Source organism: Camelus dromedarius, chromosome 31, assembly GCF_036321535.1.
Source record: "Camelus dromedarius isolate mCamDro1 chromosome 31, mCamDro1.pat, whole genome shotgun sequence".
Taxonomy (NCBI): domain Eukaryota; kingdom Metazoa; phylum Chordata; class Mammalia; order Artiodactyla; family Camelidae; genus Camelus; species Camelus dromedarius.
Genome location: NC_087466.1, coordinates 5,053,904 through 5,113,194, shown reverse-complemented (window position 1 = coordinate 5,113,194; position 59,291 = coordinate 5,053,904). Strand labels below are relative to the sequence as shown.

At 52.5% G+C, this 59,291-nt stretch overlaps 3 protein-coding genes across 8 annotated transcripts; 2 read left to right on the top strand and 1 right to left on the bottom strand.

The window, feature by feature from the left end:
* The first annotated feature begins 11,245 nt into the window (after positions 1–11,245).
* Positions 11,246–30,475, top strand: LOC105099445 (SEC14-like protein 2). Of its 5 annotated transcripts, XM_031443067.2 has the most exons (13): positions 11,246–11,387; positions 13,473–13,548; positions 17,698–17,741; positions 18,141–18,200; positions 18,447–18,635; positions 19,658–19,753; positions 19,890–19,950; positions 20,291–20,374; positions 23,459–23,565; positions 23,647–23,786; positions 23,935–24,104; positions 24,246–24,344; positions 24,558–25,206. In XM_031443067.2, exons 1-13 carry the CDS (start codon positions 11,334–11,336, stop codon positions 24,560–24,562), a joined length of 1,185 nt encoding a protein of 394 aa, XP_031298927.1. In that variant the 5' UTR covers positions 11,246–11,333; the 3' UTR covers positions 24,563–25,206. The 5 variants fall into 5 exon arrangements, with proteins under 5 accessions (XP_031298927.1, XP_031298926.1, XP_031298928.1 ...); XM_031443066.2 differs by lacking the exons at positions 24,246–24,344; positions 24,558–25,206 and adding an exon at positions 28,917–30,475; XM_031443068.2 differs by lacking the exon at positions 24,246–24,344 and having other exon boundaries at positions 24,558–25,203.
* A 1,600-nt stretch (positions 30,476–32,075) lies between these two features.
* MTFP1 (mitochondrial fission process 1) lies at positions 32,076–35,344 on the top strand. The gene is made up of 4 exons (XM_010992277.3): positions 32,076–32,276; positions 33,027–33,154; positions 33,500–33,732; positions 34,715–35,344. Exons 1-4 carry the CDS (start codon positions 32,210–32,212, stop codon positions 34,785–34,787), a joined length of 501 nt encoding a protein of 166 aa, XP_010990579.1. The 5' UTR covers positions 32,076–32,209; the 3' UTR covers positions 34,788–35,344.
* Positions 35,345–45,616: 10,272 nt separating this feature from the next.
* On the bottom strand, positions 45,617–55,598 carry LOC105099443 (SEC14-like protein 3). Of its 2 annotated transcripts, XM_010992276.3 has the most exons (12): positions 55,478–55,598; positions 54,522–54,597; positions 54,222–54,265; positions 54,029–54,088; positions 52,813–53,001; positions 51,815–51,910; positions 51,130–51,190; positions 49,852–49,935; positions 48,116–48,222; positions 47,615–47,754; positions 47,346–47,515; positions 45,617–46,521 (listed from the first exon to the last, which is right to left on the bottom strand). In XM_010992276.3, the coding sequence occupies exons 1-12, from the start codon at positions 55,529–55,531 to the stop codon at positions 46,400–46,402; spliced, it is 1,203 nt and encodes a 400-aa protein (XP_010990578.1). In that variant the 5' UTR covers positions 55,532–55,598; the 3' UTR covers positions 45,617–46,399. The 2 variants fall into 2 exon arrangements, with proteins under 2 accessions (XP_010990578.1, XP_064337153.1); XM_064481083.1 differs by lacking the exon at positions 49,852–49,935.
* Between the last annotated feature and the right edge of the window lie 3,693 nt (positions 55,599–59,291).

Sequence of the window (59,291 nt, the reverse complement as noted above, 5' to 3'; positions counted from 1 at the left end):
ATGATTTGACTTACATGTGTGATGAAATGATTATCGTAAGTTTAGTGAACATCCCTCATCTCATATAGAGACAAAACTAAAGAGATAGAAAAAAATGCTTGATGATAACTCGCAGGATTTACTCTCAACAACTTTCATATATAGCATACAGCAGTATTGATTATGCTTATCGTGTTGTACATTACATCCCTAGTACTTATTTATCTTATAATTGGAAGGCTGTTTTACCTTTTGGCTGCCTTCATCCAATCCCCCCTCCCTCCACCCCCAGCGAGCAGTTTCTTACTATGTAAAAGCAGATTATAAAGAAAAAGATTGAAAAAAATTCATCTGCAATAAAATGAAACACTCTGCGAATACAAACATTGCAATAACATGGCAGGGCAAGGCACAAAATGGGGGAAGGTATTTGCAACCAAATGATTCACATGCAGAATATACAAACACATGATACGGGCACAAGACACAAATAGGTGTTTGACAAAAGGGGGAAACAAGAATGGGCACTAAATATGAAAAGGTATGCAACCTAATCATTTATTAGGGAAATACAAATGAAGGTCATATGTGAGATCAACTGGCAAAAATCTGGAGTCTGACAATGCCAAGTGTTGATAGGGATGTGGAGCAATGGAATCCATATCCTGCTGATGGGCGTACAGCCTGATTGTACTGGTACAGTACAGCCGTGCTGGCAATAATTATATGTGGGGAAAAAAAAAAACCTAAAGGGACACACTCTCAGGAATTCTACTTCTGCGTGTACAGTATACTCTAGAATAATGGTTCTCAGCACAGACTGAACATTAGAATCATTTCAGGATCTTCTAAAAAATACTGATGCCCAATCTCTACTCTTATCTCTGGAGGTTGGGACCTTTGTTGCTGGAAATGATAAAAAGCAAGCATGCCAGCTGACTCTACTGTGTAGCCTGGCTGAGAACCATTTTCTGGGCATGCACAGACTATCCCCATCTGAACAGAAGACTGAAAACAGCCCAACTCACCATCATTAAAGAGAGAAATTGTGGTATTTTCATTCGTAGCGTACAATGCAACAGAGAAAAATAAATGGATTAGTTATGTGTATCATCGTGGATAGTTCTAACAGAATGCTTAGCACAAAAAGCAAGTTTCCAAATCATACTTGCTATTTAAGTTCAAAAACATCAAAACTTAAGTCAACATACAAAAATCAGTTTTGTATCTAAACACCAGCAGTGAATTATCCTCATAGGAAATTAAGATAACAATTCTATTTACAATCGTATTCAAAAGAATAAAATACCTGGGAATAAGTTCAAACAAGGAGCTGAAAGATTTGTGCACTGGAAACTACAAAACATTGCTGAAATAAATTAAAGAAGACCTAAAGAAGTGGAAAGGCATCAGTATTAATGGACCGAAGATTTAATATTGTCAAGATGGCAATACTACCCAAAGCAATCTATAGATTCAATGCAATCCCTCTTAAAATTCTAATGACCTTTTTTGAAGAAATGGGAAAACCTATCCTAAAATAAACGTGGGCTTGCAAAGGACCCTGAATAGCCTGTATTGAAAAAAGAACAAAAATTGAAGACTCACACTTCCTGATTTTAAAACACACTAGAAAGGCACAGTCAATAGAGTTACCATATGACCCAGCAATCCCACCCCTGGCATGTATCCAGAGGGAACCTTAATTCAAAAAGACACCTGCACCCCAATATTCACAGCAGCACTATTTGCAATAGCTTAGACATGGAAACAACCTAAATGTCCATTGACAGATGACTGGATAAAGAAGTTGTGGTATATTTATACAATGGAATACTACTCAGCCATAAAAAATAATAAAAATAATGCCATTTGTAGCAACATGGATAGCCCTGGAGAATGTCATTCTTAGTGAAGTAAGCCAGAAGGAGAAAGAGAAATACCATATGATATCACCCATATGTGGAATCTGGAAAAAAAAAAGACAAATGAACTTATATATAAAACAGAAACAGACTCACACATATAGAAAACAAACTTACGGTTACCAGGGGGGAAGGGGATGGGAAGGGATAAATTGGGAGTTTGAGATTTGCAGATACTGACTGGTATATATAAAATAGATAAACAAGTGTATTCTGTATAGCACAGGGAACTATATTTGATATCTTGTAGTAGCTTATGGTGAAAAGGAGTATGAAAACAGATATATGTATGTTCATGTATGACTGAAGCATTGAGCTGTACACCAGACATTGACACAATATTGTAAACTGACTATATGTCAATAAAAAAAGAGGGAAAAAAAGGTACAGTCATCAAAAACAGCATGGTACTAGCATAGAGAGAGACACGCACATGGAATAGGGTTGATGGTCTGGGGGGACGATCTAGCTCAGTGGTAGAGTGTGTGCTTAGCATGCACAAGGTCCTGGGTTCAATCCCCAGTACTTCCATTAAAAAAAATTAAACATATAATCACCATATGATCCACTTCTGTGTATATCCAAAAGAACTGAAAGCAGGGACTCGGACAGATGCTTGTACACCAGTGTTCATAGCAGCATCACTTACAACAGAAACAACTATTACCGAACCAGGTTCCTTTTGCCCGTTGCGCAGCAAGCAGAAACACTGAGACGCCAAGGTTCGCAGCAAAGAGAGGGTTTAATCTGCAAGGTGGCCAAGTGAGAAGATAGGGGAACAAGTCTCAAATCCGCCTCTCTGAAGGGGCTCGTATTCATGGGATGAGGAATAAAGCAGCCGAGCGGTGAGGCGTGGGTGGGGTGATCGGGAAAAGGTAGGTAATCTTCGTTCTGCACAGGCGCAACTAAGCTGCAGGCCTCTGCATGTTCATCGCGTGATCTGAGGGTGGACTTTTCAGCCCTTTGATATCCAAAGGTCACGGAACTGCATGCTCCAGCATGTTCCTTGGAGGGTCAGTGGTCCTACCCAGTCTCAACCAGCTCAGCTCCAACTAGACACAGCTGACTCTAAGTTTCTGGAAAGTAGCTCTGGCAAACATTTTATTGTTTAGGCCATGTGCTGTGTGGAGAACATTCAAGTCCTAAAATGACCTTGATGAGTGAAGGCAGGTGAAGTGGGTTTGAGTCATGACCCCATGGTTTCACAATTGAAATGTCCATAAATGGCTGAACGGATAAACAAATTTTGATGTGTCCCTATGATGGAATATTATTTAGTTGTAAATAGGAATGAGAGGCTGACATCCACGACAATGTGGATGAACCTTGAAAACATTATTCGAGGCAAAAGAAGCCAGACAAAAAGGCCACATATCATTGTATGATGTGCCCAGAAAAGATAAATCCATAGAGACAGGGAGCAGAGTGGTAGCTCAGGGAAGGGAAAATGACAAGTGACTGCTTACTGAGCATGGGGTTTCCTTCTGGGGTGACAGAAACATTTTGGAACTAGATAGAGGTGATGATTGCCTAACACTGTGAATGTGCTCAATACCACTGAATTTTTTACTTGAACATGGTTAATTTTATGTTGTGTGAATTTCACCTCAGTGAAAAAACAAAAGGCAAGACTGACTATACTTTAAAGGAACGTATTCACCGGTACCAAAACTCAAATTAAGTCGAGTGAGAATTAAATCAGCTCACCAGAGTGGGATGAAACTGGGAGGGGCCCCCTGGGGCCCAGTAGTATTGGTGTTCTGCTTTTTAAGTCACCTGAGTGCTCGTTTCTTTATTCTTTGCATAGGTTACTAACATTCTTTTGAATGTAGGAAATCACTCTTCCTAGGTTGCAAAACATACTGTGGAGGCCCCTCAGTGTCCACGGATTACCTTGCTTCTCTGATTCTGTGATGTCCCAGCCTGTCAGTTAGACCCAATGACAAGGTTGCAAGAACAGACCCTGTTTTCAACCAGGCCGTTGGCTCCACCGACTTCCTATCCCTGTTCCCACTACTTGCTCCTTACCCCCACCCCACCCACCAGGCAGGGGGTCCTCCCTGCCCTTCAACACACACACACTTACCAGATGCAGCTCCTTGCTCACAACTGACCCCCACCTAGAATGCATCTCTGCATCCTTACGAATATCCACATCCTAGCCTTCCATGAGTGAGGGCCTGACGGCTGCTGTAAACTAACCAGAGTTACCCTGTGGTCTGTCCTCCCACGGGGTGACTCTGGCGATCCTGGAAGAGACAAAAGCTTGAGGATATAGCCTCCGCATGGGAGGGTGTAGCAGGCTAGACCAGCCCAGTCAGGGCCCTTCTGCTGCTGGGAGGGGTGGGGTGAGGTGGGATGGGGTGGGGTTGGTGCCGGTAGAGGAGTGGCGAAGGTCAGCACTGCTGCTGGTAGGCGTGGAAGCCCAGGAACACGCAGCAAAGGACTAGAGACTGACTGCAGGGAGGTGAAATCCTGGAGAGGCCCTGCTTGGGAGCAGAACATCTAAAGACAGGGGACTGGAGGACCCCATGGGGAAGAAAGGGATCCCAATTGGGAGAGGAGGCGGGTCACTGAGCCTGGCACTGAGCCTCAGGCCTCTCTACGCCCAAGGATGGACAGACAGGATGCTCAGTCCTGTGGGCCCCTCCAGAGGAGCCAAACCCCCAAACCCCAGCTTGCTTCACTTCTGGGGTAGGGTAGGGAGCTGGTAGGGACAGAGCCGTCACGTTCTCACCGGGTGCCTCCAGGCAAGCCACTTTCCTTCTTTTTTTTTAATTTAAAGAATTTTTTTTATTTTTGGCAGGGGGAGGTAATTAGGTTTATTTATTTGCATATGTTTAGAGGGAATACTGGGGATTGAACCCAGGACCTCACGCACGCTAAGCATATGTTCTACCACTTGAGCTATATCCTCCCCCTGCCCTTTTTTTTCAATCTTTTTTTAAAAAGTATATATCTTTTGTTGGGGGGGAGGTAATTAGGTTTATTTGTTCATTTATTTCTTTTTAATGGTGGTGCTGCACTTCCCTTTTTTTAACCTGTGTACCCAGCTGGGAGCTGGACCAAACAATTTGGAGGTCTTTTCATCAGACATGCTGCAATCCCCAGTGACTTATGTCTTGGAATAAAAAGTTTCCTGGCCCTGGGCTGGGCTGTGGACTGTGTGGAGGAGGCCCGCGTGTCCCCATCTTTCCTCAACCCCTCAAAGTTGCAAAGGGACAGAGGAAGAAAGTGTGAGGCATGGGTACCTTTCCCCAAGAGCTGATGGGGTCGGGGCAAGGAAACATTTTAGACTTAGTACCAGGAGTGGGGCGTGTGGTGAGGCTATTGAAGTCCATGGGCACGAGTCCAGGGCTGCTCTTCCTCTGTCGTGAGTTGAATTCTTCGATGTGATTCCAGGCTGTGCCTAAAATGGGCAGGCATTTCGCGAGTCCAGGAATGGGGTGCTGGCCAAAGGATGAAGGGCAGGGAGGGCAAATCCATATAAAGAACACGGGTCTGCTCCAGGAAGCGTGAACCTCAGCCCCTCCATGATGGAACAGGGTAATGTGATCAAGCTGCCACCAGGTGGCAGACTAGTCCCCAGGGAATGGGGTTACATGGGAGCCCAGTGTTGGTCTCCAGGAAGGCAATGCCTTGCTCACAGGAATGCACCACCTATGGGGGCTTCAAGCCCAGTTGCAACGAGAGAGGGCTAGGCTGGAGGGCTGCATTTTCAGAACTCAGAGGTCCCTGAGATCTCTTTGCCTTATCACATAGCAAATTGTCTCAGAAAAATCTTAGACTGTCTCTTGGTTCCCTGTTTTCGTTGCCACCTCCCTCCACTCACCCAGATGCCCAGTGAGGGGTGATGGCTCACCTAAGATCGCACAGGGTAGGTGCAGAGCAGCAGTGAAACTGTGGTGTGAGGAGGGGGGTGCTGCAGAGTGAAGGGGGTCAGGGTGGTCGAGATCCAGCCCTCAGAGGGCAGAGTGAATGTGAGGTCATGCCCACAAACAGATGTCGACCACCTTCAGGGTTCGAGGCACTGGGCATGAAGACGCAGAGTCAGTGGGCTTACCTCGGGCCATTCGTTCTGCTTCCTACAGGCACTAACATGGAATGAACAGGTCTGACTGTAGAATCTGGATTCTGTCTCGGATGCAGGAGGTGTGGGTAGAAACGACCCAATGTGAGGAGAACCCACTCCTCCCAAGGGAAATCTCCAGACTCATGCCAGCAGGTACCAGAGCTGGGGCAGGGTCTCCGGCACCCCGCCTGCCCTCCCCTCCCCTCTCATCCGAGAGCCCTGAAGTGCCTGCTCCCTGCCCCCAGCCTCTTGGTTCACAGCTAACTGGGCCACCTCATTCTAAAGGGATTTGACTCCCAGAGACAACTGAAGACTGGTGAGAAAGGGCTTAGGGATTAGACAATGATACCCGGGAAGGTAAGGGACTTAATTAGCAGAGTTCAGGTGTGGGGAGTGGGGCGGGGAGCGGATTTGTGTCTTCGTAAAGCCAGGATGGACTGCGGAAGTGAGGAGGAAGTGGGCTCCGTGGGAGGAGACAGACAGGCTTAGTTTCCTTCAGAAATAACACATGATAGTATTAATAATCCCTCCTGTTTGTGCACCCACTACTTTCCCAGCCATTATTCTGCTTGGAATTCTCACAGCAGCCCTGGGAGAGAAGCAAGGATTATTTTTCTCTCCAGTGACACCCAGAAAAGGCAGGTGACTTTGCCACCAGAGGAGCTGGAGTTTAGCTCCTGGTCCAGGACTGCTTCCTCTGCTTTCACAGCATCAGTGCAGGGGGAGAGGCAAGAGCAGGGGGTCCAGGAGCTGCTGCAGACATCATGGGGAACTCCGGCTGCCACCTCCTGGACTGAAGTCCCTGAAGACCCCTGGCCTCCTCATGTCGGAGGGGAGGGTCCGTGGGGAAAGCAGGGTGGGGGAGACAAGCAGTAAGGAAATAGACGGTTGCCATCCTGTATTCTGGGCAGCAGGGCAGGGCTGCAGCTGGAACCAGAGGGGTCTACAAAGAGGGCTCCTCGTCCTGCACGCCTCCCCCATATATACCCCCCCCCCCAGGGGAGATCCATGTGTGGCCCTCCAACCTACAAAGGCACTCTCGTCCACAGCCTGAATTCACCCTCACGGACGTGTCAGTCTCGTTCAACACCAAGGATGACCAGGCCCCCAAAGGAGAAAGACCACCCACCCCCAGCTCCAGCATCCCAGAATAGCTTCTCTTCACTGCTCAGTGGTCCTTCCTGACACCCAGCCTACCAACATCCACGTACTCCCAAGCCCTGGCTATTTCGCCCCCTTTACCCACTCTGACTTCTCCGCAGCCTGACCTCAGTCTGGACATGCCCCACCCCCAGTACTGTAAGTTACTCGAGGGCACTAATTTACTCCATGATTAATAGCACAGTGCTCAGTTAAACATGTGCTGAATGAATGAATGAACGTATGAATAAATGAATGAGTGGTCTCCAGGCCTCCTGCTCCCTCCAGCCTGGCCGACTCCTGCTCAGCCATCAGGTCTCTGGGGAACCTAGGATGCCCCCATCCCTTGACTGGATGAGGATGCTCCCGTCTGCACCATAATGCCTGGTACCAGAATGACCTATTGCCTTGGCGGTCGCCCGGTAGACCGGGCACTCCTTGAGGGCAGGACTGGCAGGCCTCATTCTCTGAGGTGTCCCTGGGCCTGGCCCCATGCCCACTGCACAAATACTCAGCCCTGCTCAGGACCGAAGCCTGGGCCACCTGGGTAGGGCGGCAGGTACAGGAGCCAGTCCATCACCACTGCTCCTTCATTCTGCCACATCCACCGTCCGGATGGCATAGTCCCGGGGAAGGGGGCAGATTTCTTTATTCCTCCCCCACGTTGTTGGAAACAGACTCAAGGCAGCACGTGGCACGGCTGGGAGGAGGCTCAGAGGCAGGGCCTTTCTGCATGGCGGCCCACAAGCACAAGGGCTTTCCAGAGAGTTCCAGCTCTCTTGGTCCCATAGAAGTAGAGTGTTCCACAAATATTTGCTGAAGGATTTAAAGGACTGTTCTCTCCAACTCTCATATCACCATGCCACCTCCGCACCACCCTTTCCCCTTTGGCAACACAGACTCAGAGGGCAGAGCACCCAGGGACCTCTGACCACCAGGTCAATATCCTTGTTTTAGAGGAGAGTCATTCAAGGCCCAGAGGTCATGGGCAGATGCCCCGGCCAGGCCCCCCGCAGTGCTCACTGTGAAATAGTTACCACAGCCCATTCCCTCAAGAACGTGGTCCAAAGCCCAGGCTCTGGACTCCCCATCCAGTGCTCCTGCTGCCTCGGAGAAACCTCTGAGAGGAATCTCAACCCCGGGGCACAACCTCCCAAGACTAAAACTGTGACACACATGCCTCCTAAATCCTTGGGTCAAAGCCAGGAGCAAAGGGCTCATGGTTGGCAGAGGTCACATTGGGTTGGGTGGATCAGGGAGAGATTCCTGGAAACCAGCATTTGCTCAGGCTTTGAAGGCCCGGAGGATCTGGCAGGAAGAGGGAACAGGAGAGGGGAGCAACTCTGAAGAGGCCAGAGGGCTGAGGTACATCTGAGGGACAGCGTGCAGCTTCTCCGACTGAAATCAAAGCTCCCTCCTGGGTGAATGTTCTCCTGGTGCTTTCCTGGACAGCCTCTGCAGGCAGCTCCCTGGCTAGTCCACATCCCAGCCCATGGGCCCCTGGGAGCGGTTGGCTGGGAAGCTGGACACTTGGGTTCAAGTCACAACTCTAAACGCAGTCTCACGTGACTGCCTCTCTCCCTCAGATTCCTCAATAAGTCATCTGGCCTGCCTACCTTAGCAGGTCACCACATGCTTAAATGACAAGCTCGATCTGAAAGTGCCTTGTAGACTGTAAAATGCTAAACCAACCTAAGGGTCTGTTCCTCTATTTTCCTTGGAGTAAGCCCATCACTGAAAAGAGCATCTTACCCCTGGAAGGGTCTTAAAGGAAGATCTCAGCCATGCACGCAGTAAGGAAGGCAGCCAAAGCCCATGGTCATTAACAAGGGTAGGGCTGCTAAGACCTCCTGAAAACTCTTCGCAGGGGTGGGGGCCTCTCAGTCACCAGGCTGGACCCAAGACCCTCACTCTGTGCCCGGGCAGACATGCCCAGTGGAGGGCACGCCAATCCTCCCAACCATCTGCTGCAGCTGCCTCCACCTTCTAACCTGGAGAGCCTGGGGACGGCCTGCCTTCTACTCTCCTGGAGGCTGAGTGCGGAGGTGGCAGGGATGGTGCTCTGGGAGGTGCGATGCTCAGAGTCTCCTGGGCCTTATTCTGCATGAATTTCAGGCAGCAAAGGGAAGCCATGGGGCAAAGCTCTCCACATCTGTCACACCACTGATGACCTTGGGCAGGTCATGACCTCTTTGGGCCTCAGTTTCCATGGCTGTTAAGTGAGAGGAGCTGCCTGACCCCTGAATGATCTATGTTTAAGCCTCTTTCCCGAGTGCCGCCGGCACCCAGCTCTGTGCTTACTGGAGTGTTTCTTGCATTCATTCATTCATTCAACATACATTTATTGAGCAGCCCCTGTGTGCAAGATGCTGTGCTGGGGGGAGGGGGTTTGTGGGGATTCAAGGGTGAGTCCAACAGGGCCCCGTGCCCAAGAACCTCCTGGTCTGGCTGGGTAGATACTACTAAGCAGAGCCATGGTGAGGTCCTGCTGGTCCTCCCGGCCTCCTCCCTCTCTCCCCTCCTCTTTGGTTGTAGCCATGCTTCCTACCAACCACTAAAACTTTGCTCGTGCAATTGTGCCTGCATGCAATAAGTGAATCTCTTTTCTGTCTCCTTCCCACCCTAGATTTTTAGGGCCCAGCTCCAGTGCCACTCCTTCCATGCAGTCTTCTAGGATTTTTCCCACCCAAAGCAAACTCTCCCCCTTTAAGCTCCCAGGCACTTGCTGGCTCTCTTTGGGACATGTATCTTGCCCTTGTATTCTAGTTGATAGTGCCTGTGCCTTACCTTTGGGAGGTCAAGATGGCATCTGGGTCCCCAGAACAGCGCCTAGGGCCTGGAACACAGAAGAAGGAGAGTATGGCCCAAGGCATGTGACCAGCTGCTGCCATGGAGGTAGGATTAGAGTGGGGGAGGGGGAACCCCGGCAGAGGGGGACGGCTGGTAAGCTGGGAAAGTAGGAAATGGCTTCATTGTATGGGGAAGGGGCTGTGACTGGGGCATGGCAGGACAGTCAGATGGCACTTGTCCCACGAGTCAGATTTGCAGCCACACGGGAACCCACAGCTCCGGCCCCTGGGTGTGAGCAGGGGAAGCAGATAAGCTGATAGGCCAGCTTTCATGGGGCCATCGTTTTCACTGTGGCTTCTTCCATCCCCACCCAGAGGCCAGGCCAGGCAGGCAGCAAAAGGAGGCTGTGCATGGTGGACTTGCGGGTGGTCACAGATGTGGATGCTGTGTGAGGCACTGCACTGAGTGAATTCTGTATATGAGCTTGCTTTATCCTCTCACGCTGACTTGAAATCCAGATCACTCACCTCCATTTAGTGAATGAAGAAGATTGGATTCAGAGAGGTGACACTTGCTGAGTGAAGTCTCATAAAAAGGAGTGGAAGATGTAGGATTCAAACTCAGGTCTTCTGATTCCCTGGGAGGAAGCACCCCCCTCCATGCCAGCCACGGGTGCGAGCACCTTGGAAGCCTCTCCTGGAGTGCTGAGAAGGTCAAAAGTAGAGGACAGCCCCCCCCCCCCCCCGCTGGGGGGCGATGGGGTCTATGCCTCGTGAGCCCCTCAGCCCGCCTGCCTGACCCACAGGTAGAGGGGAAAGGCTGTTAACACCGAAAGGTCCCCAAGCTGGGTTGGAAGCAGTGGTCCAAAAACTGGCAGGACAGGAGGAGGGCAAGGGCCCAGAGAGAAAAGGCCAATACGACTGTGCTGGAGGCAGGGCGATGTCTAGACTCAGGGAACCTGGCCCCCTACAGAGGCACCAGGCACGCTCCCTCCCGTGTTGGGGGGAGAGGTCCTGCACCGTAGGAACCTAATCTTAGAACTCATTAGATAGCATCTCGATAGGGAAACCAAGATCCGGAGAGCTCAGGTGTCTGTCTCCTCCAAGGTCACACTGTGAGCTAAGGGTAAATTTGGGACTGGAACCCATACTTCCTGTTTTTCTGATGGACACTGGCCTCGGCCGGCCCGGGTGGCACTCCTGCTCGCCTCCCGCCCAGGTGTCCTCCTCAAGAGGGCGGAGGGGGCCCGCGTCAGAGGTTGCTGCGCCCAGCGCATCTCTCCCTACTCCGCCCCTTGGGATCCTTTAAGAGGCGGGGCTTGGCCGCCACCGCGGCCCCGGCAAAAGGCTGGGACTTTACTCCGGCGGCGGAGAAGGAGTCCGTGCTCCATCTGCTGCCGCAACCGCCGCGCCCGAGCCTGAGCCACGATGAGCGGCAGAGTCGGCGACCTGAGCCCTAAGCAGAAGGAGGCACTGGCCAAGGTGAGCCCTCACGCCGGCCCGGCCCCGCCCCGGGCGGTGGCCCTCGTCCTCCCGCGGCAGCGAGCGGGGAAGGGGCTGGGTGGGGGGCGGCGGAGGCAGCAGCACCCGGCGGCACCGGGCTGCCCGCCGCCGCCCCCTCCCTCCCTCCCTCCGCCGCCGAGGGGGCCCCGGGGAAGTTTGACCGCCCCGGCCCCAGTCCCGAGCGAGCCCTTGGCGCTGCCACCTGGGAAGAAGCGGTTGCTTGGAAGCCCACGGAGGCAGCTGAGGGCACAAAGGCGACGTTCATCCCCCGGACTCGCAGCCGGTCCCTGGGGGCAGGGGCAGGGGCAGGGCCCCAGGTTTCCTCCCATTTCCGGGAGGTTTTCCTCTTGCAGGGGCGCGATGGGGAGGGCCCAGAGGGCTCCTTGGGAGACTTGGATGGCTCCTGCTCTGGCACCAGGTCTCCCTGCGACCTTGGGTAAAACCGGTCCTTCTCCGTTTGCTCCTTGAGGAGATGAATTGAGGAGACTGGGCCAGATGATGTTGAAGGGGTACCTTCAAGTGCGAAGCCTGAGATCCTGCGGGTGACTCGCTGGGTTGTGGTTAGTTTGAGCTGAGACCAGTCTTCCCCTGTCCTGCAACCCAGGCCCCTCCCTGCATGGGGACTTGGGCTGATGCTGCTCTCCAGAAGGCAAGGAGGTAAGCCTGGCTTTGCCTTGTCGCCTGGGCAGAGGAGGGGGCAATAGTTCCAGAGCCCAACCCTCTCCCTGCCACCTGGATCTCCTCTGCTGCCCTTGGGGAGAGGAGAGGTTGCTGTTCTCTGAGCTGGAGCCAACTGAGTCCAGTCTCAAGGTTTGGAGGCTCCACAGCTGGGAAGGGGTGGGGGCAGATGTCTCCTGCTATGCAGTGGGACCGAGGCACCAGCCCTGTGAAGGCTTTGCCCCAGGCTGGGCCTCCCCATCCCAGGGAGGCTGGATAGGGAGGTTTCAGATTTTACTGCTGACCTGCAGGGGAAGTCAGGCAGAGAAGGGATTAGGTGGTGATTAAACTAGAAACCGGGGGCTGGCTAGGGTCCTTGGTGAGGGGTGGCTTCATGCCAGTTTCCCTGGGGGTCTGGGAGCTGTTTGGGGGATTGGATGATTTGAGTCCCTGGCTGACCTAGGCAAGGGGCAGAGGTGGCGGGTTCCCATTGGTCCTGTCTGAGGCTGCCCCGCAGGGTCAGTGACTAGGAAAAGGTGAGTGGCTGGGAGCAGGAGGCTTGAGGAGGACACCTCGGGGTGTGCTCACCTACTGGGTAGCCAGCAGTTGGAGGTGGGCGTGGCCATCCTTGGGGTCACTGTCCACCTCTTGTTTGGCACTCCTTGCACCTTCCCCCTTCAGGGCTTCTGGCTGGAGCAGTTCCCTCCACTTGGACTGCCTCCTCCCTTTCCCTGCTGCCTTTAAAGCCCTTCAAACCCAGTCAAATGTCATTTTTTATATAAAGTCATATGAGACCACCCTCTTCCTGGCCCCAGTCAGAATCAAACTCTTCCTTCCCTCTGGTCCCCGGGCACAGTGCCCACCATTCCATTACTAAAGGGGCAGAATACCACGTGGGAAGTGCATGCTGTGGCCTGGGACAGACCCAGGTTTGCATCCCAGCTCTGCTGCTTACTAGCTGTTTGACTTTGGGCATGTTACTTAGCCTCTCTGAGCTCTGATTCCTTCACCTGTAAAATGGGGGCAGTCATACCCCTAGAGACTCTGAGTGAGGAGTGAAGAAGTGCCAGGTTCAGGGCTGGGCACACGAGGAATGCTTGGTAAGCTGACTAAAAACCTGAAGCTTTTACTGTAGCACATACCAGACTATCTGTCCACCCATCACTCCGGAGTGTGTTAGTGCACACAGCCAGGCAGGGGCAGTGTCTTACTTCCTTCCCACTTCCTCCTGCTACCCAGCACCCCGCAGCACGACAGACAGAGGGTCCTGTGCAGCCCAGGGGCTCAGCCAGTGTTGGCAGAGTTGACCCGTGTTGAGCAGGGGTCTGGCAAAGGCTCCTACGAGAGTCCCGGGCAGAGGGTGGTCAGGGTGGGACCTGCCACTCACCCCACTGCCTCTCCCTACAGTTTCGGGAGAATGTCCAGGATGTGCTGCCCACCCTGCCGAATCCAGATGACTATTTTCTTCTGCGCTGGCTCCGAGGTGAGGGAAGAGGGGCTGTGGGAGGCTTGTTCTGGGGCAGGGACTTGTTCTGGGTAACAGAATGGTGCCCTCTGGAAACCCTTCCGCTGGCAGTCTCAGAACCTGGAGTATTCAACCTGTAGAACCAAAAGGGTTCTTGGCTGTTATACAATCTCAACCCTCCTGTAGGATAGACAACAATACTGAGGCTCAGAGAGGTAAAGTAACTTGCCCCAAGTCACACAGTGTTGCACTGCCGGCAGAGAAGGACTAGAGCCCTGCTCAGCTGACTCCCAGCCAGTGCCCTTTCCATCCATTCGATAAATCCACTCTGCTAATGGACGTGGGGCATGGCTTGAGGAAAAGCCGAGAAAGGCTCCAGGTTTGTGGGAAGTTGGAGGCAGAGCCAAGCCTAGAAGCAAGAGTCTTCTGCCCTGGGAGAGGCAGGGCCCCTCTGTGGCCTGTTGAGAGGGCAGGCCGCCTGCTGCCAGCAGTTTAGGCTGCTTGAAGAAGGTGCAGAGTATGGAGAACACGGGGAGCCGGGGGTTCGGCCCGACCTAGGTAGCGAAACTCCTCTCAAGCCACCATCTGGCTTCAGAGCCCAAAGTTCTATTCCAGCTCTGCCCCGGCCTGCCTCTGGTACCTGGGCCAGGAGTGAACATCTGTCTTAGGCTCCTCTCTGGGAGAGCAGGATGAAACAGGGTGCCCTGTCTATGGCGAGATGGGACATGACAGAGCTGTGCCCATGGTGATGAAGTATTCATGTCTGTACTGGCATCAGGGTCAAACTCAACCCCATGCCCCAACTCCTGAAATCTTTCCTCTTTTCTCTCTTCTCTCCTGGGATTCAAGTCATGTGCCACCCTCTCCTGTTCTTGTGACATACTTTTTTTTTTCTTTCTAGAAACTTTATTGCCAGACATAGAAATAATAGAGAAGATTCCTCCTCTGTGTTAGATTAGCAGAGGTTAAATCATGATATAGAATCATAGTCCCAAATGCTAAAGTACAAATCGTGGCTGACTGTTTACAGACTCAGACACACACATACATACCCTCGGAGTCTTGGGACAGGTGAAGTGATGTATTTTCCTTTTCTGTCCAGGAACTGAGTAGTGCTGTCAGGGTCTTGAGCAGCTGCCAGCAGGTGCCCCAGGGCAGATGCTGCTAGGAGAGCCACGTGGGGCCCTGTGTGCCTCTGGAGGTGCCACTTGCCCTTTTCCTCCCAAAAAGCTGTGACCCCCACACACACTTCTGCCCACTCAGAGAGGGTGGAGGGGCAGCGAGGGGGCGGCTGTGGAGTCTGTCCAGAGCTGGAGGATATTTTGGCTAGAAGCGGGTGGGTGGGGAGAGTGGGAAGACTGCGCTGCATTAAAGGGCCAGCCGCAAGATGATCAGGCAAACTCCCCGGCTACTGTTGGGGGGCAAGTGTGGTTTCAGAGAGCTGCTGAACTGAATAACATTGCAGCTCTCTCTTATCTAAGAGAAGGCCAGCCCGGGGCCCTGGCAGTTGGTTTATCAGGCACCACCAACTCCCCAGTCCTGGGATAACCCCTCTCTTTGCAGGCATGTAGAAGAGTGTGGTCATCCTCATTTGCCAGATGAGAAAACTGAGGCTCAGACAGGGGAGGGCACTTACCTGAGGGCACACAGCTAATGCGAAGCAGAATCAGGCAGAAACTTAGGGCCCCTGCTTCCCTGGCCAGCATTCTCTCCAGAAAGCCCCCACTGCCCCCCAAAGCCAAGCCCTGCCTCTTGCAACAGAGGAGGTATCTATTTGTGCCTCACATTTCCCTGGGCAGGAGCTCAGGCCTGGTCATGCTCTACTGTGAATTTCAATTAGGGTTTTTGTTGCCTTGCTTTGCTTGGTTTTTTCCCCTTTTTTTTTTTTTTTTTTAAGAAACCTTTTCTTTCTAAAGAAAACATTTACAAGGCACATGCCCAACGTCTTCCTCTAACGTAGGTGTGAGTGAGCTCTGGGTTCCTCCCTTCCTCCTTCCCCAACATGGGCTCAGTCTTCTGTGGTCCCCAGGCCTGAGAGCAGTCCCACAAATCTCTGCTGCCTCCCCCTGACCGTGCTTGAGTCTTGGCACCTCAGCAGGGAGGGTCAGATGGAAGAATAAAACAAGGAGGTGCTGGAAACCCTGTGAGCGGGGCAGAGCAGGACTGAGTCTCCTTTTCCAGGACAAGAAAGCGATCAAATAAGAACCCAGGACAGCTGCTCTCAGGCCGGCTTCTCTGGCAGTGCCCTAAGTCATGCTTCGAGCTGCCCCTGACCAGGGTGGCAGGAGCCCTGGAGAAGTCTGACTCAGCAGGCCTGGGGAGGCATCAGGCTGGTGCTGCCAGGGGCAGTGGTAACTCGGAGAGGGCCCTGGAGAACCCTGGATGTTGGACTCCAGCAGATAAGGGTTAACTGGAGAGCTTCCCTGAGATAAGGGGGATCACAGTTCACCACCACACCTGTTCCCTAGGAAGATGACTCCTCACAGTTGGGGATGACCCTCCTGTGGAGGATTCCCGCTTTCAGGTCCAGCTGGGCTCCTGCATCATCATAGCATGGTGCCCTGCATCTTCCAAGTGTTTCTAGCTCATTAGATGATCCGACCAGAGATGTGCAGTATCTTGTCCAAGGTCAAACAGGGAGAAAATGGGAAGGCTGAGATGCATAACCAGATTATATTCCTCTGAAAGCTGTCCCCTGCTGCCACCATGGCACATGAAGTGTGGCTGTCAGAAGGTACTCCCCAGGACGGAAGGCTGCTCATTTCTGGAAACGTGTGTCTAGCACCCACAATGGGCGTGGCATTGGTCAAATCTCGATTCACCCTTTGGACACAGGAGAGTGGGCTGCTTTTCATGATAGCAGAGTCAGGGAATGTGCTTGGCCACTCCCGGAGAGCAGTGATTAAGGGACCGGTGACAGTCCAGAGGGCAGCCTGTCTGGCCCAGGTTCCAGAGCTGTCAGCAGATCTGGGTGTCTGATCCACAGAGGATGAACAGTTTATAGGTCTGATGGCAAAAAAAAAAAAACTTTCTGGTTCTCAGAAAGTCTTTAAGGGATGAAATGCAGCTGACTGTAACAAGGTGGAATCTGACAGGGGTAGATCCAGAAAACCACCTCATGGCATCTGGGAGAGAGCCCACGCAGCAGCACAGGTGGAAAGGATTTGGGGGTTTCAGTTGACTGTGTCACCCGAGTTAAGGGTCTGGCCCATTGCCAAAAAAGTTCCTGCATTTAACTGAAGGGTAGACAACACCTGTGCTCTGGACCACACACTCGAGAGGCGATGGCAAACTGGAAAACATCCAAAGGGAAGTTGTCTGCGTGGACTTGAAACCGAGCTGTGAAGGATGGCTGATGATGTCTGTGGTGGGCTGTGTAATAGCGGGGACTTAGAGTGGCAAGGTGGTCACGTGGCTGAGGAAGACCCCCTCCTCTCTGCGTGTCTCCTGAGAGGGTCTCGGCTCAGTACGAGGGCTGAGTGCAAATGGCAACTCAGATTGTCTGGGAGCAGGTGGCGTTGAGGGACAGGGAAATCTTTGTGTTTGGGCCTGAGCCGGACAGTGTGTTGTGGTTTGTGCATAAAATTGAGCTAGCCCAGGTGAATTCTAGTTCTGGAACCTTCCAGGAACCGGAGGAGGCGGAAGGCCCTCTGTGTTCCCGGGGGTTACGTGTGAGTCCTGGAGGAGGACCTGGCAAGTTTGACTCAAGTCTCATCACCCCTCCCTCCATCCTGCTGGGATGTTCTGCCAGCTCTGCCCCAGATTATGGGGCAACTGTGTTCATCTTTGAACTGCAGGTCAAGTTCGCAGGACTGGAAGTTAGACTGTGCAGGCGGTTAACTGTGTAAAGAGAAGGCTCTGTGATAAGGGGATCCAGGGTTTGCTTTCCCTGAGAGGTGATAAGACCCCTCACCCGACTGCATCCACTTGGGTCAAACTTTTTTGACCCTGAACTTGCGGTGCTGCCTTGACCTGCCCTGAACCTGCTCTCCCTGCAAGCCCCGGGGTTGTGGTTTTCCAGAAGCCCTCAGTGAATGCCCTCACATTAGCTTCTGCATGCGGGGTGATCTGAGAATCAGCTGGGGCCCCAGCACGGGAACAGGGACGTCTCCCCGTCCCTGGCACTCAGGCTGCTGGCCTAACCTTGACCATCTTTCCCTGTTACAGCAAGAAGCTTTGACCTGCAGAAGTCCGAGGCCATGCTTCGGAAGGTGAGATCTGAACCCACTGCTGCCTCATCCCTGCCCCCGAGAATCATCCCGCGCTTGGACTTATCCACCCCTCCCACCCTGATCACAGCCTGTGGCTTATGTGACAAAAAATCTGAGTATTACCTGACCCCTACTGCCTTATCCTCTGGGACAAAGGGCATTCCCTTCCCTGGAAACACAGAGCTTTCATAGTTCTGGGCCAGCCAAGAACTATAATCTGCTCTGCTGAGGCCTGGAGAACAGGCAGCTCCTTCTTTTCTGCTCCCGCCAGCTGCCTTCTCGTGACTTACCTGTGGTCTGGCGGTCCGTTCGTGCTGTTGCTCACTGCTCGATGCCTATTAAGGATCACCCCCACCACCCTGGCCCTGCTTGTCTAAAGCCCTGATTGTGTGTCTGTAGCATGTGGAGTTCCGAAAGCAAAAGGACATTGACAACATCGAGAGCTGGCAGCCTCCAGAGGTGAGGACCGACTATCCCACCCATCCCTACGTTAGGTCTGTTAGACCCACAGTCTGGGTCCTGGGACTGTGGGACTGGGACCCTCAGAGGAAAGGTCTGATAATGTTGAGTGAGCCCTCACAGTTCCCAGAGTGGGTATCCACAGGCACCCAGGGGAGGATGGACCCCGAGGAAGGCCCTGGACGTGGGAAAGGCGTGGCCATCCTGGGCCTGCTGACCAGGTGCCTCCTGTCTGTCTTGGCCCAGGTGGTCCAACAGTATCTGTCCGGGGGTATGTGTGGCTACGACCTGGACGGCTGCCCGATCTGGTATGACATCATTGGACCTCTGGATGCCAAGGGTCTGCTCCTCTCAGCCTCCAAACAGGACTTACTCAGGACCAAGATGCGGGACTGCGAGCTGCTTCTGCGGGAGTGTGCCCGCCAGACGGAAAAGGTGGGTGGACCTGCACAGTCGAAAAGAAGTGAAGCACAGTGGAGGCATTCAAGCAGGAGCGGGGATGTCACACAGGGATCTAAGCCCCAGGCCAATGAAATTTCAGTTTTAGGGACTGACGTATGTGGCCAAATTTTAATTTTCTCAAGTGAGGACTTAGAAAAAACTTACCAGCTATTATTGCCATAATTAACCCCCCAAACTACAGGGATGGCATAAACTCAGAATAAAGGGCAGTCCTTTAAATTGAATAAAATTTAGCTTCATAAGAAACATACTACATTATTGTTATTTCCTTATGTATCTGGGTACCAGTGGAATCTCTGCCCCTGACCACCCTCTCCTTGGACAAGTACTTGGGTGCTGGACTGGTGTCGATGAGCTCGCAGTCTGTGCCCCTCTAACCCTGTATTCAAACAAAGATGAGGACACTGATTCTCTTACTGAAAACAGACTGAAGAGCAAGCCGGAGCCACCACGGTCCTGTCTCCTTCCCTCCTCTTCAGCAGTTGTAAAGATCCAGTGAAACGATGTGATACGCTTGGGGACGTTTCAACAGTCGTCCACGTTGACTGTGCGCGGAGGCCCCACAGGGCTCGGGATGCAGAGAAGCATTAGACAGGGGTGCACCCTAAGGGCTCAGGTTGGACAGAGAGCATCTGTGCCTACGAGGTGAGGGCCCCACGAGGCCCCACGGCCCGAGCCCTGCAGGGGTGCAGAGGAAGAGGGAGGCCGCCAGGTCAAACTGCAGAACAGAAGGAACCTCAGATGTAATCTCGGTCCACCCAGTTGTTTACTGGATGAGAACACGGAGATCTAGACAGGACGCGTGATTTGTCTAGGCCACAATTCCGGCCTGGGGTAATTATCTTGATTTGGAAAATCCTAGAGCCGGGCCTGCACAGATCTAGTTGCAACAGGGGTGCGAGGTATAATCAGCATTTTCCCTGAACCGTGGTGGGCTTCTGCAGTGGTCGGGGGGAGCAGCCTGGTGTGACTTTCTGCTCCTCTGTCCCCTGCAGACAGGGAAGAAGATAGAGACCATCACCCTGATTTACGACTGTGAGGGGCTTGGCCTCAAGCATCTCTGGAAGCCAGCTGTGGAGGCCTATGGAGAGGTGAGGGCCAGCATGGGCATGGGATAGGAGGGAAGAGATGGGGTGGGCCCCTCTGCCGGGAGGCCCAGGCGGTGGGGGAAGTCAGAGGAAGCCGAGAGATCTGAGCCCGCTGGACTTAGTGATTTTGTTTCCACAGTTCCTCTGCATGTTTGAGGAAAATTATCCCGAAACACTGAAGCGTCTTTTTATTGTTAAAGGTAAGTTGGGAACAACCTGTGATGAAGCCAAATGGGAAAGAGGGGCCAAAAGTACTACTGGGACAGTCAGGAGAGTGAAATAGAGTGAGCCACAGGCAGAGCGGCGGGTGTGAGGACACGTTCTGAAGACCAACCCATGACGTACGCAGACCGATTTATATTCACAAAGTTTCATTATTTGTTACCTCCTTCAAGACACCCAACTTGGTGAGGTAGGAGGACCATCCCCACTGTGTAGATGGGAAAGGGAGCGTGTGGCCTGACACGGGGGGCTGTGGAGGACGCTGTTGGGGACAGAGGGCATTGGGCCCGGCCTCACATTGCCTGGTTTCTGTTCCAGCCCCCAAGCTGTTTCCTGTGGCCTATAACCTCATCAAACCCTTCCTGAGTGAGGACACTCGTAAGAAGATCATGGTCCTGGGGGGTGAGTAGCCCAGACTCCTGGGGCCCAGCTGGGGATGGCCATAGAGATGCGGCCACAGCGGCCTGGGTGGAGGCTCCCTTTGCTGGTTTGGTAGCGGTGGGACCCAGGAGCAGGCTGGGGCTGAGCAGGAGACTTCCTGCCTGTTTTCCTAAGAACTCTTTCTCTCAGACCCTCTGGAAGAAATTCAAAGATGAATGAAACACCAGTCCTTGCCCTCCAGAAGCTTGCAGTGAAATGGGAGAGAGACCTTTAGAGAAAAAGCTAGGACTCAAACTAGAAAAGGCACGGACGCGGCACAGAGCAGGTGCCGTGGAGGTCACAGGAGCAGGGGTCACTTTCAGATGGGGGCAAGGACGCGTGGCTTCACTTGATGGGCACCTGCTGTCTGCCAGGCCCTGGACCAGGTGCCGAGGCAGCAATGGTTAAGACGGGGCCCCTTGCAGAGCTCGTGGCCTCTCGGGGAGGGAGACACAAACAGATGTGTATCAGCGTGAGATGTCCAGTGTCAAAGAGAGGACTCGGAAAGCGCGTGGGAACATTGAGCCAGGGAACTCACCCGGCCTGACCTGGGGAGGGGGCGAGGCCTCCCGGTGCTGAGAGATCTGGAATGAGCAGGGCAGCAAGAGAAGCCAGGCAAGAAGCTACTGGGCAGAAGGAAGAGCCTCGAGCAAAGACCTTACACCCTGCGGCATGGGCAGCTGGCATGCATGGCAGGGCGAGGAAAGAGATGGCATGGAGAAGGAGCCGGGCGCCAGGAGCCAGGTTGCAGAGAGTCCAGGGCACCGTGCTGGGAGGCTGGGATGTGACTCTGCAGGCCCCTGGGAACCAGAGAAGAGCTCTGAGCCGGGGAGTACTGGTGAGACTGTGAAGGACAGGTACCAGTTTGCACACCTTGGCCACAGTCCACACACCAGGTGTTGCCAGCCTGAGCCAGGGCGGGGGCGGTAGGGATGGGAGAGATGGATTTCAGACTTCTGTAGGAAGTGGAGGAGCAGAGCTAAGTTGACTGGATGTGGGAAGGGAGGAAGAGAAATCTTGAATGGCTCCCTGTATCTGGCATGGGTGACTATTGCCGTCACACTGATGCAGTTAGTTCGACTGGGGAACGAAGGATAAGCCTGAAGTTGGGTTTGAGGAGTCCGTGGGATGTGCAGATACTGTGAGCTGGGGAGATCTGGGCCTGAAGCTTAGGAGCAAACTCCAGTCTGGAGATTTGGGAGTTACCAGAGAGAGGCAGCAACTAAACCCTTGGGAGAAGATAAGACCCACAGGACAGAGGCTGGACCTGGGGGCTATCCAGGCTCGAGGGCAGTCAGAGAAAAAGGAACCCCCCAGGGAGAAGGGGAAGTGACTGGCGAGGTTGGCGGGGAAGCAGGTGGACAGGGATTGGCTAGTCAGGGAAGCCAGGAGAACATCAGGGGACAAGGGAGAGCCAATGAAGACGACACACGGGACTCAAGCCAGCCAGGGACAGACAGCATTCGAGGTTTGCTGGAGCACGACATGGAGCGGTGGGAGAAAAGCCTAGAAAGGCAGATTGCGACCAGCTCCGGGACGGCTTAGCGCCACCCGTGGAGTTGAACTCGGAGGCAGGAAATTCTGGTTTCTGAGTGTTCACCTTTAGGCACTGCACTGAAAGTAGCGGTTTTCCAGATATGTGCTGAGCCCTGCGGGTGGCGCAAGGCAGTCTGGAGAGCCCGGGGTTCTGGGCACCTCTCGTGGCTCTGGAGCAAGTTCTGCCCCTTGTTGCCTCAGTCCTCTCTCTGTAAGATGGGAGGGGTCCTCCTGGCCTTGTTCCAACCCTCCAGCTGAGCTGGGGGATGACACACAAAATCTAAGCAAAAGGCTCTGATGAGTTTTGGCTTTTCTGCGGCTGCCACCCACCACGAGCATGAGCGTGTTCGGTTTCCTGGCAGCCAAGCTGCGGAGGAGGTTCAGTCTGTTCCCCCACCCACACCTGAAACCCTTTCAACCAAACCCGCCTCAGGCTGGGAAGGTACAGGATCTTCAACAGAGGAAGGAAGAAATTCACCCTGGGCTGGTCACTGGAGCTTAGCACAGATGCAAGCCCCCTGAGACAAGAGGCACGATGTCCCTGCAGTTGCCTGGTCGCAGGTCCCCAGAAATCTGAGGGCTGGGAGACCCTGGACCGTCCCTGTGGGTTTCCAGGCAGCACCTGCCACAGAGGAGGCGCATGGTACTCCGGGACTTGGAGCTGCTGCCCATATCTGGTCTCTGTAGTCAGCATGGAGAGGTTTCCAGTATCGAAATACTGTCCGTGGCTGATACTTGTTTAGGAATCTGGAATGGCAGAGAAGTGGATGTCAGCATTGGTTGCCCTTGAGTCAAACCCTCCTAGCCAGGAAAGGGCTTGGTTATTTAAAAACGAGCCAAATCACTGGTGGCCAAACAAAAGCAGAAGTGAAATTGTGGCTGGGGTAAAGCCAAGGGACCCTGTTTAAGGGGCCACTCTACAGTGATGAGTTCATTAAATCATGACTGGGCACAGTGGGTGACAGTGGGGGACGAGACACATGGTCGTGCCGTCACATTCAGTCTAACTCAGGCAGATCATGTTGGTTCAGGTCCTCTTGCTTGCCGCACGCATGTGCTGTTCCCTCTGCGTGGAATGTCCTTCCCTCTCTTTGTCCCCTCTGCTTGCACTTCAGGTGTTTGTATCACCTTCCTGGGAGTGAGAATACACTCTCATACAGGTAGGGCACTTTACAGTTTACAACACCCTCTTTACATACTTAGTTGACTTCACTCCCACCGTAACCTTGCAGGGCAGGAGGCACTAGTCTCAGAATGAAGTGATTTGCCTCAGCTTGATCAGCTGGCCAGAGGCCGTGAGGACAGGCCCCCAGGTCTCCGGCTTCCTGGTCCAGAGCAGGGCAGCCCTGGGTGGCGGCTCCTCTCCAGCCCCCTTGCAGAGTTTGTGTACACCATGTGCTCCCAATGGCTGTGTTGTGTGTGCAGGGGCGGATGGGGTTTTTTCCTGCCTGTTTTGTGCAGCCCTCCAGGGCGGTGATGAAATTCTGCCTGTGGTGATTCTTTCTTCTCCCTCCTTCCCTCTCCTGCCAGCGAACTGGAAGGAGGTTTTACTGAAATATGTCAGCCCTGACCAGCTCCCCGTGGAGTATGGGGGCACCATGACTGACCCTGATGGAAACCCCAAGTGTAAATCCAAGGTATGGGCTGCCAGGGGCTGGAGGTGACCAGGGACGCCTGGCTCAAGTGCACATCCAGCTCACTCCATGCTCTGCTTCCAGATCAACTACGGGGGCGACATCCCCAAGAAGTATTACGTGCGAGACCAGGTGAAGCAGCAGTATGAGCACAGTGTGCAGATTTCCCGGGGCTCCTCCCACCAAGTGGAGTATGAGATCCTCTTCCCCGGCTGCGTCCTCAGGTAGGGTTCTGGACCCTTCCAGAGGACCTGATCCTTCTAGCCATAGGTGCTGGTGGATGGGCTGGGGTAGGGGAAGCCCTCTTGGCAGGACCCCAGAGAGGGCACACGCAGACAGAATCAGGTCTAAATGGGTGGGTGTGCCCTGCAGGTGGCAGTTCATGTCGGATGGTTCGGACATCGGTTTCGGGATTTTCCTGAAGACCAAGATGGGGGAGCGGCAGCGGGCAGGGGAGATGACGGAGGTGCTGGCCAACCAGAGGTACAATGCCCACCTGGTCCCTGAGGATGGGACCCTCACCTGCAGCGATCCTGGCATCTGTAAGTACCTCTGTCTTGGCTTGAAGCCCCTGCCCTAGCGGTCTGCCTGAGAGGTCCCTCTTTGTCCACGGATTTAGGCTCTCAGACTCTTAGAACTAGAAGTGGCTGGAGCTCCATCAGCCCCACCCTCTCCTTACATAGATGAGGACACCTCAGCCCGGACAGGTGAGATGACCAGCTCAAGGTGGCCGAGCTGGTCAAGAGCAGGGCAGGATGCTGAGCGATACTCCCCCGGCATAGGTGAGTCACAGGGCTGGGTGGTCACAGGGGTTCAGAATGTCTGCTCTCTGGTCCAGCTCCGGCTGGCTCTGTGACTGTCATCAGACATTTCTTGAGGATGCCCCTTCCCCAGATGGCAGAGAGGCAGAACTGGCTGGGCAGGCACCGGGATCACAGGCGGGCAGAGTGCTGACAAGCCCAGCCTTGACTCTGCTGAGCTTCACTCATCTCCAGGTTGATCCAAAAAAGGGGCACAGAACAGGAACAGGAAGTTTACCCGTGAGGAATAACGAATGGCAAGTCGGCATTCGGAAAGCTGTTTAACCTTGCTCTGCTTTGCAGTATCGATTAAAAGTCCCTTTGACTCAGCAATTCTATCTCTGGAAATTTATCCTACAGAAATATTTATAAAAAGACTCAAAGATACAGGTACAAGGATGTTCCCAGCAGCTTGGGAAGCTGGCAATAAGCTAAATGGCCTTAAGAAGGTCTTGTTAAATCATGGCCCATCCATACAATGGAATACAATATACAATATACCCATTAAAGAGAATAAACTGACATGTTATAAAAAAAATAAAGCATGAGACATAGCTTATATAGTATACTTTGGTTATAAGAAAGGGAAAAGAATTCTGGGGACTCTATGCTGACACTAATGGTGGTTCTCTCTAGGGTATTAGGCTTATAGAGGGCTTTTGTTTTTTTCTACTGGCTCTGCAAATACAGTTAATTTTACAAAGATTATGTACTACATTATAAGCAGAAAAACCATATACGCACACACGAAACCCTCATCAAATCTCTGGTTTCCTTTCTGTCCAAGCCAAGGGGCCAGGCATGGAAGATCACTGATCTGAGATGGACTTGACCACTGACTAGTCCTTAGGCAAGTGACTTAGCCTCCCTGAGCTTCAGTTTCCTGATTGCTACAATGGGGATCAAATTCTCTACCTCACAGGGACACCTGATGGTGAAACGTGATAAGGTCTGTGCAGCACTTAGCGTAATGCCTGCCAGACAGCACTCAGCACGCTGTGGCCAGCATGGTCATTGTTAGGGCAAGACCTGGAGGAGAAGGGCTAGAGATGCGAGAAGCCCCATGCCGCATTTCTACGGCAGCACCACCAGGAGGTCTGAACCAGCCCCACAAATGTCTCAGCCTCTGTACTTGTCCACACCATCACCCCAGCCTCAGATCCTGCGATCTCCCCCACATCACAGGCAACCTTCAGTCTCTACCGCCCCCTCCTCACAGATGCTCTGTGGTCTGGCTCCCCAGGGAGGAGAAGTATTCTCGTTAGCGAGCTGCCAGGTCCTGAGGGAGAAGGCGTGTACTGTGGCTTCATCGAGAGCAAAGCTTAGCACCAGCCCAGACACTGTCATCCACAGAAGCTCCACTTTCTCTGTGTTAATGGGCGGGGAAGCTGAGTTATAGAGAAGGGATGTTATTGCTCCCCCAATGGAGCATCCACGGACACCGAGAGACAAGACACGAGAGAATCCTAGGGTCCTGGTGCAGGAGCTCCTGGCCATAGCCTACATTAGAGTTGATCACGTCCACCCCTGATGGGACAGAGGACAGAGCGGGGTCCCAGACCAGGGAAGTAATTTACCCAAGATCAGTAGCCAAGTCCAACCCATTTTCCAGCACTGCCTGCTACCTCTCTGTAGTACCATGTAGGACCGTGAACCTTTTAGCATAATCAGACTTATGTTTGCAAATACCAAATTTTAGTTCCTCTTGGATACATTCCCAAATGGAATGTGTAACTGCCTGTGGGGCCTCGCCTGGGAGCTGCTTATTGTCCATTCTTGGGAAGAGCATAGGCAGACCCCAGCATCCATGTCCCCTCCCCAGGTATAAAGACAGAGGTGGGATCGGCAGTCCTCTGGGCCATGACTCAGGTTAGACCTGAGCCCAGTAAGCACCCAGAGTTAGGTTACAAGCTCACTTGTGGGGGGTGGGGGCGGTGATGCCCTTGAATGAGGCGCCCCCCTGTAAAGTGGAACATAATCACCCAGTGGAGACATTAAAACTCTGCACCAGTCTCCAGTGGCAAGATTGCCTTAACCCTCCAGGGCTGCTCTGGTCCTGGCCCAACCACACCCAGTTACTGAGGAGGAGAACCAAAGTTTGAAGTGATTTCACTTTTTCTTCTCCCAACTAATATTTCCTGAGATCCTAAGTGTAGAATACCCTGCTAGGAAAGAAAAAGATTCAGAAAAAGAGATCTGGACTTTGTCTGCCAAGAATTTGTCTGCCAAGAGCACACAGTGTGGTCTAGCGGAGCTGAAGCGCTGTGTGAAGGTTGAACAGCCCAGCTGGGCCCTGGGAGACCTGGTTTCTGAGTCTAGCTTTGCCAGTAACTCTACGAGTGAACAAGTATCTCCACATAATTAGATTTTGCTCTCTTTTTCCTTAAAACGAGGGGAGTGAGCTAGAGCAGGAGATGTTAATCTGGGGTTTGTGACTCTCCAGAGCAGTGATAACTAAATCTTAAAGACCAAACACCTCCCTTTTATAGTAAATAGTGTCTCATGTCTCTACTATTCCGAAATGAAATTCACAGGTATTAAAACCCACCTACATACATAACTAAGAAGTCAGTATACTCTCCTACTTGGAATATAAATGAGAAATAAAAGGAAGCTAATTTAGAATATATATATGTATTTTCTCAAGACATAAATGAGAAGGCAGAGTTACACCAGCACCTGTCTCTTCAGAATGGTAGCTTTGCCCCCGGGAACCACTGCCCCAGAGGGTCTAAGGTGGGCTCCATGGGATCTGAAATTGTATGCTTTCATCAGATTCTCAAGAGGATCAGTTCCCCAACAAAAGTGAAGGAGCCCTGGAGGATCTCTGGGGGCTCCCCGAGTCTCTGAGTACATGATTAGTGTCAGAACGAACCCCCACAGTTTACGAACGCCACTTCCCTCGGGCATGGGCCTCACAACAGCCCCTTCCTTGTTTCTGAGGACAGACTGTCCCGCTAGGCAGAGCCATCGCAGTCCTGCTGCTTGGCCCAAGGAGCTCAGACTTCTCCTCTAGCAGGACTGACTGGTTGCTAACGCTCCGTCATCCAGGGCAGACAGGAAGCTTCCCTCTTTCCAGAGGCACCATTGGCCCTGAAAGACCTTGGCACAGAGAGAAAATCAATGACTATTCCTCACTTCACATCATGAAGACAGGGTGGGTGGTGTGTCTACTCTCAGTCTAAACTATGCATTTTATCCAGGGGCAGAAAAGGAGAAGGATTATGTCTTACTTAGGATTAAATACACAGTGTTTTTGGCTTTTGGTCTTGGGCTGGGAAAAGTGAGAAAAGACCAGGATAGGGAAGGGGCAGGCCTACTGTTTTCATTTTCACACTCTGTTCTCTTGAAGGGGGGTCTGACTGACATGGAACAACTTCTCAAAAACACAAGGGTTAGGTTGAAAGCAGTCTGTTCCTTGGCCAAGGCTTGGAAGCCTTCTCTACCAACTGCATGCCCATTTTCTCTCCCCAGAGGAAACCACTAACAGGTCTTGTCTGTTACCCTACCAAATATTTGCCGTCCCTTTAGAAGCATTACATGTTTCCATAAAATACAGGACATGTACACACACATTTACATTCATAGGAATTATATCTGTCATTCAGTGTATATTTGAAGGAATTCTGAAATTGTAAAACTTGTCAGTGTAGGTAGAAAAGGCCAATTTTTTTTTTACGTATATTAAAAAAATTAGAAACTATTTACAAATTGTTCTGCAACTTGCTTTTTTGGCCTAAGGCTGTATTGTTGTCAGTTGCCCTGGCACTTCTTATAAAGCTAACCTCTTTCTTTTGATACAGAATACTATTTCATCATATGGATTGCAATGAAAACTTTTAAAGCAACTCTCCTTTGAACATTGGAGTTTTCCTGCATCTGTTATTATTATTGCATTGAGCATCTTTGTCCATTTCTCCTTCTGTGGGATAAATTCCTGATTCAGAATGTTTGCCTATTTTACCTTTTGTCAGAAACTGAACAGAGCTGGGCTTTCCAGGGCCCAAGTCAGGCAGCAGTGCAGACCAGAGGGAAATCCCAGTTCCATCCTTCCTCACTGTGTGACACAGTGACTTCCTTTTTATATAAAATAGGACCAATGCTGAACTCAAGAGTTCTTGTGAGTGACATATATAGATTGCCAGCCCAGTGCTGAAACACATAAATAGCCATTATTACCATTACTATTATTATTACGACAATTATTGCTGTTACTCATTCAACACTCAGCCGCCTTCAAGACTGGGTTCAAGCTCTGACTCCTTTAAAAAGCTCTTCACATGATTTCTGTCTATAGGGCCTCCTCCTTCTGAGCTGTTACAGCTATGACTTTCTCCGTCTCTCATCTGGCACTTGGCATGTTCTTATATTTTTTTCTCTCCATGAACATCTTATAACCCAGCTAGACGAGGTGTCAGAAGGTGAAGGACCTTTGCTTATGCCACCTTCATCCTCATTACCTACTACACTGCCTTGCGCAGTCAACAGAAATCGCTGTCTCTAAGTTCTTTGTCAGAACTGCCTGAATATCTGGGTTTTTTTGCCTCCTCTCAGATGTCCTGCGGTTTGACAACACCTACAGCTTCATTCATGCAAAGAAGGTCAGTTTCACTGTGGAGGTCCTGCTTCCAGACAAAGCCTCAGAAGAGAAGATGAAACAGCTGGGGGCAGTCACCCCAAAGTAATGCCTTCTCCCACAGCAGGCCTGGCTCCCTCGGTGTCTCCCTGTCAGTTTCTACCCCTTGTAGCAGTCATCTTCCCAGCACTCTGACGCCCAGAGAAACTGGGCTAGAAGAAAGACCTCGGGGCTGGATCTGGGGAGCCTTCATTTCAGAATTAGGAAGAGGGAGAGTAGCTGGAGTGGGTCTCCTTACCTCTCAAATTACTAAGGATTCCTGAGGGGCTGGGCATCATGGCAGAGTCTATCTTGTAAGCTGTGCCAACTTCACCTATCCAGTGACAGTTGAGACAGGAAAGGGGGTACCATGGGGTGGCAGCAGGAAAGAAATTAGGAAAAGGGGAGAGACTGAGACCTAACACCTCAGGGAAACCAGCTGCAGGGGAGGAACTTGCTCCCTAGTAAACGTGTAAGTCTGGATCATAATGAGGAGTAGAAAGATGGCCAGTTGCTAATGATGGTGGGGGTCAGAGGCTCTTCTGGACTTTCTACTACCAGGGCTGGGGTTTTTTGGCTTTACCCAGGTCTCGGGAGGTGGCCCAAGTTGGCATAGATCTTCCCTTTCAGAGGCAGACAGGCAGACCTCTCCCTCACCTTGAGGAATTCAGCAACTCCTGGGTCTCTCTGGCTGCCTCTTTAATTACTAGTGATTGTCCGTGACTCAGAGCTTCCTGGGGCAGTGAACTTTGGTACCCAGCCACTGTCCTCCAATGCAAACAAAGCACGAGGAAGTTACCTCCTGGGATCCCAGGTCTGTGAAGGGCCAAGGAGGCTGGGGGTGGGTCTGAGTTCTGAGGCTTCCACTCCTGTTTTCAGTACTGCCTGCCTCTCACCAAGTAACTCTCCACTTCAGCACCCTACACAAAAATGACAAGGGGGATCAAGACAGTAGATCTCAGTGAGGGCGTTTCCCAGGCTGAGTCTCCCACGGTGCCAACAGCCCGCTTCCTGACTGACCTGAGCAAGGCCTTAGCAGTCCCGTCTCTGGGAGGCGTATGATGGGTGCAGTGGGTTCCTGGTGTCTGCTGGGGAGGCTGCCCGGTAGGAAGCCAAAGACCAGGCAAGCAACGGGCAGAACCAGGGGCTGGGAGCAGCCACAAAGAGCGTCGCAGGCCCCCAGCCCTTCCGTCCACGGTGACAAGCAGGGATGGCCATGGGGAGGCGCTCAGCGACCAGGGGCTGGAGGGCACGGACCCTGTGCGCAATCAGCTCTTAACCCAATTTCACATCCTGCAAACGAACACCAGGCCCTGGCCCAGCCTGGGGAGATGAGCTGGCGAAGCTGAAGGAGCGGGGGCAGGGGCAAGGCTGGCGTTGACAGGAGGGCACGAGGCCGCACGGGCTCTCCCAGACTCCTCAGGAGGACATCCTAACTTCGGTTTACAATGGTCTGTTAGGAAAATTAACCAGTGAATAAAGCAACGATCAGCGCGCAGGGAGTGGAAGTCAATGCTTTCCGCCTTGCTCGTGCTTGTCCTCCACTCGGCCAAACTTTCGCCTCAGGAGCCCAGCGCCTACCCGCCAATAAGCGGGGCGCATGAGCAGAAACCACCTGCTACTCGCGTGCGCTTTCTCACGGCGCCAGCATGCTTCCTGATTGGCGTAACTTGTCGACTGTCTTCCGCCATCTTTGCTAAGGGCAAAGCGTGTTCCTGTCAGCCTTCACGGTTAGGGCGGAAGCCCCGCCCCACTCGGGCTTCTCAAAGCGCGCTAATAAACGCGGGTCTAGCGAGCGCGCGCAGCGCCTGCGGTGGGCCTGGAGTTAGAGGGTGGCAGAGAAGCAGCGATCACGTGGCGTTAGGGACCGTCTCCTAATTACGCGCAGGCACTGCCAATGTTTCCGGGGCTAGGGATCGCCTAGGCCCCCAGCCCAACTTCCTGGAAGATTACCGATGAATTGGCTGTACTACAGGCTCTTACAAAGATAGAGACTGCCAGGGCTGCAAACAAGGGCCCTCAGTAGGGAGCCTATGATCTTTATTTGATGATAATAAATTTCTTTAGTGAGCGCGTACTGGGTACCACGCAACAGCCCTGTGCTTACCGCCTTGGGTAATTGCAAAGATTCAAAGAAATATCATGCAGAGCAGTTAGCATGCAAGTATACGCTAAGTAAATATTAGATACTCTAATTTTTTCACAGACGTGGCCGACAGTTAATAAGCGACACAACTGGGATTTGGACCTAGGACTGCCTGTCATTAAAGGCCGTGCCTTTGCTCGCTAATACCCCCAAAGGATTCACAGAGCTATAGTGGGTAAACTGAGGTCCAGTAGAGGAAGAGTTTCCTCTTTAGTAATCAACCCCAAGTCTCTTCATTCTGTTCTGCTCATTTTCCTCAAGTTTTGTACCCCAGCCTCATTCATTTATTCATTCACTCAAAGTTCTTTTTTCAAGAGGCTCGGTCCAGTTAAACCCCCGTGCTAGACAGATGAGCAATGGCACCTGCCGGGAAGGGGCATCCAAGCATCCACCTCACCAGGATGCTCACCATTTGCTTCCCTAGCCTCATATACTGAGCTCACCTTAAGAGCATGGGAATTGGAGCAGCACTACCTGGAATCAAATGCCAGCTTCCCTACTCAGCAGTTGTATGACTTGGGAAAGTGACCTATTTTTCCTGTCTCTATTCCTCATCTATAAAATGGGGCAGGGTGGGGGGATGTCCCAGGCTGGTGGGAGGGTTTAAAGAAGAGATCCGTCTAGAGTCCTTGGCTAACAGTCTGGTCAGTAGTGTAAACTCAACAAATGATGACTGTATAATCAATCCGCGAAACCATCCCAGGAATGAACCTGCCCTGTTCCCCATGTAACAAATGAATAAAGAGAGGCTCAGAAAAGTACGGACTTGCCCGAGGTCACACAGCTATGAAATGCAGCATCCCGTATTTGAACCTCTGTCTCTTTGGCTCCAGCGCTACAGTCAGTGCTGGAAGAGGATCACTCAATTCCAGAGAAGACATGAAGAAAATTAATCTGCAAAACGCAAGCCTGGGAAAGGGGTGCCAGTGCGCGGGGGAATTTGCAGACGCTCCCTGCTGGCGGGGACAGCACGACCTGTCCTTCAGTCCCGGACCTTCGGCCGGTCCCGCCGCCACGGACCGCAAGGCTGGTGGAAGCCGAGGCTATAGGACCCGCTGCAGTGGCTGAGGCCGAAGCGGAAGCGCCATGTCCGAGATGCCCCCGCGGGGGGCCGAGCGCGACCTTTTCCGGGACACGTGGGTGCGGTACCTGGGTGAGCGCGGGCGAGGGGCACCGCGACCCCACACCACGTGGCGGGAAGGAGGGGTTGCTAAACGCCGCTCAGTAACCTGGAGAAGGTGGGAGGATCTTAGTTCTCATTCAGCCAGGGCAGAGACTGGGCTCAGAGAGGTCTCTGGACTTGCTCAAGGTCACACAGCTCTGTTCTACCCAGCCCTGCCCTCCGGGTCTGCTGGTCTATCTCCCAGGTGGGAGCTGCAACCCAGCTGGGAGGAACAGGGTGAGTTGACTGCCCTCTCTGGATGCCCGGGCAGTGGTTGTGGAGTCAGGGTATCTGGACTCCCATCTTGGCTTCTCCCTGTTTCTGTCTGAGCCTCAGTTTCCAACTTAGCAAAAAGGGATAAGCACAGGGTCTCTCTCACTGAGTGATCGTTGTGAGGGCAGAATGAGATAAGGCGCAGAGAGGCCAGGCATATGGTGAGTGGGGCTGTCTTTAGTGAGTCTCTCTCACTGCCTGTTCTCCCATCAGCTCAGATGCTCCCAGAACCCAGTCTGTGAAGGCAAGTGAGTGATGAGAAAGGTGGCGGTACTCAACTCTCCTGCACAGGGAGAGTCGGGGTGGGCATCAAGGGTGCCATTTTATAGGCCAGGAGAGGCTTAGAGGGGTAAAATCACTTGTCTAAGGTCACCCAGTTACTGCTTGGCAGGCTAAGAACCAGCTCCTCCAGTGTCCCCTCGTGGAACAACCCACGGGCTTGGGAATTAAACATCCCCTCCCCACCAGGCTACGCCAATGAAGTAGGGGAGGCCTTCCGCTCCCTGGTACCAGCAGCTGTTGTGTGGCTGAGCTATGGTGTGTCCAGCTCCTATGTGCTTGCCGATGCCATCGACAAGGGCAAGAAGGCAAGAGATGTGAGTGCTAACCTGCCCTTCAACCCCCACCCCAGTTCACTCCCACTGTGGTCGGTCCACAGCCTTGCATGTGGTTAAGTCCCTGCGGGACAGTCCAATACCCCAGTCCCATATGTAGAAGGTGCACCCTGTCCCCCGCCCTGCATGTGGCATAGTTTCTATCCCAGTCCTGGTTGTGAACGAGTCCACCCTCAGCCCTGCTTTGGTCAAGTCCAGAACCCAACACTAGTGTGGCTCTGTCCCCACCCCCTTCACTTCCCTCCCCCTGGTCCAGCCTCATGCCTCTTGTCCACAAGCTTTCCCACCTCTGCCCCTTCTGGATGAAGTGTCTCTTGTGCTTACCAGATGCCGAGCCCTGAGGCAGGCCGCAGCACCAGGGTGACCGTGGCCGTGGTGGACACCTTCGTGTGGCAGGCTCTGGCCTCTGTGGCCATCCCAGGCTTCACTATCAACCGTGTGTGTGCTGCCTCTCTCTACATCCTGGGCACTGCCACCCGCTGGCCTCTGGCTGTCCGCAAGTGGACCACCACCGCACTGGGGCTACTGGTCATCCCCGTTATCATCCACCCCATTGACAGGTAGGTGCCCCTCCCAGCCTCGGGATCATCCACCCTACAGGTGGAGATAAGCTTTGAGAGGTGTGGGCTGTACCCACTTTTCACAAAACAATAGCAGCAGGGGCAGGGCTGGCACCTGGGGCTCCTGAGGGAGAAAGGACAGCCTATGCCCTTGATATATGAACTGGCAGGTGCTCTGGCAATAAAGGTGGGGGTGCCTTGAGAGTATGAAGTACAGGACAAGTACATTCCCAGAAGGAAAACCCAGTTTTAGAAAACAACCAGAGGCAGGAAGGAACAGGTGCACCCTGGAGGGGGTGGATTTGGGGAAGTTTTGGCAACAGAAGCCCAGCTGAAACTGGGTTAAATAAAATAAGAATTGTTTCTTGAAACTGAAAAGTTTAGAGTTATGCTACTTTTAGGCATGTCTGGATCTAGGTTCCCAAATGATGTCATTAGGGGTCTGGGTCTCCCCATCCTGCTGCCCTTCTCCCCACCTCACCCCATGTTTGATTCACTCACTTTCCTTTTATGGGAGCAGAGGTGGCTCCCAGCAGCTCCCAGCAGCTCCCAGCTTCCCTCCTACCAGTTTAGCAAACCCCATAAGAAGCTTAATAGTCACGGCAAAAATCCCAAGGAAAGCTGTCATTGGTCCATCCTGGATTGGGTGCCCACCCCTGAACAAGTTTCCCTTTCCTGATTGGCCAGGCTTGGGTCATGTGCCTGCTCTTAGTCCCAGAGAAGGGGCCAATCCGACCAACAGAGAGTGGGAAGAGGAGTCTTTCCCCAAGGGAACATAGCTGACCCTGAGGCCCTGCAGGAGTCTTTTACCCTCCCTGTGCCTCAGTTTTCCCAACTGAATAAAGAAGAGGATGATGGCTACCACCTGGATGGCACTTGTATCCTGTGTCCAGGAGTCCCTTCCCTAGCCCTGACCTCCTGCCTCCCATTCCCCCATTAGCATCCCTTGGTCGCCTGCTCATGGCCCTCCACTGCCCCACAGGTCAGTGGACTTCCTCCTGGACTCCAGCCTGCGCAAGCTCTACCCCTCAGTGGAGAAGCCCAGCTCCTCCTGACCCCACCTTGGTACCTGGCCTGTGGGTTGGCCCATCCCTGCTCTGTTCCAACTCCCTCCTCCTGCCAGGGGATGTGGATGCCTGGCTCCCTGGGGTCTGAAGCCCTGGCACCTGAGTGGGTTTAAGCTGGATGGAAATTGAGAGACAGGGACCTCGGAGCAGCAGCTGCAGTGACTCACAGACAGGACTTGAACCCCATCTGCTTTCATGGAATCTGCGATACTGAGCCGGACTGGACTCTTGGTGGTCCCAGCTCTGTCTTTTGACAGGCAAGTAACATCCTCCCATGGAGGGTAAGGAGACTGAGGTCCAGACAAAGCAAGGGATATGGCCAAGATCATTTGGCAAGCTGGGGACCCAGGACTCCCACCAGCTGGGCCGGGTCACCCTGTGGCAGCGTGGTTGACGGAGGAGCAGCAGGCACTGGGGGAAATGCAGGCATGCAGTAGCAGGACCCTGAGGACGGAGTCTCTGTCAACCCCTTCCTGGTGAAGGGGCTGCTGGGGCCTGGCTGGAAGGCAGGACAGCTCCCGGTGCAATAAATCCTCAAGAAGTTGTGTTTTCTCCTTTTCTGTTGGGGATGAACTGGGATGTGGTGGGGAGCAGGGCTGGGGGCCCTCAGAGGTGGCGGCTGAAGTCTCCTGCCCCACATCACTCACAGTGGCCAGCACTGGGCCTGTCTGGTACCTCCCTGCCCACCAGTGCTCCCCTGCAGGTGCCTGGGATTCCACCTTGGTGCTGCCAGCCTCCTTTGGGGAAGGTACTGCCCTCTTCCCGCAAGCCTCCTAAAATACTCACACCACCGGGGGGGCAGTCTGTTGGGCAGATATCACCTGAGCCTGAAGAGACCCCAGAGGAAGACAGTCCCCATTTGAGTATCACATGGGACTCTCCTGAGGGAATCCAGCAGTCCTGGAGAAAAAGGAGTGACCCAGGGGCTGTCCCTGGGATGAGGGGGTGACCCATTCTCCTTAGAGCTTCTCCTGAGCTGCTGGGCCTGGGAGTGCTGAGGGGGCCATTCCTCCAGATTCTGGACCAGTTCAAGGGTTGGGAGGGAGGGGGGAGGGGAGGGGTGTGGAGCACAGGGCAGAAGCAGACCTGGACCCCTCAGCCCTACCCTAAGCTGCAGATCAGTTCTAGCCCTGCCCCTCACAGCCCAAGTGCAGACTGGAAGTCTAACTCCACCATTCTTCCCAGTAGCTGCCTGTACCTGGGTGGGGATTTGTGGGGGCCAAGGGACCAGGCAGGACCACTGGTGAGACAGGATGGGGGTTCTGAGGGTTTCTGCAGCTGCAAGGTGAGTCTGATGGCCTGCCCTGAGCTGGGGGTCCATGAGGGGGTGGGGTGGGCCTTTCTCTGCCACTTTGTCACCCCACACAGGCAAGGTCCCTTTCCAAGCCCCCCCTGACCTCCTGCCCAGTCTCCTGATGCTCCCCCTGGCTCCCTTAAATGCTCTGAGCCCCTTCACTCCCCAGTCCTCTGTGCCTTCTCCCTCATTCCTCTCCAGCCCAGCACCCTCCCATCTCCCCCCAGAGCCACACCCATACTTGCATCCCTAAGACACCTGAGTTCTGCCACCAATTCCTTGCTCACTCACTCTCAACCTTCCATCCTTGGGGCCATCTTTAAAGCTGGGAGCCACCCAGGGCAGAGTGTAAGCTCTCAGCCCTGCCCCAGCCCTCGTGTCCCTCCCCATCACCTGCCTTCCCGTGCCTCCCACTGTTCCTCAGCTGGAAATCCTTTTCATCTTGGCCAGAGCTGAGCATCCTTCAGAACCAGCCCCAAGGCCCCTTCTGTTGTTGCCCCTTAGCTCTTCCCTGCTGTGGGCCCCCTCTAGCTTTGACTGTCCCACTGGTGGCCCTGCCTTGTAAAGAATTACTAGGGGGCAAGTTTGCAGATGTCTGGCACATGGTAGGTGCTCACACGAGGTGCTTATAGGCATCCTCAGGCCAGGCTGGTGGGGATGAGGTCTGTGACAGCCTGGCTTTGGGAAGAGAGGCTCCCCCCACTACACATGCACTTTACCCCCTCCCTGCTCCATCCTGGAGATGCAGTGGTTGAAGGCGGGGGTCAGGTCAGGAGGATGTTTCTGGACAGGCTCTGCCGGCCGTGTCCTCACTGAGGTCATTCTCTGGCCATGCCAGCCTGGGTCAGACTGCCAGAGGACAGCCTCCTGCAGGAATGTAATCAGACAGACGTCCTCCTGGCAGTGACGCAGGAATCCCAGCCTGATGCCCACCACCTGCATCTTGGCACCTGCACACCCTCCTTGGTCCCTGTCATGCCTCGCCACGTGGTTATCCTTGCACCATTCAAAGCTTGTAGCTCCACCCCACTGGTGAGACCTGTAGGGACAGGCTGCCTGCCAGGAGCTTGGGGTGCCTGGGAGATTCTGAGGGGTGCAGCGGAGCTGGGGTGTCTAGGCTTCCTGTCCCGAGAGATCCCTGAGGACTTCAGCCTTAACTCCTGTGAGTGGAAGCAGGTGCCCTCAGGGTCTGGGTCCCCTCACTCCTCGCCTTCCAAAAATCTCTCGGCCTGCATCTCTGTCACCATAGGTTTATGTCCACTGCCAGCTGCTGGTCTGGGACCCAAAGGTCCCATATGATGCTGCCAAGAAGGCCTGTTCCTTCCGTGGGGACATAAACAGGTGATGCACATTCAGTGAAGGTGTACTCACACCCTACCCTATAGCCTGCATCTGATGTACATGACCTTGCTTAATTGCCTGTGGTTCAGATTAACTTGCCAAAGAGCTCGACCCTCCTGCAGTAGTTCCTGGAGTGGGTAGCATGAGGTATGTTGGGAATAGAGACTTCTGACTCTGACCCAGACCCACGTTTGAATCCCAGACTGTTGGCTGTGACATCATGGGCAGGTTACTGACCTTTTACAGCCTCCATGTTTTTAAATTATTAAATGCAGGCTGGCCCTTGGTCTCCTACCCCCACCCTCGTCTCAGGTGGACTGACTTAAGCAGAACCTTCTCTGCTCCATCCTCGACCTCCTGCTAGGTGGGAACTTCTGGACGATGCCTCCTGAGCTGTATGTGTGACTGTTGTGAGGTTAACTTGTCCAGCCCTCCAGCCACCCCATCAAAGAGCCCTGGCAGGTAGGAGGTCCCTGGGTGGCAGCAGCTGTCACCCAGACCCATCCCTGTCCCTGCCTCTCCAGGCCCTGACCAACCTCTGCCTCCTATACCAGGCAGCCGCCCCAGCTCGCTGACAGTGATGACAGGTTTCCTCCCACCTCTGGCTGCTACCCCAGTGCCAGGTGCTTGGGCTCAGGCCCCTCTCTTCCCTGGCTGCTCCGCCTTGCTCCTAAAGCTTCTCTTCCCAGTCCTCTGTCTGCCACCACATCTCCTATCTGTCCCCTCCAGGTCTGGATGAGGGCGGCAGCCTCCAGCTTGCCCCGCTCCAAGCTGCTCTATCTGGCCAACCCCTTCTTAAAATGCTCAGAACAGACTCCAGACTCCCCGCGGTGGCTCTCAGAGCCCTGCGTGACCTGGATGACCCCCCCACACCACTCCCCCAAATCTTCATTCCAGCCATCCTGTCCTTTTTTGTTCCTTGAATCCCGTGTTTCTCTTGACTGGGCTTTCTCATGTACTGTTCCTTCCAACTGGGACACCCCCTTCTAGCCTCCCTCAGCCCCTCCTGCAGGCCGACTCACCCTGCTCTGACTACAATCCACTCCTCCCTTAGTTCATCCCCTCAAGGTAGCCTCTGACCCCCTAGGGCCGGCTTGGGAGCCTCCTCTGGGCTCCCTCCATTGCTGTGCTAATGGCCTGTAGAGACCTTGGCCTCACCCTCTGTTAGCCCCTATGGCCAGGGCCTGGGACACTTCTGAAGGCAGCAGCCCCAACTCTCTCCCAGCTTCCTGTGCACATTAGCTGTGTGGCTTTGAGCCAGCGGGAGTTTCAATAGCCTATCGGTAAAGTAGGAGTAACGGCAGACAATCCCCGCACCAGCTTGTGAGACCAGAAGTGAGAGGCCAAAGCCCCTAGCAGAGATTGGGTAGTTGCCCCTCCCAGGCAGCCCAGTCCAGCTTCTATACTGAACCCTCAGGGATAGGGTTGGACATACCAAATGAAATAATAGGATGCACAATTAGATTTTATTTGTTGGATTTAAACAACAAATAATACTTTAGTATAACCATGTCCCTAATATTACATGGAGCATATGTACACTGAAAAATTCTTCATTGTTTATCTGAAATTCAAATTTAACTGGGCATCCTGTATTTTATCTGCAACTCTACTCTGGGGGGCCATCCATGGAGCTGGAATGCCTCCCCCAAACACCCCAGCCCTGTAGAGGCAGGAAGCACTCTCTCCAGCCTGCATCTTTCCTGGACAGGGGACAGTTCTTAGCAACTGGGCTAACATCCCATTTGATAGTCAGGGAAACATGCAGAGAGGTCAATCAGACTGAAGGTGGCAGATGCTGGGTGTAATAGGAAATTGCTTTCCTGGGGCCTGAGAGGATGAGGCAGATCCCTGCTGGGATTGGGTGGTAGTCAGGGGTGGGGTGGGGGCGGGTGGAGAGATGTCTTTTCCCACCCCTACACCTGGTGGCCTTTGTCCTGGGGCATGCTGGGAGTTGGGTCCTCGGCTTCAAGCAATGCTCAGGCTCACCACAAGGAGGCAGCACCTCCCTATGCACCCACCTTGGCTGATTCAAAAGCCTCCAGGGTGATTGAACGGCTCCTAGTTTGCCAGGTCCTCTGCTAAGCACTTCCTGGGATGTGGCTCATTTAGTCTTTACAACCACAGTGGTTGGGTCCCTGTTTTGTGACGTGGGAGTCATCCCAACCCCCCTCCTCCCCCATCCCTCCCAGCCCAGTACTGCCTCCCAGCCCGTGGCTCTCTGCAGAGTCAGAGCTGACTCACGTGCTGGGTGACCTTGGGCAAGTTATCTAACCTCTCTGAGCCTTGGTTTCCACATTGTACAGTTCTCCGTAATAACCCTCTGAAGCTGCTGCAAGGATTACAGAAGAAATGGCTTGCAAAGAGGTCAGCCAGTGTTGGGTTCACAGAGTTATTTAATCACTATTATGATTGTAGCAAGAGACATCCATTTCAAGGGCAAATAAATGGTAATTGTGCCATTGGATGACTAACCTAGAGAGAAAATAGGCTAATTACATGGTTCAGGGATCCCAATCCTAAGAATTTATTCAGAGGCAATAATAGGATGGTGATCCAAAGATGTGCCTCTGAGAGTGATCGCCATGGTTTTATTTTTACAAACTAAAATCTTGGGCACTCTTTAAAGGCCCAGAGCATAAAGGAACATTCTTCTGATCTGATCCTGCTGGTGGCTGACTCTCCCCGAGTCCCTCCTCTGTTCTGATACCTTCCGTGACTCCTGACAGCCCCAGGGTCCAGTCCTAACACCTCAGCCTGGCACTCAGAGAGTCCAGGTCTTCGCAGTCTCATCCCTCACTGTGACACACCCATGCCACCCTGACCCCTCTTCCAGCACATCCAGCCTCTGTGCCTTTGCTCAGGCCATGCCAGCTGCCAGGAACGCCCTCCCCACTCCCACTTCCCTCTGTTCTCTGCCTTCAAGGTCCATCTTTAGTGGTACTTGTTCATTGAATCCTCCCCAGCTTCTTCTCCCAGACAGAATCATCTTCATGTTTCTCCTTCCCCTTGGACAAGGGTCATCAAATGGCACCCACATGGATGCTCTATGCGCCAGGCCCTACATTAAGCACTGCTATGGAACCTTCATAATACCCTTTGTAATAGGTGCCGCCATTATCATCCTACAGATGAGAAAGTTAAGTCAGCTCTCTTACTATTCTTATTAGATCCCGTGTGAGTGAGGAGGGCTTCAGAGCCTTTTCTAAAATCAGAAGGCACTGCAGGCAGGTGGAGGGGCAGAGGTAGGGGAACATGGAAATACTTGGCCTGGCCCAGCTCAGCCGTGCCCTAGGCTCACCTGTGGGCTCCAGGTGAGGCTCGTTTCTTCCTCAGCCTCCTCTGGGCCCATTTAAGGAGGCTTGTGAGGGGTGGGCAATGTTTCTTCTCATTAGGCTGCCCCCAGGGGGCTTCTGCAGGTTGTTGCTCTGGTCTTGCTTCTTGGTAAGGGCCGGGCAAGGGTCTCCCTTGGGAGCGGGGGTGATGGTGGTGGGGCCTTTCTCCTGTCCTCCCCACCCATGAGCTGAGCCTCCTCCTGCTAGCAGTGCATCTGGTGAGCCCCCTCCAGGTAACTCATCCCAGCACACCTGGCCTGGGCCACCACAGGAGCTGGAATCAGCATCCTAGGTATACTGGGAGGAGGGTACTTCCTTTCTGATGGCCAGTGAGACACTCTGTCGGGTGTCCTCCAACACTCAGCCCCACCTCCCAAAGCCCCCTGGGGTCCCTTCCTGCCTCCCCTACTGAGCCTAGGACACTAGAGCCCTGGGTCACCTCCTCCTCTTCCTCCCTGACCTTCACCCTGCACCTGGGGATCCTTTCAGCCTTGTCCCAGGCTGAGAAGGAACCTCCTGAGTCCAGGGCAGTCCTGCTTCTTAAGGTTTGCACTCCCTGGCCAGGCCAAACTCAGGGGTAGGGGCTCACTCCCATCCTGCACACTTGGCCTCTAAGGCAGAGCCTGGCATGCTGTACGTAGATGCTCAGCAAACACTAAACAACTGCCCTAAATTCTTCTTTTTAAAAAACGCTCCAGCTTCTTTCGGGTCCTTGGTCTGCTCTAGACCCTCTGGTTCAAGATAATTCCTCTTAGAGGCAGCATGGCAAGGTGGTCAGGAACCCAAACAGTAGAAACAATCAGCTGGAGACTATGCAGGGATGAGTCTGCCTACACACAGGCCAGCTGCTCACACTGACACAGAGTTACTTGTAGGGCTGGGGTAAAGGTAAATTTAGCTTTTATTTTAATACCATTTGGTATCGTCTGAATCTTGCCATATAACAACTCCAATCTTTAAATATTTCTGGAAGAGCCCTTGCTTGGGAGTTTGAATCTAAGTTCTGCAGCTAATAGCTGCATGTAACCTTAGGCAGAGGGTAGCAGGACTTCCCAGCCTCAGTTTCCACATCTGTAAAATAGGGGCAGTTGTGAGGTCCACATGGGATATGTGGAATAGCCCCTAATGGCAGCTGGGAGGATGCTGAGTGCTGGTCAGGCTTATCTGAGCAGCTTATCCAGTCCTCCCACTCCCATTACCCACCTCTAGAGGAACTTGCCCAGGCCTTGCCCTCCAGTCTGACTGTGGAGACCCACTGGACCCCCTTGACCTGTAGTGCCTCTCTCTTGGCAGCCCCCCCAGCCCAGGCTGCTCCTCGGGGGGCAGGCAAACAGCTCTGCTGCAGCTAGCCCATTGTGGACCCTGCCCAGCACCCCCTCCAAGGAGTCCTCAGCCCTCAACACACAGCCCCTGCAGGTGACCCTCCCGATACCGCCTGGTGAGTCTTGGCCTGGTGTGTATGGAGGGGATGGAGAGTGAAGCCCTGAGGACTTCCCAGGGAGGGCAGAATGTGGGCCACATGCACCATCCTGTTCCTGGCCTCAGTCTTCCACCCCCGGTGGGACAGGTGTGCACCCATTTGGTAGATGAGGTCAGGTAAGAGAACTGAAGTTCAAGGACCTCTCTGAGCCTCCATCACCGCATCTGTAAAATGGGCATAACACTTCTAGGACCACTCAGGAAAGAGTGGAATAATGGCTGTGATCTCCCAGGCATGCACTAGATGCTTATTAGGCGGTGGCCGGGACTACGTACCAGAAGTAACCCTCTTCCCTCACTTCCCTCGGGTGCCTCGCCACCTCCCTGTGTGGAAGGCTCATGGCTGACCCTAGAAGCCCACATCTAGCCGGTGTTAAACTGGGCCATGAAACTCTACGTGGGCAAGTGTGTGGGCTCCCAGAGGATATACACCCTCATCTTCAACAGGGCATCTGGGGCTGCAAGGGGTGGGAAGGTAGACAGAGGGGGACAGAGAGCTTAGCCCTATCCTGGGGTCTTGCTTAGCTGGTCCACTGGTGTAATCATGTGTAGAGGTCTGTCTTTTGCACTTGGTCATGGTAACCACTGGTTTTTGGTGCTTGGTCTGAACTTGCCAAGGTCTGACCCTGCCCAACTGGGCTGTAAGTAGCTCGGCAAAGAGGTGCTGTCCTTCCCAGTTAGGATGCAGACTGAGTGGCGGTAAGGGCCTGAGAGTCTTGTCACTCGTTCTTGACTTTGTAACTTCTGCCCTTTGCTCAGGCTAAACACATCCGTCCCCAGGCCCTAGTAATGGAGTAAACATTCTTTAATTTAACATGGCTTTAAGGAGCAAGAAGTTCCCGCAGTGTGAGTCTTTCTGTGGCTTCGCGGGAAACTTGTTCCAACCAGTCTCTGAGGTGATGGTCCCTCAGGCCTCTTGTCTGTCCCCCAGGTGCCTCTCAATAGGCCCCAGTTCCAGCCCTTGGTCCCAGCAGAATAATGAGACATTGCAGTTCAGCATGGAGGCCTTCATGCTCAACAATGTCATGGAAGAGGGTGAGGTGAGGGCCATGCCCCAGGCCCAGCTGGAAGTCTGGGGATTCTCCTTCAGTTACTCTGATTCCCCTCCCAGGGCTATTTTGGGTAGAGCTGGGAGGTCAGTCCAGGAAAGGGGTGCTGGATCCTCTTGATAGGTTTGCCAGATTTAGCAAATAAAAATACAGGAGTTAAACTTGAATGTCAGAGGAACAAGGAATTTTTTAGTATAACTATGTCCCAAATATCAAATGAGATGTATTTATACTAAAGTTTTAGAGAATTAATCGAGTGTCCTGTATTTTATTTGGCAACCCTCACCCCTGAGAGTGGCAGCAGGAAGGGATCCAGAGCTGGGACGTGAAAGCCACAGCCCTGGATCTGGCTGAGCTCTGACCAAGGCGAGGCGACACCCGGGGTCTCACACTTCCATGTGCAGCAGCAAGTCTGGGATGGAGTCTGGCCCAAGGATCGCACAGCAGGTTGGGAAGGCCCACTCACCGCAGAGAGGTTTTGATAGATGTGATTATGGATGGAGGAACCAGGGCACTGTGACCTCTGTCCCTCTGGATGATGGAAGCCTGGGGCAACTTTGTTACATTCGTACATTAATATAATGGTCCAGTTTTTGTAATACTCTCCAGCATGCTCTGTTGGTGAGAGTCCTCTTTCACATTTATGACGGTTTAATAATCCACAGAATGGAGGGAGGTATTAGAAACAAACAAGTACTATGTGAATGAGTATTTGTGTTCTTCAGTTATTTTCACTTAAACCCCGATAGGTGACATCTCACTGCCCCCAGCCCCCATTTAGCAGGTGAACACACACCTACTCAGGAGTAAACCAGCTCTGAACCTCCACCAGTGGCTAGAGGTGGGGGGACAAAGATATGGGCCCCCCCCACCACAGAATTCCAAGGAGAAGGGAATATCTATATTGTGGTTGCAGGGCCTCTGAAGGTCAAGAAGCCTTTGATCTCATGGTTCAAAGATAGGTACAGGGCTGGGAGGCAACCAAGACCCTAAGAGGACTGGTCCCCCCACTACCATCCAGGTTCATGGACACTCGTTCTCGGGACCGTCCCCTCTGGCCTGGCCTGTCCCCAGCTTCCCTGCAGGCTTCTGGCTTTTGATGAGTCATGCAGGCTCAGGGGCAGTTCTAAGTGCCCTGCATGGCCCGCCCCACACCTCTGGGCAGTCCTGAGGTGCTCCGGCCCAGTCCTTCCCAGCCTCCTGTAAGACGCTGAAGGACTGGCTGGCAGTGGTTCTGGCCATCGGCTGCATCACTCTGCTGCTTGTCCTGATTCTGCTGACCCTGAGGAATGTGTTCAAGACCTTCCCACTGAGCTGCCCTCTAGGCTGGCTAGGGAACACGCTGAGGGCAGGTCCTGGCCAGGCCAGACACTGAAGAGAGGCAGCTGGTAGTCGGGGCAATGGAGAGACTATCTTCTGAGGAGGAGACGGATAGAGTGTCCCAGTCCACCACCGAGGAAAGCAGGGAGACAGGGGCCCCTTCAGAAAACAACTAAATCACCTTTTATATAATGCAATAATGCCTTCTATTTCCCTAGTGCTCTGGTCTTGCCTCAACTCGCTCTGGCACTTGTGTGTGTTGGTACCATGTGCCTGGGGACAAACCTGACCTTAAGTGTGTGATGTGAAGGTGGATTCTCTGGAGAGGCTGCTGCAGCACTGGGTTCCTGGGGAAGGCGGCGGGGGGCATCTGGTGCCCACTTAGCATCAGCAGGGACTTGGCTCATTCTCTGCCCACAGGTTGCCCTGGGTAAGTGGCTCAGACTTTCAGCCTCAGCTGCCAAATTTAATCCCTCTCTCTTAAGGGAAACAGCCTGCAGTTACCGTCTTTGCCTCCCAAGGGCAGCTGAGGCCTTTCTTTCCCTGTCTCCTCCCTCACATTTCTGGGCCATGGGAGCTGGGACACAACTTCCCTTCACACACAGTGGGGAGCCTGCTGGCCTTGGTCTTCCTGCCCCTATACTGCCTGCTGACCACTGTGGAATGGGGGACCCGTTGGCCAAGGCTACAAAGTAGGGTTTCTTTCCCTCCCCATGCCACACCCTGGACCCTCAGAGCTGGAGGGAAGCCTCTGGCCCCTGGATGAAACTGGAGCCCTAGAGATCAGGAGCTGGAGGCCTGCTTCCCACCAACTAGAGATACGGAGTGGGAGTGGGTTTGCCACTTAAGAGCTGTGTGATGTTGGGTGAGTGACTTCACCTCTCTGAGCCTTAGTTTCCTTATGCATAGGTGGCCATGCTATGTAGCCTCAGGGCAGGCGTGAGTGAGCTAAACTTATAAAGCATTTGGCACTGTGTATGGTACATAGCACTAACTGAATGACAGCTGTGTTGTTTGTTTTTATTATTACCAGGCAGCAGCTCAAGCCAGACATGACTTCCTTTGCTTCTAGGAAAGTGCTTTTAATTGCTTAAAACACAGTTGTGAATTCCAAGGGAAGGCAGCGAGGGTGGGAGTGATGTGTTGGGGAAGCTGTGTGCCCCAAGTCAGACAAAGCCTTCTGTAAGCATCTCCTACCTACCCAGGAGGGCAGCCACTGCCAGAAATCTGGGGACTAGATCACCTGGGTCTCCAGGAGAGTCCCTCCCCATCACAGCCCTGTCCCTGTCCGAGGTGCTGAAACCTGCCCTGGTAGACTCCTTCTCATGCACACCCATGAATCACCTGCTCCCTACCTCCATTCAACTCCACAAGTATACACTGAGTATCTACTATACCAGGAGTAGAAGTAAAAAGAATTTAGACACACCTCCAACCCAATTTGCTGATAAATCAGATGAAATTCAACCACACACAAATGCCTTAGGAGAAGCAAGGACAAAGGCTAGGAAATTCATTTTCCCATTTCTTGGGTTTTAAGGACACCCACCTATTGCTTTTACCCTGGCTTCCTCCTCTTCTGCAGCCTCGGCATCCTCCAGGGCTATGCCTCTCATACCTTTCCTGATCTGACCATTGCCTATGAATTTTCCCCAAGGCAGCCCTTTCTCTATTCAGTAATGTAACAGAGTCAAGAGGACTGACAAGTAATTTCTGGGGGGAAGAGTGAGATATATCAACAGAAAGCAGAGGGTCAGGGGTCTCTGGTGAGTGAGGGGCTGCCTAGACAGCGGTGAGCTCCTCGTCATATTTCTGCATGCCCTTATCCGGGAGCAGCACCTCCACCGTGAAGCTGACCTTCTTGGTGTGGACAAAGCTATAGGTGTTGTCGAAGCGCAGGACATCTGAGGGGACAGATGGACAGATGGGTATGCGTCTGGCTTCACACTCCCTGCACCCTGCCCCAGCCGTGGGGGAGGACAGGCTGTAGTCCCACTTCCGTGTTTGCCAGGCTGGGCCCAGTTCCCCTACTCCTGTTCCCTTCCCCATGGGAACTGCCACGCCTGAGCAGGGCCTGTAAACAGATGCAGGCCTCCTCCTGGCACGTGCCCAGCCTGGCTTTAATTGCACCAACTTCACTGAGAACAATGGCTACTGCATCCTATTGTCTCCACACCTGGGAACTCACATAATGGGTGTGCAAGGACAGCAGCTGGGAACATCAGAGGCCTCCCAGACCCCTTAGGTGAAGTAGGGTACTGGGTGAGGCCTGCACATGCCTTCTGCCCCCTCATAAGCACCCTGAGAGACAGAGGTTGTAACCTCTGCTTCACAGGGGAGCAAACCAAGGGTCCCGGCTGGTAAGACTTTTGCCCAGGGTTATGCAACTACAAGGCGGACGTGGGACCCTGGCACCACACTCAACTGTGTGACTCTGGATTCTGATTTACCTCTCAGAGCCCCCAGTTTCCTCCTGGGGAAAGTTGCACCTGCCCTATTGTCCCTTGCCTGGTTCCTGTGGCCCAAGTACTGTCAATCCCTTCAGGGCCCATTTGTCTCTGGTTCTTGGCACATCATACGTGCTCTTGAGTGTGGACCAAATGAGTGACAGTATAGATGAATGGCACTGACCTAAGCTCAATGTCACTACCCCTCTGTTTCTTCCTCTAAGCCATGGGACAGATGGCTCCAACCTTCCAGAGCTGGGACCCAGCCAGGGCAGACTTACAGACACCAGCTTCTGGGCAGGTGAGGCTCCCGTCCTCGGGTACCATGTGGGCATTATAGCGCTGGCTGGGTAGCACCTCTGTCATCTCCCCAGCCCGCTGCCGCTCCCCCATCTTGGTCTTCAGGAAAACGCCAAAGCCAATGTCTGCACCATCAGATGAGAACTGCCACCTGTGTTGGGGGAGGGACAGAGACAAGTTGCTGCTCAGTCTGATGGGTCCCCGAGGGGCTAGGGCCCAGCCAGGGGTGGGTCAGTAGCCTGTCCCTTACCTGAGGACACAGCCTGGGAACAGGATCTCGTACTCCACCTGGTGCGAGGAGCCTCGGCTGATCTGCACCGAGTGCTCGTACTGAGTCTTCACCTGGTCCCGCACGTACATAGCCTTGGGGATCTCCCCACCATGGTTGATCTGTGGACAAGGAACAGAATGGGCTTGCTCCCCTCTTGTTCATGCTCTTTCATGCTGTTTCTCCTGCCTGAGATGCTTTAACCACATACTGCAGTACCTGCTTATCCTATCCTTCCCCACTCCCAGGGGAAGCCTCCTCTGACCCTCCCACCTGGGTCTGGGCCTCTTCTTGAAATTCTCCTTCCAGCTCATCCCTCTGGATCAAAATGTCCTCATTTCTTGCTCTGTTAAGGCAGGACTGGGACTTATTCAATACCTGGTCCACAGGAGTCTCTCCATAGACATTTGTGGAATGAATGAGTAGGTGAGAAAGAACCCAGCTCTACTCCTCTTCCCTCCCCTGTCCTGGGGCTCTTCATACCTTAGTTAAACATTTGGGGTTCCCATCTGGATCGGTCAGGGTACCCCCAAAATAAGCAGGCAGTTCCTCAGGACTGATGAGTTTTAGCAAACTTTCCTTCCAGTTGCCTGTGGGCAGAGGAGTTGAAGGGTGATTATTGAGCATGGAGGGGATGCACTCCTACCAGGAGGACCTGAGCTTGGGGAGAAGCCCTAAGGGAGCTAGGCTGCCAGAGCCAATTCCTTAGCTACCCAGGCCTCGGGCTACAGAAAGTATCTTCCAGCATCATGTTGCTATAAAAACATGTTTTCCCCTGGCTGATGGCTTTGCACATTTTTGAGGGTCTTCCAGTCATGAGCAGTCAAGATAAGAGTTATCTAACTGTCTCAAGGAGACTTTAAAGCCCAATGAGGTCCTTACTATATGGAAAAATAAAAGGCCCAATGAGGTCAAGGACCTTGTTGGGAGCCACATAAGGTGCAAGTGGCATACCCGAGTCAGACCTCTGGGTGGAAGATGGATGGCCCTGTACCTCTGAAAAGACCTTCCTCCTTTTGCTGCTTAATCTCCTCAACCATAATACCCATTACTGTTCTTCATGCCCTACGCAAAGGTCTAAGTGTTCTGGGTCCCGGCTGTCCCATGGCCCCAGCCCCATAACCAACCTGGGCTATCCCCGCCTGTGGTCTTGGGAGATTCCTTGATACTAGTGGGATGAGAGGAAAGACCACAATGCTTGGCACACCAGGGCCACGTGCACAGAGCCCTATGCACCACCAAGTGGGGCAGAACCTTGGACTTGAATCTGGAATATGGCAGTTACCCACACTGCTCCAGGATTTGGGGGCTATCTTGTGATCCACCTGGTTCCCTACCCCAGTGGAACTGGGCAGAGACAGAGACTCAGGTATCAGGAAGGGAGAGAAAACAAGGATTTGTAAGATTTATACCCATCCCCCCAGATCCTTAGACCACATGATTTGATGATTTGACCATTCTGCTGGTGAGAAATTATCCTCCAAATTATCAGGGTCACTGCTTGAGTTTAAGAACTATTTCTCCTCTCTTTTTCTTTCTCTTTCCCTGTCATTAAAATAAATAATTTTACCTACTTATAAAAGTAATATATGTAATTTAAAAAATTTTTAAAAGTACAGAAATATAAAAAATAAAAAGCCACCAGATTTCTTGCTATCTACAAACCAGCATTTTGTTGTATTTCCTTCTAGAAATACATTTTTGTTTTTACAAAAATAAGATCATACTATCCACACCACTTTATAATCTCCTTTTAACTCAGTGACATTTCCTATGATATCAAATCATTTTTCATGACTGCCCAATAATCCAAGTGGATGCATTGTGTTTACTTATCCAGTCCCTTCTTACTGAGCCTTCCTCCTCTGAATCACATCTCTTCCTGCTCTTCTTCCTTGTCCTCCTCAGCCCAAAATGCCTTTAGAAGCACTGAAGTGATGAGTATTAAAAGGAAACTGAGGCCCATAGCCCAGGGGTTGACTAGAAACCAAACTGAAACTGATTAGGAAGAAGACGTGGAGGCCTTAGTCACTGAAGAGGTATGGCAGGGAGTAAGGAGGAGGTAACTGGATAGACTCTATAGTGTAAGACCCCCTTCATCTTCAAGAATGAGGAGCCTCTGACTCTAGGTGATGCCTATATCTCTGGCTGGTGTGATGGACCAAACTCACTCCAAAGTTCATGCACAGAACTCAGAGAATGGAGCTGAAACTACTTACTTCCCAACACTACAATTTTCCTGCGAGTGTCCTCACTCAGGAAGGGCTTCATGAGGTTGTATCCCACAGGGAACAGTTTGGTGGCTGCAGCAATATAAAGCAAGTATAATGGTAAAAATAATTCCACTGGGCCACTGTCACCGTAACAGTCATAATCATAGTCAACAATATGGAGGAATCATGAATTACTTTGGCAAGTTCCAATGCCCTGCACCTGACAAACCATCCAACCAACTGGTCAATCAAAACAACAAGCAGCCAACTAACCCCACCATCCAATCATCCAATATATCAAACAGCTAACAAACCAACCAACAAATAGCTAATCAATTCACCTTCTAACCAGCCATCAATCAGCCTACCAACCAATCAGCCAACCTACTGAATAGTCAAAGAACCAATCAACATGTCTGCCAATCATCAAACCAATCAGCCAATTGAACAACCACCTAACTGCCCAAACAACTGCCTTTTCCAACTAGTCAACCATTCAAATAACCAACCAGCCAACCATTCAAACAACCAGCAGTCAACCATCCAAGATCCAACCAAACAACAAACCAGCCAACCAACTAACCAGTCTGCCAACTGCCCACTCACCCTCATAGCCAACCAAAATGCTAACTAGTTACTCAATCAGTCTACCAAGTTAACAACCATCCAACCAACCACTAGTCAGTCATCTAGCCAGCCAGCCAACTGGCCAGTCAACTAGACAACCAAGTAAGCAATAAATCAACCAGTCAACCAGTCAATCATCTAACATACAGCCACCTTTCGAGCCACCCACCCATGCAAACAACAGCCACCCAAAAGCCTATTGAGTTTCCACCTGGTCCCAGGCCTATGAGGGATACAACAGAAGTGGAGAATCAGAAGTCTTGTCTTCAAGGAGCAGACAACCCAAGGAAATCAGGATGAACACACACACAAGACAACTGGAGGCCCCAGAAGGCAGTAGATAGGAAAGGTCAGACTGGGCTGAACCAGCTGCCAGTGCCAGAGGCAGTTTGGGGAGGGAGAGATCAACACAGTGGGAGAAGTGAGGAGGGATTCCTGGAAGAGCTGGAGTTGAAGCTGACTCTTCTTGCAGTAAAACCAACCATGGAAGTTACAATTTATGGACCACTTACTCTGTTTCAGGCACTCTGAGTGATTTGCATGCAGCCAAGTAACCAACCTGCTTCACTGCTACTCAGGGAAGAAGGCACTATTACTGCTCCCAGGGTACAGATGAGGAAACAAAGGCACAGGGTAGTGAAGTCATTTGCCACACACCTTTCACAATTAGCATGGATTTCAGGGTCTCTGGATAATTCTCTTCAAGGAGGCCAAAGAACTGTGGAATCAAGGAAGACCCCATCAGAGCCCACACCCCTTCTTCTGCTACCCCCATCCAGAGGGCTGTGGAAGGTTTCCCTTTCTTCCATCACCTCCACTGGCCCCTGTGTTCCCACAGCTCACCACAGACTATTGCAACCACACCCAAATAATAATTACATCATAATAATCATTTTTAGAGTAAATAGTATAGTAATGGGAGTACAGTAATAGTAATGACCACTGTTTATTAAACGTTCACAATTTGCCAAGCACTGTGTATACACTTTACATATCAACTCACTTAAGTATCCCTACATCCTTTTGAAACTCAGACTGTCAGTATCCCCATTTTGTAGTTGAGGACGACAAAGCATGGAGGGATAAAGTGACTTGCCGGAGTCACAGAGCTAGGGATGACAGGGGTGGGGAGGCTTTGTCAGAAGCTGGCCCCTGGGGTCTCAGTACAGTGTTGCCCCTGAGGCCTCTTCCAAGAAACATATCTCTGGGTCCTGAGTTCCAGTGATGGGGCCCAGGAAGACCATCACATTTTACCAAATCCTGGCTCTGAGTGAGCAGCAAGGTGACACCAGACCAAACTGGTCGTTAAAGCAAGCAGGGCACCCAGGGGCCTTCTCCTCACCTCCTGGTACACTTCCACCAGGGGTTTCCAGAAATGCTTCAGTCCCAGGCCTTCACAGTCAAATATCATCACTATGGTCTCAATCTTCCTCCCCAGCTGCAAGGATGAAAGCAAAGATCAGGGTGCCAGCTCAGAACTTGGGAGGTCATGACCACAGCACATGACCCCTCAGGGCTTCTCCCAGCCTCTTACTCTGTCCTCAGGAATGAGTGGACAAAACAGGGAATGCATTTACCAGCCATCCACCCACCATCCACCCACCATCCACCCACCATCCATTACCTATTCATTTATCCACTCAGCCATCTGTCCATCTGTCCATCCATCTGTTAATTGACTCATCCATTCATCAATTCACCATCCATTTTCAAATTCATACTCCAACTCATGCATCCACCAATTTGTCCAAATGATGTGATTAAGCATCTATTTTGAACCAGACACTGAAAGTATAACATATAAGGCTCAATAATGCACAGCTCTTGTCCTTCAAGAGTTTACAGTCTGGTTGGGGAGACTGATAAGTAACCAGGTCACCGTGGTCCCGAGGTGAGTGCTCTGATTGGCCAGCACAGGAGCTGTGGAAACACACCTCAACTCAGACAGGGGCCTCAGAGAAGGTGACAGTTTGAAACCTGAGAGATAGATAGGAGAGAGCCAAGGGAGGTGGGGGAGGTAGGTGTGTGCAGGGGTCCAGGTTATCTAGACAGAAGGAACAGCAGAGGCCAAGACTCAGAGGGAAGAACAGTGTCTAGCATTGCTGAGAAATATGCATTCAGCCCTGTATGCTGGCCATATATTTGTATTATCTTGCTTAATGTTTGCAACCATTATTTATTACTGTCCCTGCTTTGTAGGTGAGGAAACAGGCTCAGAGAAGTGAGGTGGCTTCCCAAGGTGGCACAGCTGGGAAGCAGCAGAGCTGGTGGTCAGCTTCCTGACCGTGACACCAGAGATCACAGGTGTGTCCCTGGGACTGTGTCCCCTGGCAGCCTCACCCGCTGTGTCTGCAGGTCACATTCGTGCAGGATGCGCTCACAGTCTCTCATCTTGGTCTTGAGCAGATCCTGCTTGGTGACTGAGAACAGCAGGCCCTTGGGGTCAAGTGGCCCGATGATGTCATACCACACGGGGCAGCCGTCACGGTCATAGCCACACAGGCCCCCAGGCATGTACTTCTGGACCACCTGGGCATGGCAGGACACACAACACTTGGCATTATGCACCTCCGAAACTCCCAGGCAGGTAGCCCAAGCCTACATGCACCATGATACTAGCACTGCCCCTCCCCTGGAGGGTGGCACTACTGTCCAAGTGAGGAAACTCAGGGGCTTGCAGCGGGGGACCTTGCTCACAGCAGGCACATGGCAAAGACAGGCCTCAGCCAGGGCTGCTTGAGGCCTCTGGGCTCCTTAGTTCTGCCCCAGAGTCTCCCATGTCCCTTTCCATAGAGAGGAGTTAGGCTTAGTGACGAAGAACATAGATTCTGAAGGTCAGCAGACCTGGTTCAAAAACAGACACTACTGCTTCCCTGCTGTGCATCCTTGAGCAAGTGATGCCACCTCTCTGAGCCCCATTCCACCTCCTCTGTTGAGGAAAGCCCCCAGAATCACACTGGAAAGCACTGTGCCTGGCCCAGAGCTTGTGCTCCACAAATGAAACTAGGACTGTTGCTTTACTGAGACACCAGTGGTGGGACTGTTTTCCCCAGCTCCTTGGTGGGCTAAGTTTCTTCCCCATCTAGATACAATGCTTTGAGCAAGGCCCTAGGATGAGGGCTCACTGCCATGATCTAGCTGTGGTGGTGAAGAGCCTGGGTGTGAGGACAGACAGGCTTGAGCTCAAATCCTAGCTCCACCCTGGGGCTGTGGGACTCTGGGGAGGCTGCGGGACTTTGGGGAGGCTGCTTAACCACTGCTGGGCCTCAGTGTCCTCATGTGTACAATGGGGGCAATGGTACCTGCTTCATGGGGTTGTGAGGATTAAATAAGCTCATGCAGGTAAAGTTTTAACTCAGGCCTGGACCTCATAAGCCCCCAGGAAATAGTCTTAATTATCACCGGAGAGGTGCCTGCAGGCCTGTGGGGGTTGGGGGTTCCACAGGCCTCTCAGTCTTGCTGGCCTTCACTCATGGCTCCCAGTGGTCCAGAAGCTGCTTCGGTGGTATGTCTGTAAAACTCCAGGGGGGTGTGCATGGTGGTGGTGTTGGCTCACCTCGGGGGGCTGCCAATCAAGGATGTGGTCAATGTCCATGGTCTTCCGGAACTCCATGTACTGAAAGGGAGATGAGTGGTAAGACCCCAGATGGCACCCATCACTTCTGAGGAGGGGATGAGGGAGGAGCTCAAGGCACGGGCCACCCCCCAAAAAAGTCCCTCACCAAATTTCCAAGGGGGATGGGACTCACCTTGCGGAGCATGGCCTCTGATTTCTGCAGGTCGAAATTCCGAGCTGTGGGAAGGTGGAAGGCAGGCATGGGGTGGGAAAGAGGTTGCCTTGCAGTCATCTTGTCCTGGTCCTGGGTAGTGGGGAGCTATGGAGGGCATGGGGCTCTCCTTCCTGCCCCCTCCCCTCTCCTGGACCTGAACATGTGAATCAAGACCGTGTGGTCGGCTCCTGAGAACCACGGGTCCTCATGGAACAGTTGGTTGGGACCAGGCCCCTCTCACTGCCACTTCTCCCTGACTTCCCCCATCTCTGCCCTCACCTCGGAGCCAGCGCAGAAGGAAATAGTCATCCGGGTTGGGGAGGGCAGGCAACACGTCCTGGACATTTTCTCGGAACTGGGAAGAGAGATGTCGGTTGAAGAGGTTTTCACACTGAGCCTCGGCTCCAGACTCAGTGATTGTTTTCATCTTCCCTCCTTCTCTTCCAGTGCAGTCTGGCCCACAGTGATGGAAGGACGGGTGGGCAGATGCATGGGTAGTGAAGAGAAAGAAGAAAGGATGGATGAATGCAAAACAAAGGAGAAACCAATGACTGGTGGATGGACAGAAGGAGAGATGGCTGAAGTCAGTAGAAGAAAAGGGGAGACTGGTGGATAAATGACCAAAGGAGGGCTAGATAGATGGGTGGGTAGGGGAGGGAGGATGGATGGAAGAAAGGATAAACGGGGGGGGGGGGGTGAACCGGAATATGGATGTATTCTTAGTTCTTTCCATGTGTTAGCCCACTGAGGCTTCTGTCTTTTTTCTATCTCATTTTTTACAGAAACGTGGTTAGTGATTATGCGTTCTCTGCCCTGTTGATCGTGAGGATGACAACACACCCCACCCCGTCTCTCAGCTCTTACAGACAGGCCATCTTTCAGGGTCCTAGGGAGTGAAGGGGGACAGTCAGAGGGCAGACCATCCGCATCTCGGGCTTCCCCCTGAGGGGAGGTGGGGACGGGGCATGTCAGATAAAGCTCTCTGGGTCTGGCTCCTGGATGAGAAGTCGGGCTTGATCTGGCACCCCTCTATAGCCTGGAAGTGGTGCTGTTCCCTCAATCCCTGCCCTGGACGGGGCTGATGCCACTGGGCACCATGCGACCTGACCCTGGGTGAGGTGACAGCAGAGAGACAATGTCATGGATGTGTTGAGCCAACAGACTGGAGCAGGGTTCCAGCCACCACCACCCCTCCACCCCGACCCCGGCCCTCAGCCCTTTCCTCTGGCTCTTACTGTGGCCAGGGTCTCTGCCTGCTTGGGGCTCAGGTCTCCAACTCGGCCGCTCATGGTGCTGGGTGAGGCTCGAGGAGTGCGGGCCACTGCAGGCAGAAGCTAAGCCTTGTCTGTGGCCCTGACCGCGGGGCCTTTTGCCCCTACTCCTGGGTGTGGCTCTAGGCTCCTCCTCCTTGGCCAACTGTTGGATTGCACATTACATAACTGGGATTAAGTGAGGTCCCGTGCTTGGCTCTGGGACTGTTCTAGGGGGCAGGCGGGCACAGGAGGGTGTGCCAGAGGTCCCCTGCCAGGTGGAGGAGGCTGAGGGAGTAAGGCTGGCCTCTCGTGGATGGGAGCCCAGGTGGGTGCTTGTAGAACCCCGCTCAGTGCTCTCAGGCCTCCAGGGAAGGGGGTAGTTTCAGGGGGAGTGAGGACTGCTCTCTGCAGGCACCCCTTCTCTCTGACCCTCAGTCTCCCCATCTCACCAGTGAAGAGACCGCCACATCTAAGGTTCTGCAAAGATCATCCTCACCCAGCTCTGATAGTTAAAAGTCAGGGACTTGGTCAGTCTAGTAAACAGTTTATTCACTTTTTCAGGGTGGGAAGCTCATTTCTTTTTGCAACAAGTGTCCATATTGAAGAGGAGACAGGCTGGGGCAGAAAAATGGAACTCAAAAAGTGTTCTTACTGAAGGTTTGTTTGTCCACAGAGCTGACAACTATTTTCCTGTCTTTCAAATTCTATCCTTTGGTGCTGGCCCTGCAGCTTCAATACAGAGAAGGGCTGAGCACCGACCCCTGACCCTGCTGCCGTCTCTTCTCATTGCTCAGATCCTGAGGACTCGAGGGACCCTGGGCCCTAAGGGGCAGGTGGGGCATGCTGATGTCCTTGGGGCAGTGAGGGTGCTTCTTGGGATTTTAAACACCTTATCAGTGAAGGGCATTTCCCTTGTGTGTGAGGTGATAAGGGAAGCCAAGAAATTTCTCCTGTCCTTTGATTTCTGTCGTGGTACCTGAGGTTCCCCTATCCCTGCTCCTCACTCCCCTTTAAGGTGACATTTTGGAGTGTCACTTGTGTCTTTTATAGAATAGGGCTATAAATGCTTGCCCTGTCCACCTCACATGGTTGGAAGGAAGATCTAGTGAGACACACAGACTGTCAAGGGTCGTGCATGTCTAAGGGATTATTCTCCAGCTGTCAGAAGCTCCAAGGGAGCAGAGGCTACATTGTCAGTGACTGTAAATAACCTATAAAGAAACCAGGGGCACATCTGCTTGAGACTCTAGCATGGCCATGTGGCCGCATCTTCCAGGCCTGGAGAGGGTCCACAGGGCCTAAAACTTAACCTTGGTTTAACCTCGGTCCCAACAGCTGAGCTAATCCATGCCTCTTCTTTCAGGCTCCCTACCCCTAGGACATCCTGAGTCCCCACCCCTGGGCTATCTTGGGACATTTAGGCTGATCTGGGTTAGTGCTGACAACTCCTTGCTCTGGGCCCCCAATAGAGCTGGGTCCAGAAGGAGAAGGGGGGCCGTCTTTGGCTCTCTCCCACCATCTGGGGAGCCGCTGAGTGCCCTCAGGCGCAGTTAGATAACTCTTCATACCCTAGTCCAGCCCCACTTCACATTCCAGCCTCTTTCTGCAAAGCCCCCGTTGCTACCCACACCCACCTCCCGCCAGGCAGGCAGTATGCGGAAATTGGGTTCCTCCACCACCCTCTCATTAGCCCCTAATCCTGCCCGTTTCTCACCAGTCTCCTTTCTCTTCCCCTAATCCCTCTAATGTGAGGTGCCCCAGTTACCACTGGGGACATCAGAGGCTGGGCAGGGAGGGCCAGGAGGAGGAGTTGGGGGTCCTTCCAGGAGCTGTCAGCCTTCAGAGACACCCCTATGTGTTTTTCCTGAGCCAGACCACAAATAGACACAGAGTACCTACTGTGTGCACACATCATCATCGTCTATGGCGCTGTCCACTGGAACTTTCTGCGATGATGGAACTGTTCTGTACCTGGGCTGTGTCCTACTGGACATCACTGGAAGCCAGCTGTCACATGTGAAATGTGGTTAGTGAGAATGAGGAACCCAAGTTTTAATTAAATTAAATATTGATTAATTTTACTTTAAATTTCCCCATGCTTGTGGCTATCATATTAGCATAGATCTACTGCGTTTATCAAAGGCTTATTACATGTCAGGCCCCACACTAAATGCATCACCTGATTTAATTCTCGGAGCCCCCTGTGGGTAGGTACCATTGTTAAGACCACTTAACAGACAAGCAAACTGAGGTACAGAGAAATTAAGTAATTCATCCAGAGCTAAGCCCGTGCAATTAACCACTTTGCTGTCATGCTAGAGGCCATCCCACCGTCTCAGCTCCCTAATCAGGGAGAGGACCCAGGCACAGAAGTCACCCCAAATGGGATACAGGTGGCACCGAGCCAGACCTTGAAGAAAGGGAGGATGTCAATTAGCGGAGATGGGAGTAGAGGAAAGGGCATCCCAAGTGGAGGTGATGGCGTAGGCCAAGGTGTGGAGGTGAGAAAATGGAAACCACACAGAAGGCAGAGTTGAGGATACTACAGTAAATTGGGTCCCCGCCTGCAAAGAACTCATAGTCTCCCATTTTTTTTGAGCATTTTCTCTGTGCTGAGAACGTTACATCATTGTCAAACCGTTTGGAAACAGATAGGGATATCCCCGTTTTACAGTCAAAGATATGAAAGGTCAGAGAGATTAAGAAACTTTTCTGAAGTCACACAGCCAGGAAATGGGAAGTTAAGATTTGAACCCAAGCCTGTGTGGTTCTGGAACCTGTACCAGAACCACAGCCCAGCTCTGCCTTCCCCCAGAGGGCTTAACATTGTGCCTGGAACACAGTAAGTGCTCGATAAAAGGTCTAAATCATCGTGTGTTAGGAGGCATGCATCCACCCACCTTGGGCTGCAGGGTGTCTTGAGGCCAGTAGAATTTAATCTCCCTCCTTCAAAACAAAAGCTTCTGCAAAGGAGAACCACCCACAGTACATGTCTTCTCCAAGTCCTTGTTTGCCAAGCTCTCAGGGGACCGTGGCAACGACCAACTAACAACTGCAGGGGACAGACAGGGCCACCCACTCCACACCCTGGAACCCCTTGTCCCACAGGGGATTGGTTACTAAGAAATGTGAAATGCTGTTCTACCAGAACCAGCTGGGTGAGTATGGAGGGAGACCAGGGGGTACAGGAGCCTCACCGTGGGGCAAGCACTGCGGGCAAGAAACAAACAGGGGTGGGATTCAGACCACAGGGAGGTGAGGTGGCAGGGCCTATAAAGGGCAGAAGAAAGGGGAATGGGGTTGGGGTGCCTCACCAGAGACCCAGTGGAGCTCTGGCCACCACTCTGTGACAGTCTGCTTTTCCCCTTCAACCCTTGGGCAGTTTCATCTTTTTTTTTTTTTTTTTTTTTAATTTTTTGGGGATAATTAGGCTTATTTATTTATTTATTTATTCATTTATTTATTTTTTAATGTTCATCTCTTTTTTATTAAAATTTTTTCTTAAAGTGTGATACAATTCACACATCATAAGTTGACCATTTTTAAAGTGTACAATTCAGTGGTTTTTTTTAACATTTTTTATTGATTTATAATCATTTTACAATGTTGTGTCAAATTCCAGTGTTCAGCACAATTTTTCAGTCATTCATGGACATATACACACTCATTGTCACATTTTTTTCTCTGTGAGTTATCATAACGTTTTGTGTATACTTCCCTGTGCTATACAGTATAATCTTGTTTATCTATTCTACAGTTTTGAAATCCCAGTCTATCCCTTCCCACCCTCCAACCC

What these genes read in the sequence shown, in the direction of transcription:
- MTFP1 (XM_010992277.3), top strand. Translation starts at nt 32,210, where the DNA reads ATGTCCGAGATGCCCCCGCGGGGGGCCGAGCGCGACCTTTTCCGGGAC. An exon ending in CACGTGGGTGCGGTACCTGG is followed by an intron (nt 32,277 to 33,026) that starts GTGAGCGCGGGC and finishes CCTCCCCACCAG; the next exon opens with GCTACGCCAATGAAGTAGGG. An exon ending in AGGGCAAGAAGGCAAGAGAT is followed by an intron (nt 33,155 to 33,499) that starts GTGAGTGCTAAC and finishes TGTGCTTACCAG; the next exon opens with ATGCCGAGCCCTGAGGCAGG.
- LOC105099443 (XM_010992276.3), bottom strand. Translation starts at nt 55,531, where the DNA reads ATGAGCGGCCGAGTTGGAGACCTGAGCCCCAAGCAGGCAGAGACCCTG. An exon ending in AGGCAGAGACCCTGGCCACA is followed by an intron (nt 54,598 to 55,477) that starts GTAAGAGCCAGA and finishes CTCTCTTCCCAG; the next exon opens with TTCCGAGAAAATGTCCAGGA. An exon ending in CCTTCTGCGCTGGCTCCGAG is followed by an intron (nt 54,266 to 54,521) that starts GTGAGGGCAGAG and finishes ACCTTCCCACAG; the next exon opens with CTCGGAATTTCGACCTGCAG.
- LOC105099445 (XM_031443065.2), top strand. Translation starts at nt 11,334, where the DNA reads ATGAGCGGCAGAGTCGGCGACCTGAGCCCTAAGCAGAAGGAGGCACTG. An exon ending in TCTTCTGCGCTGGCTCCGAG is followed by an intron (nt 13,549 to 17,697) that starts GTGAGGGAAGAG and finishes TCCCTGTTACAG; the next exon opens with CAAGAAGCTTTGACCTGCAG. An exon ending in CTGCAGCGATCCTGGCATCT is followed by an intron (nt 24,105 to 24,245) that starts GTAAGTACCTCT and finishes CTCCTTACATAG; the next exon opens with ATGAGGACACCTCAGCCCGG.